General features: G+C 43.5%; 2 pseudogenes; one reads left to right on the forward strand and one right to left on the reverse strand.

The window, feature by feature from the left end:
* The first annotated feature begins 9,674 nt into the window (after window positions 1-9,674).
* LOC144256012 (olfactory receptor 2T33-like) lies at window positions 9,675-10,600 on the forward strand (annotated as a pseudogene).
* Window positions 10,601-29,037: 18,437 nt separating this feature from the next.
* Window positions 29,038-50,695, reverse strand: LOC113177162 (sal-like protein 4; annotated as a pseudogene).
* Window positions 50,696-72,089: the final 21,394 nt, after the last annotated feature.

The raw sequence follows: 72,089 nt of genomic DNA on the forward strand, positions 1-72,089 counted from the left end.
TTTGTTTGCAAATCTTAGTCTAATAACCATTTTGGCCTGAATTTCGGTTATTTTAAACTCTAAAGGCTCCTTTAAATCATGGTCAGACTTAGAAAATCACTACAGGCAAAAAGCAAAGAGCTGCTCTAAGACATTTTGCTTCCGAAGAAATACAAATCTATTTTTTTTCTTCTCCAGAAAAAAAAAAAAGGTAAGAATTTCTGATCAAAAACATGTCCACTAACTAGCTTTATTTTGTATTCATATACATTTCCAGGTGATGTGAGAATTGAAAAAAATGCTAGGCAGAGAGGAGCACACCTGTAACCCCAGCATCTTGGTAGGCTGAGGCAGGAGGATCATGAGTTCCAAGCCAGTTCATCAAAAAGCAATGAACTAAGCAACTCAGTGAGACCCTGTCTCTAAATAAAATAAAAAATAGGGCTGGGGGATGTGGCTCAGTGGTCGAGTTTCCTGAGCTCAATTCCAGGTTACCCCCACCCCAAAAAAATCAGCTCCCCACACACAAAAAAGAAAATCAACATTCCCTGTTATAAAAAAGAAGATAAATGGTGCAAATTAGCTGCTCATTCTAGTCATGCAGGAAGAGAGCCCTCAGTTCCATTCAGTGCTATTAATTTCCTGTTATCCAATTCTAGTTGTCCACCCTGGTGAAAGGGCTGTGAGGTTCATGGACAGGTCAGTAAACCTCCCCGGTGACCTTTCCCTGGCTGCCCTGTTCCCAGGACGGAAAGCCAGCCCCTGCCACCCCTGGCCAGCACCCTCCCCCCAGCCCCCTGCTCCTGCTTCCCCGAAGGCTGGTTGCACCCTACCTGTCTTGGTGGCACTGTAGATGTTCTCGATGGGGAACATGGATCCCAGTCTGTACAGCAGGACTTTGGCCAGGGCAGGCATCAGTTGGGTGGTAGTGACCAGCACATTGACACAGTTGGGCCTGAGGAAGGAAACTGGGGATTAGAACTCAAAGGTACCCAGGCCAGGCCTCCCCACCCTGCAGCAGGAGCCTGGAGTCCGTGATGACTCTGGGGCCATGGTCAGGTGTGGGTGGAGCCCGGGGATCCTCCAGCTCTTCCTGTCTTCAGTCCTCTAGCTTGTTGATGTTAACATGCAACATGGGTGTACTACTTTGCTTATTTTTAAAAACATTTTTAGTTGCAGATAGACACAATACCTTTATGTATTTACTTTTATGTGGTGCTGAGGATGGAACCCAGGGCCTCACACATGCTAGGCAAGCGCTCTACCACTGAACCACAACCTTGCTTATTTAATAGCAAATGTTTATTGCAAGATCCATGTGTTTGTTTAATTAGCTGCAAGTGTCTAGGTGATGTAATTGGGTCACAGGGACTGAATGTAGGACAATAGGTAGGGTGGGGGCAGGGGCAAACTGGAGACCAAGTGCCAGTTCTGAGCTCCATTCTAGCCCTTTTTATTTTATTTTGAGCCAGAGCCTTGCTAGGTGCTGAGGCTGGCCTTGAACTTGCATTATTACTGCCTCAGCCCCCTGAGTCACTGGGACTGCAGGTGTGGGCCACTGTGCCCAGCCCCTTCTGATCTTTGGAGAGAATCCAAAAACCTGAGGCCTGCTGGACCCCAAGAAGTCTCTGCTGCTACTTGCTGGGCTATGCTATTGGGGAAAGGCAGCCACTGTGCCTCCCACAGGAGGCTTAGGAATGGCTGCTGGAGGCATCCAGCTCTCCTAAGTGTGAGAGGTGGAGCCACCACTGTCTCCTGGGAAGCTCAGTGCTGCAGAGTGAAACAGGGCTCCTACTTGCTGGGAGTTGATGAGGTTTAGCCGCCTTCAGGGAGTGCATGAGCCAGAGGTCTGTCAGCACCTCCAGCTCCGCTTGGAGCTGTAGCCAGGTCTCTCTTTTGGGAGCTCCTATCAATCCTGCAGCGAAAGGAAATAGAGGTGCTGTGGTTATATTAAAAATGGTAGAGGGACGGAGTTGGGGAAGGGGAGTGAGCTACTGTACCCGGGGGACTCAATCAGATGGCCCCAGCGCCAACTTCAACCCTGCAGCCCCTCCTAACCTCTCCTGGGGTCACCTGATGGGTTGATAAATCCATCCACTGACTGAGACTTCCACCCTCCATCAGGCCATTCATCCACCAGTTTATCTACTCAGCCATCCATTCACCATACATCCATTCATCTATATATCCACTCATCCATCTACCACTCATCCATCCATCCATCCACTCAGCCATCCATCCATCTACTTATCCATCCACTCATTCATCCATCATCCATTCATCCATCCATCCACCATCCATCATCTGTCCATCATCCATCCATCTATACATCTATCATTCCATCCACTCATCCACTCATCCATCCATCCATCATCTATCCATCCAGCCATCATCTATCCATCCATCCATCCATCCATCATCTATCCATCTGGTTACCCATCCATCCACTTATCCATCCATCCATCCACTCGGCAGGGCTGTGTGTGCAGTGACGATGACCTCACTGTGACACAATCCTGCCCTGAGCCTGTGCTGTCTGCCATCACTTTCTCCACTGGGTGACCCACCACCCCACAAGGCCCTTCAGGATCTAGACACTCTCCTCCTGTCCCCCACCTTGAGCACCTCCAGGTGCCCCTGCCTGTTTATCTTCCTGAAAAGCAGAAGAATCGTTGTTCTCAGGGATTTTTCATTTGCTGTTTGTGGAGGAAACACAGTGATTGGCCTCCCACCATCCATCCTTCTTTTTAGTAAATATTAAAAGTTTTAAAAATCTTCATTTGTAATAAAAACCCCTGGTTTTTAAGGGGCTGGTGCTCTCTGGGCTAAAAGTCTCCAATGCCAGCTTCCACTCAGCTAGGTGTGCTCATGTGACAGAAGTTTTGGCACATGAGTAGTGGAAGTGCTGTGTGGCTTCTTGGAATTGTCCTTAAAGAGAGGACAATGTCAGGCACAGGCTCCAAGTTCGCTCTCGGCCTCTGGGATGTCACTGACTCCCTGAGTGCCTCCTGTCCCGCCTGTGTCCTGCAGTCACCCCCTCGAGCACCCTCCACCCTCGTCACCCTAGGGTCTGTGCTGGCCTCTGGCTGGAGGCTGTGGTCCTGCACCTGGCTCCTTCTCTGGTGCTGAAGTAGCTGGCTCCTGCCAGTGGTGGTGCCCTATTGACACCAGGGTACCTTGCCCCAGCTTGGGGAGAACAGAGCAGACCGACGAAGCCCAGGGCATTTCCTGGGCCTTGATGTGGCAGGGGAGCAGAGGGCCTCCACTGTCTCCCTACCCAAGCACATGGCTCCCTCCTGTCGAAGGCCCTGCAGCTAGGATGTGTCAGCATGGGGCAGAGACGGGTCCTGTCTGGGATTAAAACCTACTTTCCTGGTTCTGGGAATGGAGGGCCCAGGAAATGGAAGGCCCACCCCTGCTGTCTTAGACCCTCATTCACCTCCAGGTGCCAGGGCATCTGGAGACCCCAAGGCCTCCTGAGGTTCTCCCATTGAGAACCACTGGCCTGGAGAATCCTGGAATTACTGACCCAGGACCTGGCCATTGCCCACCAATCCACCTCCAGCCCCCTTCAGACGCCTCCTTGAGGTGGCAAGGAAAGGCTGCATGTGACAACCTGGGGACCCTGAGCCTCAAGCGGCTGCAGCCAGACCCAGAGAATCAGCTGACCCAGAGAACTGGCTACAGACATTCTTGAGGGAGGGGAGACGGGGAAACTTGTTTGGGAACCAGTGGCTCCTGGTGCCCCATTGTTACTGAGGGAATCGTATTAAAGACACAGATTCTGAGTTAGTGGCTTGGGACAGGGCCTGGGGTTGTGCATCTCTGTCCAGCTCTGCGCTGCTCTGAACCTAGCCCTGGCCCTCAGGCTGCAGGGCCCCAGCATTTCCTGGACACCTGCTGGAGCACAGACCCTGGCCCAGCTCTTGAGTTTTGGATCAGCAGGTGTGAGGGGGCACAGACCCTGCATTTCTCATGAGTCCTCAGGTGGAGGCTGCTAGTGAGGTCAGGAGGAGACCAGCTGTGTGGGGGAGTGGGCTCCTGGAGGTCTCCTGAGCAGCAGGGATTTGCTGAGAAACTTGGGGTAAGTTTATTTTAAAATCTGGACAAACGTGACCTGGAGTCCACAGCCTTTCCAAGGAAGGGAAAATGCCTGGCCAGTCCTCTGGGGTCCCTTCCCGCCCCCAGACCAGTTCCTACAGCTGCCTTTCACCTCGGGCTCCACGAGTCTCATTCTTTGACAAAAAACCCAACCGACTCCAGGCTCCGTGACGCTGTCATGGGGAGCACTTTGTCGAGCCTCAGGTCCAGCTAGGGGCACTCGACCATGCCCAGCTTATGCTCTGGGGGCCCAGTGCTCAGGGACAGGAGGTGCACTCTCTCCCAGGCTTCCTCCCCGTCAAAGTCAGGGAATCAAATGCTACCGGCTGGTCCTGGGGACTGTTGCTGCTCTCCCACTGCCCAGTCCCTCCTGTGGAAGTCCCTGCACTCACCGCCCACGTTGTCCCGGTAGGTGTTATACATCTCCTTCACCCGCCGGTAGCGGAAGGCCAGCTTCCTCATCCAGTCCACGCTGCCGTGCACCCCGGTGCTCAGGCACAGGCCAGCCCCCAGGGCTGCACTGTGGAAGCCATCGGTGGAGAAGTTGTAGGTGCTGGGGAGACAGGTGAGGGCACAGTGGGATTAGTGTCCTTGCTCTGGGAGACACAGGGCCTGAGGGCCCACGGGTGGCTCTGGAGTACCTGTGCACCCCTGGATGAGCTCAGGGTATCACGTGCGCACCTGGGAGGAGCAGCACTGGCACCCCAAGAAGGCCGTGTCTCCTGCTCCTCTCTGGGCAGCTCACACCCCTTTCTTCTGTGTCATCAGAGCCTCTAGCTTCTTCAGGACACGATGGCTGCCCCTGCAGGCAGAGGCCACCCCAGGAATGCCTCTGTCCTCTCCCTTTGGAATTCTGAGCTCCAAGGGAATTCCACAATAAACGCTGGGATTGGATCATCCTGATGGAAGAGTCCAGTTAATCCCCACTACAGGGATCCCCAAGTCCCCCTGAGAAGGTCTGGCCCCACCACTCCTCCCTCCCGTGTCTTCCCACAGACATTCTCTCATCTTTTGTCAAAGGAGGCGCACTCCACTGCCAGGTTGGTGCTTTGCAGATATGAACCTCGACCCCCAGAGAAGCATGTTAGTCTAAGGAATTCTCTGGCCAGGAAACTTTAGAAGTGACACAAAAATAGCATTTCCAAAGGTCAAGGAAACACATCCCACTAAAAAAAGGGGGCGGAAACCATCCTCTGGGACCACGCTGGGCACTTTTCCACCTCATTCTCTATCCGCGGAGGAAGCGGCAGGACTTCTAGCCATCACAGCCCCCTGAGCCAAGACACCAACTCCTGACCACCCTGCTACCCTCCCTGTCCAGCCAGGCTCCCATTCTGCCAGGACTTATTCTTAAAGAACTAACACTGACTATCAATTTGGAGGATGCCCTGAGGAGATGCCCAGAGATAGAGGCCCCTTAAGGAGGGTGGGGTGGGATGCCTAGGGGGACCGAGGGGTCAGTAAGAGTGGGGCTCTGGAGCTGGGCTGCTTGGGTTTGGATCCTGCCTTTCACCAGCTATGTGAGCTTGGGCAGGTGTCTTGATCTCTCTGTGCCTCAAGTTCTTCAACTATGACGGGGTGACAGGAGAGTCTCTTAGGGCTGCCTCAAAGATGCCAGGGGTTAACCCACAGGAAGCATTGAAAGCAGGGCAGGTGCTCAACAAGGACCCTGAAGTTGAGTCTCACTGTGAACCGAACCCCTGTACCCACCAAAAAAAGAGACACTTGATGCTTGGTGCTGAGCCTATAGTAGGCTCAATATAGTGAATATTTCCTGAATGACTAAATGGGGAATTTGACTTGGGGAAACACCCTTGGATGGTGGATTCCTGGCAGGAGATACCAGACAGCACAGCCTGAGGCAGGCTCCCAGCAGCTGCAGGGGAAGCACTAACCCTGGACCCTGGTGTCTCGCTGCCTTGAGAGGGAGCCTGGCTCCCAGAGATGACTTCATGGAAACGACCCATTAACTCTGATCTGGCCTTATTTACACTAGGAATCAAGCCATGGGATGGCACTGATCCTCACAAGCCTGGGGACAGAAAGATGTTCTGGACAGCTGATCAGATCACTTCTGATTGTGCTGGGCTTTGGAGAGACTGGCAGAGCACCCGGCAGGGACTCCATTCTGGTTCAGGCGTGGGTGGGGAGACACCCACACCCATAACCAGTATCCAGGATGGATTGGAGGTGCTGAGCTGTGATGATTTGGGGTAGGCACTGAGGAGCTGTGGTTCTGTTTTGGTCATGTTTTGGTCAATGTCCAGGGGCAGGCTTGTGACATTTCTATCTCACTCCTCTGAAAGCTGCCTTGTTTTAATCAGGCAGCCAGTTACCTGATTTCCAGACACCATCTTAAGAGAGTTTTCCCCTGAAAACCAGATTCACCACTTATTTGTTCAGGAAGTGTTTCTTGAGTATTGACTGAATCATTTTTTTTTGTATTAAAAATACATGCCAGCTAACGAATGTCATGAAGTCTCGAAGGGATGTGGATCAAACTCTTGATGGCAATGATTTTGGGGGGGTGAGTTTTTACGATATGCACCCACAACTCCAGTAAACTGGGAAGGAGAGTGAGTGACGCAGCAGAGCCCGAGGTCAGAGGTGACAGAAGAGGTGACAGAAGAGGCTGCAGATGGGAGCGGGTTGTGCTTTGAGTTCAGAGAGGCTCAAGGTCCAGATCTGGCTAGTGACAAGCGCCTCTGGTCCATGTGACTAGCCCTCCCCTCCTGAGAATCAACTGATAGACATTTCTGTCTCCCCAGATTCCCACCTTAAATCTTGCCCATTGTCATCTGATGAGACGTCATCAATGTAGATCTGGTCAAAATCCTATGGGGAATTTGGAGAAGAGAAAGAAGAAACAGGCCTGCTGAATGTGATGTCGGCTTGCAGAACCGGGTCCTCTAGTCACAGGGGCAGGTGAGCTGGGCCGGGAGCCCGTGCTGGGGTCCGAGGCTGGGCTTTGCCACTGGGGGTCAGAGGTGCTCTTGTGAGGTCTCCTCTTCCTCTCTCTCTCACTCTCTCTCTCTCTCTCTGGTTTCCTATTAGGCAGCTGGTTGGCCCTGAGGGAGTTTGAGCAGAAAAATTATCTCCCAAATTGGGACAGTTTTGCAAGGAAGAGGGGACTGCGGGTGAAGTGTGAGACACTGGGGGCTGTAGGTGCAAACCTAGCCTCCCCAGCCTTCCATCCTCCAGGGAAAATGGCAGCCCTGGTCATGATGAGGTGGAGGCATTTCCCTCACTGTCCCCTCTGCTTGGATGCTCTCCTGCCTTTGTCTCCAAGAACCCCATGTTCTCCCAGTGTTAGCTTCTGGGGCCACCCTCTGTTTCCCAAAATCTGTGACCATCACTGACTGGACACCGTGTCCCAGGCATGCTGTTTCCAACCACACGGGCCCGTGGCCTCCTGTCTTTCCTTAGTCCTCTTCAAGTGCTCAGCGGCCACCTGTACCCAGGGAGTTCTGTACTGGATTCTGCACACATTTCCACCATCAAAGAAAAATTTATGGGCAGCACAGCTCTAGAGGGATACAGGCTGACTCTCCCCTGGTTGTAAGTTCAGTCGGGGAGGAGCAGAGACCTCATCATTTAGCCTGCCGTGGGTTGCAAAACATGTTTTTGGAATGAGGGACAACAGATCAGCTCGGGGGAGCTGTACAGGAATAAGCAAAGTGTGTTGCCCACAGCCAGTGGGGCACTAGTGACCCTCGAGAAGGAGGGAACTCTGACACACCAAGCAGCACCCATACACCCGAGTCAAGGTCATGGACAGCAGGTAGAGCAAACAGACAAGGACAGGAGTGACTTCCTACAGGTGCACTTCCTAGAGTCACCGATTTATGGAGGGAGAGAGAATGGAGGCTGCTAGTGGCCTGGGAGAAGAACAGGGAGTTCTCTCTAATGGTGCAGGGTTTCATTTGGGGGAGATGAAAAGAGTTTTCAAGGTAGACACTGGTGAGAGTTGTATCCATATGTGAATATACTTAATGTCACTGTGTCACTGTTCTCTTAAAGATGTTTAATACAGTGCAAAAAATTAAAGGAACTTGCCCAACATCCTGGAGTTACTGAATTACATAATGATTTCTAAACAGGTCTAAAGCTTAGCCCGTCTTTAACACTGAGAAGTTGGACTAGGGGAGAATGGGTTGGGGTTTCCTCCAGGCTTGGGAAGCCAGTGAGAGCCATGGCCTGGGTTTTCATGTGGTCACCAGGCACACAGATCATGCTTCAGAGATTCGGGGGTGTGCAGAGCACAGAGGTTGGTAGGTGAAAACATATTTGACAAAGCAGAATGTCCACAGGGTGGAGCAATCCAAGGCAGGATGCTCTCCAGGCACGACTAGCATTTGGACTTAGGGTGGATCTTGGCACTCCGTAAGAGCTGCACACCTTCTGCCATGTGAGTATGATGAAGCAGACAGATCCCTGAGGACAGACTAGTAGCCATATCTGTCCAGTTCTGGGTTTCTTCATCCAGTTCTAGCAGGGGGAGATCAAAGACAAAAATTGACTTAAAGATTTTGATTCTATGGGGAATGAGGAAGAAATTAATGTTTCTGCACACTTTTGCAATAAAGAACCAGATTTTTCCTTACCCAGTAAATAGTGCATCCTTAAATCAATACAAAGCACTGTTGAAGGATGAATGAGAGAGTGCATTGATCAATAGAGCTCCCCACTAACTAACAAACTCAAATAACACTGATTATCTTAAGTTTGAAACTGTGGAAGTGACTAAGGTACTACCAACTTTACATGAAGTTATGCTTCTGTCTGCAGATGCTGTCTTCTTAACCTTCTAGATCTGAGAAGGTAAGCCCTCCAGTTTTAGAAAGGGCTTTCCAGATTCAGTCAGCGTCAGGGAAAACTCATGATTTGGGTAGTTTAACCAAGTTTCATGTGTTTTAGATTTGGAATCTTCATTATTAAGTACACCATTTTTTGAAAGTAAGATATTGACAAATAATCTCTAAGAGTATTGATCATGAAGGACACCACTAAAAGCATCAATATGAATGACACATGTACACCATTTCCTGCTCACCTATTTATTTGGGCACCAAGTAACTAAAAAGCCTCTCTTGCATGTCAGTTGCAACTTCTCAGGAATTATGATTTGGTATGCCAATTAACACTCAACATATGAGGCATTTATCATGTGAAACTTCAAAATGACAAAAGAAAACCCTTTCAGTTAATTTTATCTTGATTTAAACATGTTTAAAAAGTAGATGAAGCAGGGCGCAGTGGCACATGCTGGTAAACCCAGCAGCTTAGGAGACTGAGAATTGCAGGTGATAAGCCAACCTTAGCAATGGTGAGGCACTAAGGAACTCAGTGAGACCCTGTTTCAAAATAAAATACAAAATAGGGCTGGGGATATGGCTCAGTGGCCAAGCACCCCTGAGTTCAATCCCCAGCACCAAAAATAAAAATAAGAAGAAAAATGAGAGGCGAAAGATTTGAAATAGGTTTAATTATTACACATGTGATTATTTAAAAGGATATAAATAACAAGGGGCATTTAAAAAATTAATCTCTCTCCTATGTTTCCACTGACAGTGTCTCTTCTGTTGTTTGAAATCATGGAAAATGAGAACACCAGTTTTGTCTTCATTCTCCTAGGTCTCTTGGGTCACTCCAGAGCCCAACAGTTTCTCTTTGGGATGGTTCTGACAATAGCTTTCATGGCTCTAGTGGGAAATGCCCTCATCATTCTCCTGATTCAACAGGACCTCTGACTCCACACACCCATGTACTTCCTCCTGAGCCAACTGTCCCTCATGGATGCCATGCTGGTTTCCACCACTGTGCCCAAAATGGCTGCTGACTCCTTGACTTGAATCAAGTCCATCTTCCCTGCTGGCTGTGGCTTGCTGATCTTCTTCCTTCTCACTCTGGGTGGTGGGGAGTGCTTCCTCTTAGCAGCCATGTCCTATGACCACTATGTGGCCATATGCCACCCACTGTGCTATCCCATGCTCATGAGCTGGCCACTGTGTCTGAGGATGAGCATGGGGTCCTGGTTCCTTGGAGCATCTGAGGGGCTGATGCAGGCAGTTGTTGCCCTGAGATTCCCGTTTTGCAGCAGGCGAGAGAGACCATTTCTTCTGTGAGGCCCCTACGCTGGTGCGCTTGGCTTGTGCTGACACATCTGTCTTTGAGGATGTCATGTACTTCTACTGTGTGTTGATGCTCCTGGTGCCCTTCTGCCTCATCCTGACCTCCTACAGTCTCATCCTGGCTGCTGTCCTCCACATGCGCTCCACAGAAGCCCGCAAGAAGGCCTTTGCCACCTGCTCTTCACACGTGGCTGTGGTGTGGGCTCTTTTATGGAGCAGCCATTTTTATCTACATGAGACCCAAATCCTACAGGTCAGCTCACCATGATAAGGTGGTGTCAGCCTTCTATAGCATCCTCACCCCTATGCTGAAACCCCTCATCTACTGCCTGAGGAACAGCGAGGTCAAGGGGGCCCTGAAAAAGTGTGTGGCCAGTGTGTGCCCTTGACATTTTATTAATAATACACTAAGTTGTCCCAGCTTTTTGTGATTGGGCAGAGTGACTGGTGGGATTTTTAGAGTGGTAATTACAGGGACCCCTACTTATGAATGGGAGAGAGGATCCACATTGCCCAGGAGAAACCTGGAATCCACTTATGTTCTCTTTGAAAACATTGTTGACCTTAGCTGAACACTGAGTGCTGTGGCCATAACTTTTGAAACTTGAGGTTCAAGAGTAAAAGAGCACGCTTTTCTTTTTCCTTCTTTGCAGTTTCACATTTATATTTATGCTTAGCAAAGATCTCTGCAACCTCTGCCTATAATTCTTTTCTTTTCTCATTAAGTGGAGAGGTTCATCTTTTCAGGTCAGACTGGAGCATTGCTGTGCCAGATTCTATATTTATGCATTATTCATTTCTGGATTTTTAAATTTTAGGTTTTCAGTTTGTAGTTGATTGCAGGTAAATGAGTCTCTGGTGCACAAAACCAGAAATAAGGGAGAACTACTGGATTCCCTTGGATCTGTATATCTGCCCCCCACATTTTACTTATCAATAAGCCTGCATGTTTTAATGAACTTTTACTCAAAAAGTGAATTCACTATTCCAGCAATTTTGGGATTATTATCTATGTTTCAACTGAGGTATACTTTTTAAGAAGTATGGTGCTCACAACCCAGCCTTTTCTTTCAAGTAATTTCAATAAATACAAGCCTAATAGTCTACACTGTTATAAAGAAAGGCTACATTCACCAGCCGCCCAAGTCCCTCCACCACCAGTGAAGCACCCTCAAGAACGACCATGGATCTTCTGTTTATCCCATCATTTAGTTTGGCCTGTTCTATTTTTGTCCTTGGAACCCCATGATGAATAGTCCTACATCCTGTGTTTTTCTCTCAGTTCAAAGATTCCTCTGCAACTCTGCTCTCACCAGTTCTTCACCCCGTTTAATTCCTACAGGTCTTCTATTGTCTAAAATGCCACAATGTGTTACCCCATGTGTTTTGGAGGATGACTGGACTATGTTCAGTTTGGATCTGTGGAAACTAAAGCTCATTTGTGGGATCAAAAGTTGTTGTTGTTGTTGTTGTTTTTAATTACTATTATTTAGGTAGATGGATGGTGAACTTTTTCTTGACTTGTTTGCTGAAACAGAATGTTAATATGACATTTCCACCACCACAGTGCTCAAGATTCTTTTGCATCCACTGTTATCAGACTTTTTTTAGAACTTCTAGTGAGTGTGTTGGTAACTTATTTTGTTTTTAGCTTGGCTTCCCCTAATGGCTGGGAAAGTTCTATATTTTTGTATTATTTTACTGTCTGATTTTTTTTAAAATTTTGTTAACTGGATGTTTTTATTTTTGGAAAGAAATAATAAAGCATGTAGTCTCCCCAATGAGCCAAACTTGGTAGTTCATTCATAGATCATAAATGACATTTGAAATGCTATATAAAATTTAGTATAAAAGAAAAAAATAAAATTATATATTCAGTTGTTTGTTATGTATTTTCATACACTCACTTTAATTCAATGGCTGAAGATGAACTGTTTTTACTAATTGTGTATTTGTGTAATGTATCTTCATCCTCTTTCAATTTACTTGAAATAATAAAACTTACATGTTTGGTTATACTATGCATTTTGTTTTGTTCAGTATTTTTATGTTGTGCTAGGGATAGAACCCAATGCCTCATGCATCTTAGGCAAGCACTCTACCACTGTACCACAACCCCAGCCCTAGAGTAAACCCTTTAACACAGTCTTCCATTTCCATTGGAAGAATGATGACACTGAGAATCTGAATTTTTATAGAATATTTTATGATAGATTATAAAGTAGTAGATTAAAATGATAAAAGTAGAATTTCAAAAATGATGTTTCAGGTGGTCAGACTATATGTTTTATCTTTAACTGGTGAATTTTTATAAACCTATAATAATTTTCAGGGAAGACATGTGGCAAGCTTGCAAAGCTCTTAATTTTAAAATAAAATAATTAAACATATTTATGTGTTGTAAAAATGTCTAGATATTATTTGTATAAAAGCCAAAGGAAAAAGTAATTAGTACAAATTCAACTCCAAGACAATAAAAATAAAATACTCAGAGATAAACTATTTTGTTTTTTACTTTGACTTATTTTGTTCTCATCTGAATTACTTCTTTCACAACTTTTTGTTTTCTTGAGTAACATTTTTAGACCAAATTTTGTTTTCCATTTTAAAATAACATATTTTAGAGCAAGTTATTTCTAAGACACTCTATCCTCTGTAACTTTCAGATATTTCTTGACACATGGATATTGCTAAAGTACAGGCCAACAGAGTGGATTGCATTCCCAGGAAAGAGAGAATTCATTTGCAAGTGGGGGGTGGAGGGTGAAGGGGTGGGGGGTGGTGGCAGCTGGGGAAGACAAGAACAAGTTGAGCACCTGTACTCTAAACATCCAAACTCCAAACCCTGACGGTCTCTAACTCCAAGCAACAAATGGAAAATCCCAGCCAGGCAGGGTGGTGCACACCTGTAATCCCAGAGGCTTGGGAGGCTGAGTTAGGAGGATTGCAAGTTCAAGGGAGCCTCAGCAACGTATCAAGGGTCTAGCAATTCAGCAGGACTCTGTCTCAAAATAAAAAAAAATAAAACAGGCTGGGGTGTGGCTCAGTGGTAAAGTGCCCTGAGTTCAATACCAGTACAATAATAATAACAATAAAGTTGCAGGATAAAATTCTAAAAATCCAGGCCTGGTGGCATACAGCTGAAGTTCCAACTATGTGGAAGGATGGGGCAGAAGTATTGCTTGAGCCCACAAGTTCAAAACCAGCTTGGGCAAGACAGAGGCCTCATCTCAAAAAAACAAACAAAAAAACAAACAAAAAACAAAATAAGTTACTGTACAAAACAACCTTGAGTAATGCATACAAGGATGTATCAAATGCAAATGAATTTTGTGTTTACCCTTGGGTCTCAGCCCCAGGATATTCAAAATTTTAAAAATACTAAGTCTAAAACACTTCTAGTTTCAAGCATTTCAGATTCTCCACACTCAGGAGAAGGGAAAAACTGGCCCATTAACCTAGGTCTCTCCAACCCTAGAGCCAAATTCTTTACCACAGGCAATGAAGCCATATCCTGTTCTGGGAATTACAGCTTGTTAATATGCCCAACTTTTATGCTTTTAGCTAAAAATACAATGAGTCAGGCACAGTACTACACACCTGAATCTCATGGACTCCAGAGGTTGATATAACAGGATCACAAGTTCAAGGTCACCCTCAGCAACTTGGAAAGATCCTGTCTCAAAATAAAAAATAAAAAGAGACTGGGGCCAGGCACAGTGGCACACACCTGTAATCCCAGCGGCTTGGGAGACTGAGGCAGGAGAATCAAAGCCAGCCTCACCACAAGAAAGGTGCCAACCAACTCAGTGAGACCTTGTCTCTAAATAAAATACAAAACAGGGCTGGGGATGCGGCTCAGTGATAATGCACCCCTGGGTTCAATCCCCAGTACCAAAAAAAGGGTGGTATAGCTCAGTGGTAGAGCACCTCTGGTTCCATCCCTATTATTGCAAACACACGTGCACACACACATGCACATGCACACACACACAAATCAATCTATTTTTAAATCTTTTTTAAAATATTTTGTTTTATACAGCATTTTGATCTTTCTTTTTCGTTTTCTTTTTTTTTTATATAGCAGTTTTCAAGACTGATCTGGGTTCTAATTTGTTTCTGCCTTAAATAACTGCCTAACCTTTCAGAACCACAGTTTCCTCATCAGTGAAACAAGTATTTAAAAAAAGGCCAATATCAAAGGCCACTGTGTTATAAATGAGAAACTGTTGGCTCAGAGCCTGAACCTGCAGGTCCTAAATACACATTTGTTTCTTCCTCCAAGGACAGGTAGTGAGTCACACAAACATGGTGATTTAAATTCGGGCTCTCAAGTACAAGGTATGCATGACCTGGAAATGCCTTGGAGGCACCCACACAGGCAGGCTCCCTGCTGATACCCAGATACCCCAGGGGATGGGAAGCCTAGAGTGAGAGCCTGTGCCCAAGTTCTCTCCATCCCTTCCAGCTTCCTCTGGTTGCTGTAACAAACTACCACAAATTTAGTGGCTAAAAATAATGCATATGTGGGCTGGGCACAGCTCAGTGGTAGAGGGCTCGCCCAGAATGCCTGAAGTCCTGGGTTCCATCCTCAGCACCACTAAAGGAAAAAAATAAATAAAGCAAAGCAAATATATTGTGGCTTCTATTACAGTTCCAGAGAGTAATACTCCAAAATGGGTCTCACTGGGCTAACGCCAGGTGTCAACAGGCTCTGCTCCTTCCAGGGAGAACTGGCTTCATGGCCTCCCCACAGGCATGGCCTCCCCAGAGACCTGGCCTCCCGGCCTCCTGGCTGCTCCTTCCTTTCCAGGAAGCAGCACAGTACCACCTCATCTTCCTGATGCCCTCCTAGTTCTGTCTCTGACTCTTCAAGATCCTGAGATTGCAATGGGCTCACAGGGACAATCCAGGATTGTTCTCCATCTCAAGGTCATGAACTTCCTCTCATCTGAAAGGTCCCTCTGCCCCTACTCTAAATCAGGTGAACCAAAGCTAGGAAATGACTCCAATCCCCACTGCACACAAGCTGTGACCTCCCAAGGTTAACACTAACACTTAACACTCTTAAATCCGTGTGTTAAAAGACTTAGGCCTGCTGGGCATGGTGGTGCACATCTGTAATCCCAGCAGCTCAGGAGGCTGAGGCAGGGGGATCTCAAGGTTGAGGCTAGCCTCAGCAACTTAGCCAGGCTGTAAGCAACTCAGTGAGATATTGTCTCTAAATAAAATATAAAAAGGGCTGGGGATGTGGCTCAGTAGTTATGCACCCCTAAATTCAATCCCTAGTATAAAAAAAATTAAAAAGAGAAAGATGAAGACTTGATTCCACTAACCAGCATATTTCTGGTCTGCTAAAAAGCAGTTGGTGGAGGAGAGAAGGGCCTCCTGAGTGAGGTGGTCATTCAGGCTGTGGGTGCAGATGCCCTCGCCAACAGGGGAGGAGGTCCAGGACCAAATCATGGGCAACTGCTTCGTGTAGGAACCAACCGAGGGTGGTGGGGCAGGAGCACCCACAGTGCTGGTGGGGAAGACACAGAGGACAAGACACAGGATCTCAACGACTCAGGGCAGACCAGGGGAATGAAAGCACATGCCCACCAGCCCACAAGGCTTGGAATGTTCTCTGCAGCGTTATTAACAAAGCCCGGAGCTCAAGACCTTCTCAACATCCATCAAGGCCAGTGGATGAACCAAAGTGGCAAATCCTCACAATGGAACTCTAGTAAGCAGTAAAAAGGGACTTCAGTAACATTCTACTAAGTGAAAGAAGCCAGACGAAGTAAGGTTCCATTTATATCAACTTCCAGAAAGGGCAAACGTGTGGAAAAGAAAGCAGTCAGCTGTTGCCTGGAACTTACAAGAGGAATTAATGGGGACTTAGGGGTCAAGGAAATGTTCACAAAGTGGATTGCATGACTCTGTGGATTAATTTTTAAAAGAAAATCAATGAACCATAGCCTTACAACAGGTATATTTTATGTTATGTTAAAGTACACCTCAATAAAGCTGTTTTTTAAAAAGCCTAGTGAAAGAATATGTATCCAGATGAGCAGCTCTTCCTACTTCATCTGCCAGACTTGCTCATCTCCCAAGTGCAAGTACATTAAACATCAAAGCATCCCTGCCTGACCTGGCCACAAAACCTGGAATTATCATGGCCAGGTGAAGTGGTGGGTTGGCCGGAGCTCACTGCACCTCCCAGGTAGCACAGGGCTTCCACATGCCTGGAGGAAATACTTGATATAGTTATTTATTTTCCTAAATTTGGTAAGAAAAGAACAATGAAGTTGTGACATTTCTGAATTTTCTATCATCAAAGGCAGGCCCTCCTCTTAACAAAGAATCCTGGAGATCCCCAAAGGCAAACCACACACACACACACACACACACACACACACACACACACACATAATTATTACTACCAGCCCCAGTAAATACCTAAGGCAAATTAAACATCACTGTTCCAAACTCTACATGCACCAAGGGTCAAAGTGAGCCTGCCATTGTACAATTTACTCCCACTGAACAGATGAAAGACCCAGACCCAAAGAGATGAAGCAGGCTTCCCAAGATCACCCTGCTAGTAAGGAGCAGAGCCTGGACTGGAACCCAGCTCCTTGAATCCCGAGTCCAGGCACCTGACACCCAGTCCCTGGTGTTCCATCTAGAGGGACTCCACACCATCAGAAGCAAAGGTCGCAGTGTCATAAAATGCTTCCCAGCAGAGTGGCACAAGCGCCTAGTTTCCCAACTCAGCCATTTCGACAGTCCTCGGTCCCCAGATGCAGAACCTTTCTCATGGGAGGAAAGAACCTTGGGGCCAGAGGCCTCAGCAAACAGGCAAATCTTGGGAAGTGTTAGTAACACTGTCCCCTGGGACATAATGGCACCTTTTTTCTGACTTTTCACCTAAATCCCAACCTACAGCATTTTCTATCTTTTGGTTTGGGTACTAGGGATTGAACCCAGGGCACCTTGCCACTGAGCCACATCCCCAGCCCTTTCTTTTTTTTTTCTTTTGTTTTTGAGACAGGCTCTTGCTTAATTGCTAGGGAAGCCTTAGACTTGCGATGCTGTTGCCTCAGCCTTCCAAGCATGGGCCACTGCTGCCAGCCTCCCCATAGCTTTATTATGAGGGACATCAGGCAAAATGAGTAGATTGGATCCACATTTATGCCCCCCTCACTGATTATCTCTGTGATCATTTGAACATTTAATATCATTACATCTTTGTCTACAAAATGAAGAAACTAGAAACTGACCTCAAAAACATGTTATTTTGGTGGGGATGGACACAGGCCGTTCATCTCAACTGCCCAGCAGAGGCTGACTATCTGGCAGGAGTCTCTACTTCATTTAGCACACCCTCCCATCCCCACAGTTGCATTCAGGAAGCCTTTGTTCCCAAGGTATCCCAAACACCAGAATTCCCACATTGACATTGCTACTCTCCAATAAATGCAGATTATAACTGAATTGGGGGTATATATCTGTGTAGTGCAGGCCTAGCATGCTCCAGGCCCTGGCTTTAATCCCCTAGCTCTACCTCCCCAACATAAAAAAAGGCAAATGCATAGCACTCCAGATACATAAGTGGAATCTGAATCTAGATCACTGTTTAGAAAATAAATCAGTTCTTGGGCTGGGGTTGTAGATCAGTGGTAAAGCACTTGCCTAGTATGTGTGAAGCACTGAGTTTGATTCTCAGCACCACATATAAAACAAATAAATCAATAAAGTCCATCAATAACTAATAAAAATATTTTAAGAAAAAAGAAATTAAATCAATTCCCCCCCCCCCCAAAAAAAAATCAGTTCCCAAACTGGTGAACTCTAAAATGGATATTACCCTCCATTCCAATCCCAACTAGAAATCTTACTTTTTAAAATACAAAATTATGTACAGCACAACCTCCAGACCTCCACATGAACAGTGCATATTTCTATTATCAATTAAGAATAATTCCTTGTGGGGCTGAGGTTGTGGCTCAGAGGTACAGTGCTCACCTAATATGCTTGGGGCATTGGGTTCGATCCTCAGCTACCATATAAAAATAAAGATGTTGTGTCCACCTTGGTACAGAGGCAGTTTTTTCCACCCAATTCTTTTCAACCAGTTTATTGAATCCACAGCAACAGAGGGCCAACTGTTAGAAGGGGGTCTGGGATGGGCCTTAAGTTCACCAGGAAATTGCACAGTTACAGCACCCACACCTGTTGGGTAGGTGGAATCACTTGGCACAGATCCTGAACTTGATAGGCGGTTCGTAATTGTTCATGACACAGCTTTAGAGTCTATTTATTATTTTAAGTCATTGAAAGATTTACTGCGGGTGGGCTATGCATGTTCCAGGCCCAGGCTTCAATCCCTACCACTACCAAAAAAAAAGGGGGGGGGGACAATGCATAACACTCCAGATACATGATTTGAATCTGAGTCCACATCACTGTTTAAAAAATATATCAGTTCCAAAAATAAAAAATAAAAAAATCAATTCCAAAACTGGCAATTCCAGGCCTGGAGCGCAAGTGAATGTAAAAATTAAAATATAGAACTGGGGCTAGGGATGGAGTTCAGCAAAAGAAAGTTCGCCTCGCAGGCAGGAGGTCTTCGGTTTGATCCCCAGCACCACAAAAATCCCAAGGGAAAAAAACACAGAACAGCAGCCGCTTCTGTGGCATGCACCTGCACCCCTGGTGCAGCCCTTAACCTCAAGCTTGTTTTTTCAGTATAACTTCAGCCAGGTGTTCTCACCGGAAGACTTAGGAAAGCCAGGGGCGAGGGGTCCCCATCCGGCCACGGGTAACAGAACATACACACGTGTATATGATCATACATGTAATTCATACTCGTGTATATGTATATTATGTATTTCTATATTTTTAAAAATTCCACTGACACGGAGGGAAGTCACCCGTCCCACCGCACTTCTGCATCTGGGTTCCAAGCTACTGACGCTGCAAGAAGCGGCTGCCACAGATAAGTCCCAAAGAGGGCGGGTCCTAAGGCCGCAGGCCCCGCCCCACTGCGTTCTCAGCCGTCAGTGGGCATCTCCAGGTCCCACCCCCCAGGAACTCTGGTGCTTCTGGGCGAAGCCAGGGAATCTGCATTTTCATGAGCTCCCCCAGTCCTCATTCCCAGGTGCGTCTGCTCCAGGCGATGCCACAGCCCCTCAAAACCTCAACAGGTCACCTGCATCCACTGCACGGGAAAGCGGCAAGACACAAGTAGCAACCCGTGCTCTAAGGAAGGGAAAACCCATCATTCAGGGATGGCTTCAGAGAGTCCCTTTCCACCTCTCGGCCCGCCTCTTCCACACCTAAACTGCCCTCAGTCCGCCGCTGCGGGAAGGGTACAGCATTGGCAAATCCTGTCCCTACCAGGGGACTCTTTCCCCCAAACTGGGGAGGGTTGCAGGACAGTGTCCTCAATCCGCCAGCAGGAGCCCCTCCCACCGTGTTGCAGCTGCCAGTTCCAGCCCACCTAAGGTCGGGAGGCAGGTGGTTTCCGCTCAACCTCTACTGACTGCGACCTGGAGGCGCTGATGGGGGACCCCTCGAGAAGGCCGCGCCCTCCCCCCATAAGGCAGCATATCTGCGCTAGAGAGGAATGTTCCGCGAGCACAGCAAGTTTTCCTCCAGACCAAATCGAGATTACAACTGCAGGAGTGATCTCGAAACAATAAAATGAGGAAAAGGCACGGAGGATTCTAATTCCGCATGCCTGTAAACAGCCTTGGGCGGGCGGGTTTCCCAGGGTTTCCAGAGGAAGGTGGGCGAGGGAGCGAGGCAGGCAGGCTCTCTGGCCCAAAGGGACGGACTCAAGCTGGGGTGGCTTCAGAGGGTCCCTTTCCACCGCCTGGGCCGGCCAGGCCGCAGCTCATGGCCCCCGACGCGGCGAGCAGCCAACCTGTCAGGCCCAGCCAGCCGGAGCGCTGGCACCCAGGCTCCCAGGCGCGCACGAACAAAGGAGGGGCTGCCCGCTGGGCCCACTCACCCGGGGCGGGGCCTGCTGTCCATCCGCTTCTTCTGGCGCACCGGCTGCAGCGGGATGGTGTGGGTCAGGATGGTGGCGCCGCCCGCCTAGGCCGCCAGGTCCCCCCGCGCCGCTGGGCCGCCGCCGCCAGCGCCACGCAGCCCCGGGGGAGGAGGCGGCAGCAGCGGGCGGGCTGGGCCCGCAGCGAAGGGGCGAGATCTCGAGAGCCCGGCCATGCGCGGAGCCGCCTGCGCGGCCTGACCGACGGACACGGGCGCATCGTGAGCCCGAGCTCTGCTCTGTGCCCGCCTGCTCCGCGCCGCAACTGCCAAGGGGGCGGCCGGGGTGTGTCCGCGCCGCCTTGGCAGCCGCAGTGTCCCCGCCCCCGGCCGGCGTAGTGCGCCCACCCGGCCACGCGCCCCCCGGCCACGCCCCGCTATACTCGCGTGGGCCTTGCAGTGGCACCCCCAGCACCTACCCACCATCCAGCCCTGCTCAAGGCCTACCCAGCGATCACAGTCATACCCGCACCTTTCCACACTCACCTCATCACAGGCACAGTCATGTTCACACATGCACACATCCTGCCACGGCTCAACCCCCAGCAACACCCCATATCCTCAATTATGCGTATTGCACACGTAGGCACAACCAACCACATATCACCCCCTTTTGGTCACCCTAGTCTGTACACCTTACATCTCACACATGTGTGCCCCCAAGAATCATAATCACATGGGGACATACACCTTGGCACACTTAGCTTTTCAGACTCCCTCACCCTTTATTCACCCTGTCTGGATCCACACCCTCACTCTCCACTTATACTCCTGGAATTCACAACCGCACACACTGCCTCATTCATCGGAGCACCCTCACACTACCTGGCACACTCTATTCCCACATTCACTCCACCAACCATCTCTTTGGACTTACACATGTGCCCCACACTCAGTCCTCAGACATGGAGTCAGGCTCTACCATGTGTCCTGTGATTCACAGTCACACCCAACCCCTTCCACATCCACATTTGCACCCACATAATGTCTACGACCCACAAAATTTCCAAAGGCCTGATAAAGTTTTGTGAACACAAGAAAAAAAAATGTTTGGGAAAGAGGAAGGAGGTTAAAAGTCAATATGTAAAAAGCCTCAAAATGTAATAATAATAAATCAATCTAAAACTAAAGCAAACTTAGTTTTTTAATTTATTTTATTTATTTTTGACTATCAGGCATTGAACTCTGGCATTTAACCACTGAGCCACATCCCCAGCCCTATTTTGTAATTTATTTAGAGACAGGGTCTCACTCAGTTGCTTAGTACCTCCCCATTGCTGAGGCTGGCTTTGAACTTATGATCTTCCTGCTTCAGCTTCCTCAGCCACTGGGATTACAAAGCCTGGGTTAAAGCAAATAGTTACACGTAATTATATTTCATGTTGGATGTGGACAGCTTTTAGTATGTTTGTCTCCGTGTAGGGTGGAACCACCAAATACCCCATTGTCTGGGGCACTGGGTTGAAAAAAAAAATGTGGAGCTATAAGGATCCCAACTGAAATGTGTGACTTATGTCCTAAAGAAGTTGCTTAAGAAAGGAAGCATGTCAGGGCTGGGGATGGTCCTGGGTTCAATCCTCCAAGGCTGCCATTAAAAAAAAAAAAAAAAAAAAAAAGGAAAGGAAGGACACATCCTTAGAAGCTCCTGCATGTAACTTTGAGGAGGAAATAGCATTCTTTGGCTAATAGGCCTTTGCTTCCTGTTCTCTCTCTCCTACATCCAGAAGGATGCTCCACATGTAGGACACATAGCCACCCAATAAATCTCCCTGGGCCAGCCCCTTCAAGCCCCACCCTCAGATCAGCTGCAACCAGTTGATATATTCAATAAACATGAGCTATTGTTTTTATCAAGCACCTAAAACCTGCACAGAATTCCATGTTCCCCCAACTGTAATCCAAGTGTGAATGATCAAACCTACTTCACAAGTGAGGAAACAGAAACTCAAGAGTGGCTGCATAAAGCCATGGGTTAGCCAGCAGCTAGGCTGGGCTAAAAGCCGGGTCTTTATGCTCCAGAAAGCAGGACCCACACTTTTCATGACACTTCCTGGCACTAACTAATCCTGATTCCAAATTCATTCAGTCTCCCTCTGGTCCTTAAGGAGGAACCTATGTCTACATTCCCAATTGCCTTATTTCTAAAATATGCGGTACCAGGCATGGCCCCCTCATCGAGGGTCCTAATGTCACTTCCACCTCCTCCTAGCTTCGGAACTTGAGGCAAGTTAGGAGATCCACAGGACCTAGGCTTCCTGATCTTAAAATGGGGATAGTGATGGTAACAGCCTCCTAGGATCCTTAGAAGGAGTGCATGAGTGGATCATGCATGTTAAGAGGGTGCCTGGCACAAAGGAAGCTCTGTGAGGCTCCTCATGACAGAGTGTCAGAAGGATTCAGTGCTATGAGAGCATGGGAAAAGTCACCTGTTATGATTGCTACTACTACGGGTATGAATATTGTTTATCCCCAATCCAAGAATAAATGCCCAGTATTATCAATGGTTATCTCTAGATAAAATAGTTCAGATGGATTTTCTTGTTTCTTTGTTTCAACCTCACTAAGTTGCCTAGGGGGACTATAAAATACAAAATATATAAAAGGGCTGGGGAAGGGGCTGGGGATAGTTCAATCAGTAGAGTGCTTGCCTCACATGCACAGGCCCTGGGTTTAAATCCCAACACCACAAAAATAAATAAAATAAAATAAAAAATAAAAGGCCTGGAGCTGGGGGTGTGGCTCAAGCGGTAGCGCGCTCGCCTGGCATGTGTGCGGCCCGGGTTCGATCCTCAGCACCACATACCAACAAAGATGTTGTGTCCGCAGAGAACTAAAAAAATAAATAAATATTAAAAAATTCTCTCTCTCTCTCTCTCTCTCTCTCTCTCTCTCTCTCTCTCTCTCCTCTCTCACTCTCTCTTTAAAAAAAAATAATAATAAAAATAAAAGGCCTGAAGAAGATATATCTCAGTAGAGTGTTTGCCTCACATGCACAAGGCCCTGGGTTCATCCCCAGCACCACACACACATACACACACACCCCCAAGAAAAAAAGGGCTGAAGATGTAACTTAGTGTTAAGCATCCATGCATTAATTCCCCAACACCCCCCCCCCAAAAAAAAAAAAGTTCATAGTCACTGGGATTACCAGCATGTGCTATAGGGATGAGCCAGATGGATTTTGAAACATAATTAACAGTCTTTTGTTTTGTTTTGTTTTTTGGTCATAGTAGTCTTCAGTTTACAGAAAACTAGATCAGACAGTAAAGAGACCTCCACATGTTCCATAATCATCCACAGGCTTGAATCACAGCTTCTCTCATTAACATTTTGCATTTGTATGTATGCACATCCAGATGAAACTTTTTTCTTTTCATTTTATCAATACACTTTTTCTCTATTCAACATATATTACTACTTTCACAATAATGTTTTCTTGGAATAATTTTTTTCTTTTTTTTAGTATTTATATTTTAGTTGTAGTTGGACACAAAATCTTTGTTTTATTTACTTATTTTTATGTGGTGCTGAGGATCGAACCCAGGGCCTCTCATGTGCCAGGCAAGTGCTGCGCTGCTGAGCCACAACCCCAGCCTGAAATAACATTTCTACATAGAAACTTTCTTTACTTTTTTTCATTAAACAGAAAAATCTTAAAGACCAAAAAAGTCCCTATGAAGCCCCTCCAAAGGTAGTAACACCTGCATATATAAATAGGGGGAATTATGGGTGGTTTTTATTGCTTTTGCTTCTCCGTATATTCTTTTTAATAGGAGAGGAGGCATTTTTTAAAAACTGCTTTCCAGCAAGGCTGCCTCAGGAAGCAAGACTTTTTTTTGTGTGTGTGTGTGGGGGGGGGTATTGGGCATGGAATTCACGAGCATGCAAGCACTAAGCCACATCCCCAGCCCTATTTTATATTTTATTTAGAGATGGGGTCTGAATCTCTTAGTACCTCAACATTGCTGAAGCTGTCTTTGAACTCACAATCCTCCTGCCTCAGCTTCGAAAGCTGCTGGGATTATAGGCTTATGTCACTGTGAAAGTAAGACTCTTATAGGCTTTTATTTCATTTTATCTCATCATAGGAAAGATCCAGATGCTTCCATGAGGCAGGAAAAAGGCCAGGAGTTCCTCCAGGGCAGTTCCTGGAGGTATTTAATGTGGTACATCATGTGCTCTAATGACACAGTTTAATATAGTTCATGGTAATAACAGTAAGAGCTTAAGAGCAGACCTTGGGGAAGGACTGAGCATGTGGCAGGCCCTGTACTAAGTGCTTCTTAGATGTTTTCATTTTTGTCCTGAATCCCTCCAACCATAGGAGAGGGGCAGGGTCTGTGCAGGGACAGAACAGGCAGCTTAGATAGGGGTGTGCCTCCAGGGACACAGTGTCTCTTCCTGGCCCCATGGTACCACCTCATAGTTCAGCCTTCTTAGGAACAGCTCCCCTTTGGGGGGTGCATAACAGCTTTCTCCTACCAACAGGCCCTGGGTGCAAGAAGTCTAACTCCTAGACTCCTGGAAATGTCTCTGAAAGATAAGCCAGTATAGCCAGGCAGGTGATGCACACTAATCCCAGTTTACTCAGGAGAATGAAGCAGGACATTCACAAGCTTTGAGACCAGACTGGGCAATTTAGCTAGAACTGTTTCAAAATTAAAAAAAAAATGAAAAGGACTGGGAATTTTGCTTTCCAGAAACCAAAGAAACTGTTTGGTCCATAGACTTCACATAGCATACCCCACGATGTCAGGTATGGGCCAGAATATCCCTGAGACTCTCCGTTCTGACCTCATAAAGCCTCAGTTCATAGACCTCCACGCTGGCTGGTGGCTGCTTGGATCTGCCTTAAGGAGGCAGTGCTTGGTGGTGAGCTGGCAAGGAGTCAAGGCTGGGGAGAGAGGACATGAAGTTCTCTTGGAGCCTAGAATCTTCTGCCTGAATGAATTATCTCTGAATGGACACTCTAGGTATTCCCCAGAGTGGCTTCTCTGCCTTGGCAGCATTGACATCGGGCTGAGTGTCTCTGTTAGAGAACCATCCTGCATGGAAAGATGTTACTCTATGAAAGTGGCAGCCCTGTGCCAGTGTGATGACCACAAATGTGTTCAAACATTGTAAAACGTCAGGTAGGGGAAAAATTGTCCCTGGCTTGAGAATCACAGAGCCATAGGTGATGTTAAAGAATTTTTAAACCTTTGTCTCTGAACACTTGGTAATCCTGTCCACCACCTCACTAAGAACACCTTAGGTTAATAGCTTTCTACAATCAACATATAGAGCTAGGAAACTGTGTGTGTGTTTGTTGGGGGTGGGGGGTGCTGGGGATGGAACCCTGGGCCTTTTGCATGCTGAGTCAGCACCAGGAGAAAACCAACAGAAGAGGCTATCACTCAGGTCTTAGAATGTTCCAGGTGCAAGAGACAGTTAATAAGAAACAAACCCTGCTTCTTAGAGGAGCTGTAAATGACCTTGAAAGGTGACAAGGACCTGATGACAAGGACTCCTCATGGTTAGCAGTGCCCTTCACCAACTTTGAGCTATTTTGCAACTGTGTAAGTTGCAGAAAATTGATAGTAATGCAAATGATTGTTTACAGAAATGCAAATGAATTCCCCCCAAATATAACTCATTATCTGCCCTGTGGCTGCTGTCCATATTTTGCCTGTTTTTAAATTCAAATCAATATTCCTAGTTGCCTGAACCTGAATGTTTTACCACTGAGCTACACCCCCATGCTGCTGCTTTTGTTTCTGTAGTGGTTACTGGGGATTGAACCCAGGGTTGTTTAACCACCCAACCACATTCCATCTCTGTCCCTTGTTGTTTAGCAGGTCTTGCTAAATGGATTAGGACCTCCCTATACTTGCAATTCTCTTGCCTCAGCCTGGCCCCTGAGACTTTTTAGATTTATTTATTTATTTATTTATTTATTTAGGTACTGGGGATTGAACTCCGGGTCACTGAACCACTGAGCCACATCACCAGCCCCCGTTTTGCATTTTATTTAGAGACAAGGTCTCACTGAGTTGATTAGTGTCTTATTGTTGCTGAAGCTGGCTCATGATCCTCCCATATCAGCCTCCCATGCACTGGGATTACAGGCATGTGCCACCATGCTTGGCCATTCAATTTTGTATTTTTAAAGCCAACCATCAGGAGACAATTAGATATGCCAGGAAATGGATGTTCATAACCTTGGACCACATTTAAGGTAAAGGTGGTGTCCATTGCCAGCAGCCTTCTAACCTGTGACCTCCCCCATCAGTACCAGAGATATCTATTTGATCCAGAGCTGGATCACATTCTAAACAGTTCTTACACAGTCTCACTCTTAACTCCATGCACTCAGTGTTAGATGTGCTTTGCATGCAAGGTAACCTGAGATCCCACGAAGCAAGCTATTCTGCCCAGAGCATCCAGCCACGGAGTCACATAGGGATTTCAGATATTTTAAAAGAATTAGCCAGAAATGGGTCGCATTTTGGGAAGATATCTAAAAACATTAGTGGGAAAATAGGTTCTCCCCCACCCTGAGAACCTTCCCTTGCACTAAATACTCCCTCCTGTGTGACTCTCAGCACAATCTATCTTTTTTTTTTTTGGTACTGGGAGTGAACCTAGGGGTGCTTTACCACTGAGCCACATCATCTGCCCTTTTAATTTATTGAGATAAGAGTCTCACTAAGTTGCTGAGCTAAACTGATGGAACTGGGGTTGTGGATCAGTGTTAGAGAACTCGCCTAGCATGTGCAAAGCCCTGGGTTCAATCCTCAGCACCACATAAAAATAAATAAATAAAATAAATGTATTGTGTCCAACTATAACTAAAAACTAAATAAATAATTTGCTGAGGCTGGCCTTGAATTCCCATGCCATCCTCCAGAAGTGCTGGCATTATAGGTGTGCACCACCACACCCGGTTCCATTCCCTTTTAATATAGTTTAACTATGGCAAGAACACTTAAAGGAAGACCTAAATTAAGTGCACAGTATACCCCCAGTACCAAAAAAAAAGAAAAAGAAGAAGATGAAGAAGAAGTGGTGGTGAGGTTAAAAGCCGCAGGTAGAAAGGTCTCATGTATGCCCTGGAAGCAGGTCCAGTGTGGATGTAACCAGATGTGTATCTTTAGGAAACAGAAGGTCACAAGACAACTGAAAATTATGGTCAAATTCTCAGGTTTGGAACTGAAACTATCAGAAAACATACACACCTGGTAAGTAGAAAATGAAACATTCAAAGTTTATTTTGCAACAGACAAACAGCATCAGCAGGTCCTACAGGGGTTTCCCCATTGGTCACACATTCACTAGGCACTGTGAGCTCAGCAGTGAGAGCCACTGGGGTGGTCTCCGTAACAATATCCGAGTCACAGTGTAAACAAGCACTATGAATGTGTTCACTTACAATTCCAGAAGGAAAGGCACAACTTGGCAAAAACATATATTATTTTTCCTTTGCTTTTCTTTTCTTTTTTTTTTTGGATCCTAAAGCCAGGTGCAATAACTAAGACAAAACTTTGGGTAACATTCTTGATCCACGTCTCAACAAGGGCCATCTGAACAGAGGGAAAGAATTCTTGGCCCCAATGTTGGGTCCTTCTTTCTCCTTCCTCATTCAACCACTAGAGCAGTGTTTCGGCATCTGCTCTACTTTATCACATCGGCATCTGCTCTACTTTATCACATGCACAAAAGGAGATTTAAAAAAGGAATCACAAAGACATCCAGAATGTCTGCACCAATAAGTCAACTCTTAGGTTAAGACAGGGCCTGGGAATACTTCAGCTGTTATAAAATAGGAAAATAAAGACTATGGCTACTAACATAAAAAAATAAATGAGGTAGATAAATTAAAGCTTTCACACCCAGGACTTGCCTGTTTCAACTTCGTAGCCTTCATGCAACTCAAGGAAAAATAAAAATCTCCATTATTACTGGACATAATTTGCACTGGGGAAATTGAAAAAAAAAAAAAAGAAGAAGAAGAAGAAGAAAATGTGAACCTGTGATAGAAGTACGCCCTTCCATGAGCTTCTTCTTTGAACAGTCTTTAAATAAGCAGCAACACACACATTGGCTCCCTAAGGACTAAAATAAGTCCATGAAAGGGAATCCTACTTAAGATTCTAAGGTTGAAGGAATTTTGTTTATTCTACAACCTTAGGGTTTTTTTGTTTTGTTTTGTTTTTTGTTTTTGTTTTTTAAGTACATTCAAAAATTAAAAATAAAAAAGATGGACACAGGATTGAAGGTCAGGTAAAACAGGCCCCTAAGCAGAAGGTGTCCATCCACTTACTTATGCACATTTGGTTGCCCTGGAGGTAGAGTGTACCCCCCACCCACCCAATTAGGCTAAGTAGTTGTCTTTTCCATCAGGGTGCAGTAAATTCCAACTGTTTCACCCTGAAAGAGGCAACAGTCTTCGGAAAGTCATTCTAAGTTGTACAAAGCTTCTATGTATACATACAGTTTGTCACAAGTAACAAAGCTACTTTGCAAGACCCGCTTCTTTCCAAAAGAAAAATAAACAAATAAAAAGATTTCAGTCTGTTTTGGTATGCCTATTTTTCTTTTTCAATTTTTCCTTTTTTTGCAAAGCAGCATAGCAACAATCATGATTGTAGGACTGCTCAAGGTTGAGGTCACAACCGTAAACATCATTTGCATATCAGTAAGAATAAAGAAAAGGGGAGATGGGTTCTTGAAGAAAATAAAAAACCAGTCCAGCTCCCATCCATTCCACAGGATCTGCATTTCTCATAGCAGTCAGGTTCACCTGGGCTTAGCTGACTGCGATCTTGTTTTCCTCCAGGAAGTGAGGGAACTGATGTTTGGCAACGCTGTCGGCAACACCTGGCTTCTCCACCTCGGCACTGCCCCCAGACTGGGAGTCCATCTTGGAGATCATGGAGCTGCTGGCCACAGAGCTGGCCCCCAGGGAAATGGGCAGGGTGGGAATACCACCACTCTGGATCATAGAGATCTTGCTGTTCTTCACGGCCAGGCCACCATTGAGCACACTGGTGTACTGGTTCCACAGACAGGAACAGGGTTTCCATCCATATTCAACAGGACCATAGTGTTCTTGATGGCCAGCTTCCTCCTGCAGTGAGCTGAGTTATTGTTTGCCCTATGTGTCATGTAGTTGACCTGTGGACAGGACAGAGTTTTTTTAGCAAATATTGTACTTCTCCCCAGCAAGTGTGGCTTTGGCTCTACCCAAAGAGTGTCTCTCAATATGCTTTTTTTATTTAGGAAGTAAATTATGTAAAAAAAAAATAAAAATTCAAATACTGGGTAAAGGGGAAGCAAAGATCTGGCAGTATCTGGCCAGCACTCTTGCCTAGAGAGACCAAGGCAGTACCTAGACTCTTGTCTGTGTGTGTGTACTTATGCAAACACCTGCTACATGCCATGCCAAATTTCAAGGTCAATATTTGTCCTATTCAGCTTGTAATCCCAGTGGCTTGGGAATTGGGAGGCCGAGGCAAAAGGATCACAAGTTCAAGGCCAGCCTCAGCAATTTAGCAAGGCCCTCAGCAACATATCAAGACCATGTCTCAAAATAAATAATAAATAAAAAGTGCTAAAGATGTGGCTCATCAGTTAAGTTGCCCTGGATTCAATTCCTGGTACCATTAAAAAACAACAACAAAAACCAAGGCCTTGGGTTCTATCCCCAGCACTGGGAAAAAAACCAGAAATCTGGTTGAGAAAGCTACAGAAAGCCATGGTGAGAAGGAGATGCTATTCAGTGAAGGTCTTCCTAAGGAAAGACCCTACTACCTGTCCCCTGGCTTTTCTTCAACATGGATGCTTTCCATAATTGTTCCTCCTGCCTGCCCATCAATTTTTTGAATGATTTTTAGCTTCTTTAAAAGTTTAAAAACCCTTGCATGAGGTATCAGGTTTCTCAGGCACTCAATGCATCTTTACTGACACCCTGGAGACCAATGGCCACCCCATGGGCAGGAACAGAAGAGGCTGCTTGTGCATCACTAGCGCTGCTGTTGCTAGCAGTGACTGGGAAGGCTCTACTTAAGAGCACTTGGTCTTGCTCCAGGACAACCCTGGAGTTCATCATTACCACCATCCAGGGCAGCCAGGGAGACCAAGTCACAGCAAGCCACCTCCCAAACAAGCCAGGGGCTTACACACTGATGAATTCTTATAGTTCTATGTGTCACAAGAGGCTGCCAGTACTTATTCCTACCACAAAGCTTTTACCAACTGGATTTACATAATTAAAATAGAGAATGCCATTTAGGTCAACTTTAAGATGAAGTTTTGACCTTTATTTTAACCATAAGGAAATGAACCCATCTACTTGTGAGGTGGGAAAGAAAGATCCAGAGGGATCTTGCTCAGGGCTATATAGCAAACCAGAGGTGGGCCAGGTGGAAAACCCCAGAGCCCCCTTCCCATCTGCAGGACACTTTCACCCTTCACAGGGGCAGCTCCTCCTAACAGCAGTAATAGCACAGACCACTCTCTGGAAGGATCCAGCTGCATGGCTATTAACCTGGAGGCTACTGTTTGTTTTAAACTCCAGTGCTTCCGGACATGCATCTATACAATACTCATATTTAATCATGGTATTTATCTCAACTTAGCAGGCCAGAAAACAGAAATTCAGTGGTTGTCAAGCCTGGAAGGTTATACCAATGCATAAATGATCAATATTAGCTCACAACTAATAACAAAGATTTTCTGTTTCCAGACTTATTCTATAGATCTACTTAGCTTTTTCTTTTTTGGCTTCACTGGGGATCAAACCCAGAGCCTCATGTATGCTCGATGCCCCATCAAGTGCTGTACCATTGAGCTACAGCCCAGCCATTAATGATTAAAAGAAAATTAGAGCCAGGGTAGTGGCACATACCTATAATCCCAGAGGCTCAGGAGACTAAGACAGGAGAATCACGAGTTCAAAGCCAGCCTTAGCAAAAGTAAGGGGCTAAGCAACTCAGTGAGACCTGTCTCTAATAATAAAATACAAAATAGGGATGGGTATGTGGCGCTGGCGCAGGGGTCAAGTACTCCTGAGTTCAATCCCTGGTACCAAAAAAAAAAAGATATTTCAAGAGCCATCACTTATGAGGTATGATTATATATCCCCTTGCCTTTTTTTTTTTTTTTTGCAGTACTGGAGATGGAACCCAGGGCCTTACACATGCTAAGCCAGTGTGCGTGTGTTCGTGAATCTGAAGGGCACTGGCGGATGAGAAGTTCTTCGCACACCGCGTGCAGCCATGTTGCTTGGCCTGTCGGTGTGGCTGGGCCACTAACAAAAGTGTCATGCCTGGGGACATGGTGGAGGGTCCTACAAATGTGCTGAGAACTTCAACTTTGACATAGGTGGGCTGTGCTTGAATAAACGTTGATGGGAGACTGCTACGAGCTAGTATGTGAGGGGAAGAAAATCCAAACCTTTATCATTCAACACCCACTCATCCTTAGAAACAAGACAGCTTTGAAAACAACTACCCACTAAACCAGAGGAGATGGCTTACAGGAAATGACACCTTACCAGCAGCGGACCTTTGGATTGTTCATCTGCACAAAGAATAGAGACTGGAAAATGGACCATTTCAGTTTTGCATCAGAGAATGGGCAACATGGGAATACATGTAACTCAAGTTCAAGTTTCTGTATCAAGAGTTACCTTTAAAACCTGCCCAGAACATATCTGTCTGATTCTATGATGTCCCTGTTACCCTATCTTACCATTAATGACATCAATATGTGTTCCAAAATATGTGCCCCAAATTGATTTGTACACTTAAGATATTACCTACCCCCCCCTTCATAAATGACTTGTGAACATTCCATTAGGGAGCAAGACCTCAGAATCAAGGAACTATAGTTAATTTCAGTAGCCAAAAAGCAGTTTTGCCCCCTGCTACTGGGATTTGGTTAAGATTACCCCTAGATCCCCATGTGGTCAAAAACAAAAACAAAAACCAACAATAATGATGCTTGTCCATACCCAATTTGCATTATAAGTAAAAAAAAAAAAAAACTGTTCACGGCTAGGACAGAGGTGGTTATTATGTCCCTGTACCCAGAAGTACAGGAAAGCTAATTGCCCTACAGAGGAGCTGCTTCAGGTCACACTCCGTTTGCAAAGTTCAACCCAGGTTCCCTTTTGATGACCTTGAGCCCACAAGGGACATAAGTGAAATCCCAAGCTCTATCACCTTCCATCTCAGGGTGGCTGTTCTCAGAGCTCTCAGCTTTGGCCCCAGCATCAGGAGACTTGATGCTTTCTGCTTGGCTATTGGCAGGGGACACGGCCTGGAAGGACATGGTTTCCATGGCATCTGGGCTTCAGGTCTGATACTCCTGGTAACCCATGAGCGAGGATGAGTCATTGGTCAGGCCGTCGCTCTCCACTGAGCCATTTTCTTGGCTGCTCTGGCACTGCAGGCCCCCAGAGGCAGGACCCACCTTCACTGGGACTTCTAGGGAAGCCATCAGAGGGAACCCCAGGGTGGGTGATGCCAAGTGGGTGCTAGAAAGAGGTGCAGGGACCTTTGAGGAGCCAGCGGGGGCATCCTGGGATGTTACTTCATCTACATCAATGCTCCTGAACTCCTCGGGGCAGGAGGCACCTGTGCTGCCACTTTCCCCGACTATCATGGGCTCGGAACTCGTAAAGTCACAGGGGCTGTCTGGCAGAGGCATGTTGGGAATCTGGCCACCCATGTGCATCCGGATGTGCTGCTGCAACATGACCATGTTGGTAAACTTCTTCTGGCAGATGGGGTATGAAAGCTGGGTCTTTACAGATGTGTTGGCTCGGTGAACCCCAAGATGCATCTTCAAATTGCCTTTGGTAGAAAAAGCTCGGCCACAGACCTGGCACTGGAAAGACCTCTCCCAGGTGTGGGTGTGGTAATGCATCCTGAGAGAGCTCTGGCAGCTTAAGACTCGGTGGCAAATGAGACATTCGTTGGGTTTGGTGGTGGCCTTGTCCATGTTTTCCACCAGCTGCTGTAATTTCAGGGTCTCTGACCCTGGTTCAGGGGTCCCACTCCCCTGGAAGCTACCAACCTTTAGGGAATTATGGTTGGGTCCCACCCCAGATAGTGTGGGTCCACCCTCACTTTCTGGAGAAGGCCCAGGCTGCAGGTTGCTGGGCAGCGGGCCACCCAGGAGGTCCTTAGGGTTAGTCCCCAGAGAGATTTTGAGGTAGCCCCACACAAGGGGTCCCTGTTACAAGGACAGGTTTGCTGTCTAAAGAGAGACTCGATTCATCTACAAGGATGGGGATAGATAGTGCATAGGGGATGCCATTGCCTGCTGCCATTTTGCCCTGGAACTCAGTAAACAGCTGGGGGTTCGCCTGGGAGTGTCGGTTAAAGTGTACCTTGAGGTTGCCCTTGGTGGTGAATCGGTGACCACAGACAGAGCACATGAAGGGTCTCTCTCCAGTATGGGAGAGGAGGTGGATCTGCAAGGAGCTATTATTCCCAAAAACCTTGCTTCAGTACTTACAAATGTGCTTGAAGAAGGCCGCCTCCTCTTTGGGTTTGACATCCACAGCGGAGATGTTTGGTGGCTTCCCTTTCCCTTTCTTGGATGGGTCTAGTGCCATGGCGGAGAGAGGGCTCTGGAAGAGCACAGAACTGGGGCCTGAGGTAGCAAAGCGATTGGGAGCCGAGACACGACATTCGGGAGCACCCGCAACCCGTCTGGCTTCAGGAAAAAGGGGGTCAGCCCTGGGGACAGAGAGCCAGCCATGGAAGGGATGTTGGCATGAGGTAGCTTGGCTTGTTTCAAGGCATCCAGAGACAGGCCTTGGCTTCCAGCCTTCTGGCTGAGCAGAGCCACAGTGGCAGACACCTGCTGGGACACATGGCTGCCCAGGGTCTTCAGGGCATTGGTCCCACTGGAGTGCAGGGCGTGCGACGCCTACATGTTCACCTGCACGCGGATCTGCTCGGTGAGTTGCAGCTGCTGGAGCTGCTGCTGCTGCAGGCACAGAATCTGCTCCAGGACCCATGGGATGCCATGGGCGCTGGGCAACGGGGTGGGCTGGGCATCGGCGCTGCGCTGGTTCACGGCCACCTTGGTGCCCTGGAGTGCCTGCAGAGTCACGTTAGTGTTGGCCACTTTGCCTTTGGGTAAATAGCTTCTGTCCTGGGGCGAGGGTGGCAGGGCGGCCTCTGCCTTCAAGTACATGACAGGCTTGGTGCCCGGCTTCTCCTTGGCACTGCCACTGCTCCCCTGGTGACCATCCTTACTGCTTGGGCTGACTGGTGGGTGGTTCAGCACCACTCTGGAGAAGTCCTCTGAAGGCACTGGTCCCTCGCTGTCGTTCATGATGAGGACAGGTGAAATCTTAGTGCAATCTTTCTTATGCTCCAAGAACTCTGAGAGGCTTAAGAACTCAGCACAGCATTTCTCACAGATATGAGTGTCCTCTTGGTGGAGCTGCTTCGCAGTGGCTTTGTCCCCACCTGCTTTATCGCCAGTGCCTGTGTGGTTCATTGAAGCACCTGTAACAAGAGAGAAAAAGCTAAGAACTCAACCCAAGGAAAGGACATGGTGACACCTCGGAAAGAACCATGACTTCAATGACAAGCATTCCTCAGGTGTTCCCACAGGAGAAGGCTGGACTCAGAAACAGATGCACCCAAAAGGTGGGAATGAACAAAGCTGTGAGCTGAATTATGCTCCCCCAAAAGACATGGCCAGTGCCAGCTCAGTGGTAGAGCATGTTCCTCATCCATGTGAGGCCTTGGGTTCCAAACTCAGCACGGGGGTGGGGGGCAAATTAAAAAAAAAAAAAGGTCGTACTTCCCCATGTGGCACCCCCCACCAAGAACCTGTGCATGTGACCTGATCAGATAAGGTCTTTGCAAATGTAACTAGATTGGGCCTAGGCTTTATCCAAGGCTGGTACTGTTATTTAAGAAAGGGAGATTTGAGATGTACCAGATATGTCTCCCTCAGATCCTCTAGAAGGAATCAAACCTGCTGTCACCTACATTTGCACCCTCCTGGCCTCCATACTTATGAGACAATATATTTTAGTTAATTTAAGTAATCCAGTCTAAGGCAGTTGGTTAATGGCAACCCTAGAGAGCGAATATAACTTATCCAAACAATCCACATCCCAATCCCTGCACCTCTCTCAAGAGTCAGCTTGCAGAGGCAAACAGATGGGTTATGCTGTCTAAGAAAAGGACATTGAACCTGCTCAGATCATGGCTGCTGACCTCCTTCTTCAGCTCATAGTAATGAAAGGCAGTCAATGACTCATTCAACCAATGCACCCAGCACCTGCTTTCCAGGGGCAACAAAAACTTAAAGGTGCCAACAATTCAGATGGTAACACTAAATTCATTTGAAATACAAAGCACAGCAACTTGGGTGAATTGAGATAGGAAGGACAAGGAGAATGTTCCCAGAACAGCTTCACATGTGGAAAACACACGGAAAAAGACTGCAATGGCCAAGCAAGACACGAACATAGAAAGACTTCATTGACTTTTTCAGATTATGACAAACCCATTGCAGTGTCTTAATATTTAGGACTTTAAAAGGAAAACGAAGGCATTATAGAAAGTGAGAAGTATGAAAGTAGGGGAAAGGAATGGGGCACCCCCCACCACATACACAGACTAACAACTTCTGCTATAATTCTATTTTTCTGAAATGAAATACACGATCCCTGATCCAGGATCCTTTAGCTGTATTTTTTTCAACTTATGACAGTGTGACAGCAACACAGGATTAGTACTTGGAATTCTACATTTTGACCTTTGCTTGGGAATCCTCTCTTGCAATGCTGGAAATCCACAGAATCACCAGCAGCAAGTGAGATCTTCAGCACCACAGCGTGGTTAGGCAGGGGTGCTCAGTCAGTTAGGCATATTAACTGCATTCTCTGCTCATGATAACTTCAACTTACTCTGGGTTTATTGGGATGTAATACCACTCTAAGTCTAGGAATATCTGTGTACAAAAGCTAAGTCCTATTTTGAGTCTTATCTTCTTAAAAATGACTGACCCATGGATTTTTGGGGCAAGTGGATCCTATCCAGATTAGGGTTAGGATAACGTACACATTCTGATTCCCTTTTGATGACTGTGATGTACCCAGAGGCTTGGGTCCTAGGAATCTAAAGCCTAGTGGGCAGTCTCTGTCCAGCCCCCTGCCACCCTATCAGGTAGGCTAGGCCCTTCCCTAAGAAGGCACTGGAGCTTGGAGTCTCAGACCTAGCACCTCTGGGCTTGTGAACCTGAGCCATGCACACATTTGCACAAGCACAAAGATCCATATGTTATCAAGTGTGCACGTTTGTTTGTTTGTTTTTAAAGGCAAAACTGTTTACAGCGGTGACAAAGGTAATCCTGGTTCACCCACAGTGCAAAGAGAGTATAAGTTCTGCATGCTGCACAAGTCAGGTGATATAAGTCCCAGAAGCAGGAAGTAGCAGGACTTCTTTTGTTTAAAATGAAGCCTATGTGTGACTTCTCCATGTAGACAGAGCCAAGGCAAGGATGCACACCACTTTCAAATAAATAAACGATTGCTTTTTATGTTAGTAAACCATGGGTTTTGACTGAAAAGCTTCCAATAGTTTGGAGGAAGGATGGATCTTGAAGAACAACCTTAATAAGCTGACTTCATTTTTACCAATTTCAGACTGAGTAAAAAGACTTCCAAAGTCACCCAGTGCCTACCTCACCAACCACACTCACCACCTACTGTGTGCAGAGGAAGCAGGGCTGTGGGGGCAACGATGGACCCACCATTTGTATGTTTCCTTTCATGTATTTACATTGCAGCTATTTTTTCTCAGGGATATTTTTGAGATTCCAAAGTGTCCCTTCTTCTAACACACAAACACATGTAAAACACACACAAGAAAAAACACACATATTCCTTCTTTATGGCACTGGAATGAACCAGGGATGTTTATTTTTTATATGAAGATAGAGCCTTGCTAGTTCTCCCAGGCTTACCTCAAATTTGCAATCCTCCAGCCTCAGCCTCCTGAGTCACTGGGATTAGACATGTGCCACCACTATTCCTCCCTCCATTTCCTTTTTTTTTTGCAGTACTGGGTATTAAAGGCAGGCCTCATGCATGCTAGGAAAGTGCCCTACCAGTAAGTTATATCCTCAGCCCCAGAAGGGATATGATGCCACAAGGCTATTTCCAGAGACAGTTGCACAGGGGAGGCAGAGCACAAAGACCTAAGGCCTCCATAGCACTCTGACTCAGTCCTAAATTAAGAGTCAAGTTAAAAAACAAAGATGAAAGAAAAAAAATCTCATCAATTCCCAGATCAATGGTATCTGTATATGCAATTCATGTGCTCAAACGCAGTGCTTATGGGTAGGTTATGGGGGTGGTGTTAACTGGCACAATCTTTCTGGAAAAGCAATTTTGTAATTATGTGTCAAAAACTTTCTCTGAAGGAAATACACCCATAGGTGGGGAACATAAATGGATATTACTTCTTCAGGGAGTCATCTGGCAACATCTTAATTTTAGTTTAATTCTCCTCGACTCAGCAATTCCTTTGTTAGTAATTTACTTCCTGTATTGCAAGGTATTTCTTGCAGCATTTCTCATATTAACAAACAAGTACACCAATGGACACACACTGTCTGTCATGAAGTTTCTGGTTAAATAAATTAGAGTGCACAAAAGATGAACATTGTATCCTACCAAGACAAGTAGACTGGGTTAGTGTGCTCCTCCACAGAACAACCGCTCAGGAGTTATTTCATTAGAGGGAAAAAGGGAAAGAGAACAGTATGTGTATATAATGTGCTCCCATTTGGGCTCACAGATAAAGACATAATGTGTACATGGAAATGAAAAATGATACAACAGAAACTGTTGCTGGTATCCACCTCCTGGAGAATGCACCTGGGAACTCAGGTGGAAGAGAAAACTGTAAACTGTACCCACCTTTGTCCTACAGCTTCTTTTAGATTGACATTAAACGTTTAAAACACATCTAAAACTCCTGGGTCAGATTGGGGATGTGGCTCAAGCGGTAGTGCGCTTGCCTGGCATGAGTTCAGCCCGGGTTCGATCCTCAGCAACACATACAAAGATTTTGTGTCCGCCAAAAACTATAAAAATAAATATTAAAAAAAACTCTCTCTCTCTCTCTCTCTCTTAAAAATATAAAATAAAATAAAATAAATTAAAAAATAAACTCCTGGGTCAAGCTAACTCCTCATGTCACCCTTGTGTCTCTCTCCTGCTTCTGAAGACCCAAAGTTCCCGCAAAAATGTCAAGCTCTCCATGCTGCTCCTTAGGACCCAGGCAAACCTCTACCCACCACCCATACTCGTCAAAGGCCTGCACCTGAACTCATTTATCTTCAAATCCACTTAACCAAACAAGCATCTTTCTGCCATTTTTTAGATGTGAAAACTGAGGCTTAGAAATAATTAAGTGGCTCAAGGTGACATATAGCTAAACTATAAATAAATAAATAAATAAATAAGTACTGAGTTCTTAGATACTAGTTAAGGAGGATAATAAGACAAGGGACCTAGTCCACCCCCCCACCCAGCATGGTACTGGGATTGAACCCAGGGGTTCTCCACCACAGAGCCACATCCCCAGCCCCTTATTTTTAGACAGGTCTCTGTAAATTGATGATCCACCATGTCCTGCTATAATTTATCATAATTATATCATACTGTGGTTTCTTTGGAGCATCACAAACCAGTATCATATCAATAAATGTTTCTGTCCCTCTCTCCGGTAGATTTTAATCATTTTAGGGGCAATATTCTCTCACTGAAGGTACATTCTAAAGCAGGAACTTTTGTTGTTGGGCAGAGTGCTGGGGATTGAACCCAGAGCCCTGTATATGCTAAAGATGTGATCTATCAATGAACTACACAAACCGCAGCTCCTAAAAGCAGTCTTTTATTTTATTTTATTTTTTTTGTTTTATATGGACACCATACCTTTATTTTATTTATTAATTTTTACTTGCTGCTGAGAACTGAACCCAGTGCCTCATACATGCCAGGTGAGCTCTCTACCACTGAGCCACAATCCTAGCTTCTAAAGCAGACATTCTTAAACAGGGGTTCATGAAATTAGGAAAAAAAATACTTTCGTAAGAGCTGAAAATGGGCATTTCTTTTAATTTGGCATGTGAGGAATAATTTACAGTGGTATCAGCAGAGCCTGTGACACTGTCACAAACAAACACACACATTTTCAAATGGCGTACAGTTGGTCAAATGACTTCACAATTTGGTGGTTAGTTGATAGGATGCTGATCTTGTTACTTATTGTATTATATTAATTAATATAGGCCCCTGGGTACAAGCAGGAGGACCAGGACCCAATTCCAGAAACCTGGAGGATACCCAAATCCATGCCTGCTAAAGTCCCTGATACAAAATGGTGCAGCATTTGCATATAACATGGACATCCCCCTGTATACTTTGAATCCTCCCCAGGTGACTCATAATACCCCTAATACAATGTAAATGTAGGGGAAATCATTATTGTAAAGTGTGTGGCTTAGGGAGCCAGGACAAGAGACAAAAGCCTGTGCATGGCAGGTATAGATGCAAGGTTTAACCCAAACATTTCCCCCAATAGTTGTTGATATGAAAGACCCTAGCCCAGTTACCTAAGGCCAAGATATGAAATCAAGATACCGGGCATGTCATAAATAGGCTCAGGCACCAGACGTGCTTTCCACATAGCCGGTTAAGAAAGAACAGAGCACCCATATCCTGGGGCATACATGAACAAACCAGAACAGATAAGCAGGAACAGAACCCTGGAATGTAAACCTGTGGGTTTTCTGGGAACATAAAGTGAACCAATAAGAAACCTGTTGCTTCCCGCGCGTGCACGAAACCTGTCCTAAACCCTATAAAAATCTCTGTATCCCCAAGCCTGGTGTGCCAGTTCACCAAAGCTCCGGCTGAGGTTCTGCTGGGCACCCGCTGGCGCCTGTGTCTCAATAAACCACCTCTTGCTTTTGCAGCCAGTGTTTTGTGTGATTCTCCTTGGACAAGGAAACGGGAGTCTTTCATTGGAGGTCCCACCGAGATACCCCCCCCCGTTCGGATCCCTGCCCGAGGAACACTCGGCATCACTGGGAGGTAAGCTGGCCAGCTCATGTCGTGTTTGTCGTGTCGTCTGGTGTCACTCCTATGTTTGTAACCCTTGACTGATATTCTGTTTCCATTGTTCTGTTTGTGCGCTGCATCCGTACGATTACGCGTAGTCGCTCTGTATTCTGGGCAGCTTGAGAAGGAGTTGACAAACTCAGACTTCTCCCCTGCAACCCTGGGAGACATCCCAGGGATCAGAGGGGTCCATTTTTTCACGGGGCCCCCAGTGTATCTGAGGGATACACTGTTTCTGTGGGCAACAGTGGGGCTTCTGCTCCGCCTAAGCCATCTGATACTTTCAGTTTGCGCAGTGTTCTTTCTATTCGGTCTGATTGTTGTGTTATTGTATCTGTCTCTGTATTTTGTCTCCTCGTCTAAAAAACTAACATGGGGCAATCAATCACAACCCCTTTGAGATCCACCCTCGACCATTGGCAAGACGTCCAAAATCAGGCAGATAACCTCTCTGTAGAGGTCAAAAAGAAGAAATGGATAATACTCTGCACTGCGGAATGGCCAACACTCAATGCGGGCTGGCCTAAGGAAGGAACATTTAACCCTGATCTTATATTACAGGTGAAGTCCCAGGTTTTCATCCAATGTCCTCAGGGACACTCTGACCCTACATCGTTACCTAGGAGAATTTGGCCTCTCACCCACCCCTTTGGGTTGCCCCTTTCTCTCCGCCTAAGCCTGCTCTATGATCTCCTTCCGAAGCCCTACCTCCACCTTCCGCTCCACTTACCCCAATACCCGCACCCCCTCCTCAAACCTCTAGACTCTACCCCATTCTAGATAAATCTAGAAAGGTGACTCCAACAGGGACAAAACCCAAGAAGGTTTTACCTCCAGAAGACTCAACTCTCATAGATCTGATGACAGAAGAACGCCCACCCTATCAGCCCCAACCCGTACCGGCTCCTGACTCCATCCAGGTTTCCTGGGAGGAAGAGGAAGAACAAGTAGATCCAGTCACCAATAAAAATTGGCATTAATTGGCTTTGGGGATGGGAGCCGAACTTTCAGTCATAAATTCTGTCCCAGACCGAGATTCTACACCGAGGTAAGTGCACGCACCCCATGTCTGTTTGAGGTGCATCTTTCTCTCTTTCTTTCTGGAGGTAAGGTGGGCACCTGATGGCTACTTAAACGCAATTAGTGCAGCCGCCACTCTTCAAGACTCGGGTGAGAGGTTTCTCGGCCTAAGCAGCTCTCAATCACCTGTTCGGTACAGAGCAGGCATGTTGGGTTCTGCCAAAGCCGCTTCCAACTTTTCTGTCTGGGCCTGGAGAGCAATTGGCGTGAGTACACAGTGTCTGGAATCCCGGTCTGCCTCAGATGCGTGGAGGTGGAGGAAAGAGTTTGGAACAACTGAGGAATTCCGGTCTGGGCTACTCTCAGACGAATTCTTAAGGTTCCTTTCTCTTGAGTCCCCTTCCGACAGCCCTAATGGGTATCTAGGGTGATCGGTAGATGAATGGCACTGAGGGAAAGCCCCAATCACATTTGCCTCCATATGGGCCATGCAACACTCCCAACCTCGCATCCATTCCTCCTGGATGCTCCTCTTCCTTCGAAGGTCAGAAATGTTAGCAATTCAGGTTGCAGGACTGAGAAAGGCATGAGATAATTGGTAAAATCTGCCCAGGTTCCCTAAGGTGCATAGGTAACTTTCAATAGTCTGTTTTACCGCCTAATGTTTAAAATGAGCTGTGTTCTTTAAGCTACCAAGAGAGGCATTTTTAGAGAAAAATCTTGGACTCACTGAGGAAAAAGAATCAAGAGAAAAATTTGGGCCGATCAAAGTACATAACCCTTCCCCCTTTAAGACCTAAGGCAGATTAAAAACTGACTCTACTGGAAGTTTAGGAGATAAGCCAGATTGCCTGGGATTGGATCTATCCAAAGGAGCTAATCTTGCAAGTGAAAGAGAAACTGAGGAATTCCCAGCAGTTGCCAGAGCCATTTTCGCTTTGGGGAAATTTCCTCATTCTTTCCTTGCACTGTAAGGATTACTCCACCTGAATGCAGTAAAATCAGTCACACTGAGACCCTTGAGTTTACACCTATATTTGCCCCTATGTGAGAACATCTGGTCCACTCATGGGAAAATCTAAGGTGCCACTGATAAGAGTCATAATTAAATGGAAGTTCAAAACCTGGAGAGATATTTTCTTATCTGGTCTGTTTTAAAGGTTATTATAGATTGTTTCATTGGGATAATCTAGGCTAAATGTGTGTCTAAAAGATGTTTCATTGTAACATCTGGTATCTAAATGAGTTTGAAGCATTGCATAATCTTGCAGTTAAAAGTTAGGGTTAAGTAATTGTTTAGTTTGTGATTTCAGATACTTCATGCCAGAGAACTTAAATACTTAGGATAGAAAATTAAAAGAACTCTAATTCCAAGTTGGCAAGTAACTCCCAATCATTCAGTTTTATTTTTTTCATCAATTTTTAAACTGGGTAGCCTAAGGAGATTTCACTAGGTATACAGTGCATTGATTTGGGCAAGGATAGTGAATTATGATTTGGTATCTGTTTCTCTCAGTGTGTAAGATTTAGGAAAAAAGTGTTGAATTAAAACATTGGTCTGGCTTATTGAAATGACATTAATTAGCAACAGTCTTGGGAATTTTCAAAGCTTACTTTTAGATATGCATGGTAGTGTGTGGATTTTTTCCAGGTGATTTAATGTAACTTAATACTACTTTAGGAACTTCAGAACAAAGAAAGTAGCTTAATGATCCTGAAGGAACTTCTTCTGATGGTGGCTTTTATATTATCAAGAAAGATCCTATTTTCAGTTTTGTGTGAGCAAATTTTTCTAGTGTAGGAAGATAAATTGTGACTTATGGATAAAATGCCTTAGGCATGAAGTTTCTGCTCAGAATTCCGGTTTTCCCAGTTCCTTCCAGACCTCAGCCAGGGCTTAAGCTGATATGCAAACAGAAGCAGCTTGGAGCTCAGGCCCAAGGAAAAAAAATGAGGGTAAAAGTGTCTTTTTATGGTAACTCAAACTAGATTAAACCAAAGAGTAAATTGTATGGCATTTACTAATTACTGGCCGGTCAATTTTTTTTCTAGGACTTTTGCCTTTTCTTAGATTCTATATTTTTTTGAGCTCATGATTTTGTTCCTACAGACAAGTTAATGTTTTTCTGATAAGTTCTATTTTTGACCAACTGGAGTTTTTTTTTAAACATTGCAATGAGATTTCACCTGAGAAATCTGTAAGGCCTTTTGTGTTATGTGCTACACTTGTGTTACGTGTTGTATGTCGGTATGTCTGTATATCATGCAGTGATATGACTATTGCCAGATGAGGAGCGCTCATGAAAAATTAAAAATGAATCCAAATATCTTTGATTCACGTGATTCAAATGGCTCAATTTAAATTGGGTAAACAGATGAAAGTAAAGATGTCTTTAAAATTAAGCTTATAAGTTTTTCTAGGTGTTCAAAAAAGGCCCTAATAAAATGTTAAATCTGCTTAAATTAAAAAATTTACAAGTATTGTTTCAAAATGTGAACAGAAGGAGGTTAACAGATAAAAAAGAAAAACTAGAAGGTTCTAGATATGGATTTAATAGAGGGAAAATGTGTTTCTGGATAAGAGTCTATGTGACTAAGTACTCAAGAGGGTTTAAGTAAGTGATAAAGAAGGTTTCTGTAAGTTAGGTATGTGTGTAAGTTTTTGAGCAAGTAATCTTAAAAAAACATCAAACAGCTGGTTTAACAAGTGCTGTTGTTTTAGAAAAATGTGCTATGTTATTTCTTTAAAAGCTAAACTAGGTTGGCATAAAATCATCAATGTAATTATGGTGTTATTAATGTGTTCATATCTTCCAGGTACACAAATCTGTAAGGTAGAAGCTTTAAAAAGAGCATTATATCAACCTGGTGTTCTAAAACTGTATGGTAATTTTAGGCTTAAAAGAAAAACATACTGGAAGTTTATTTGTATCATTTGTGTTCTACAACTGTACTTATTATCAATAAATTATGTAAAGTTCCATGTTCATTTTTACACTGAGATACAATTTAAATGTATTTTTAAGTTAGTGAGAGCCTAATCTATGTAAAGGTTTTATTGCAAAACAAAAGTACTTTGCTACTTCTCTACAAAAAGTTAAAAGCTTTCAGTCTTTCTTTAATTCATGTTTTAGATGTGATATTATGTTGTGTTAGCTAATATTCATGTAAATTTGAGCAACAATTTATGTCGGCTTTGTAAAATGATGTCTAAAAAGCAAAGATCAGCTTCAGAACTATAGTATTTAAGACTTATGATGAGCCCTGCCTTACTTGAGATAAGGCTCTATGTCCCATCTCATGTGAAAGTGACTATGAAAGAAGTAGGCCAGATTTCAGTGCATTTAAGGTTGTGTCCAAAGGTTGGTTTTTGTCACAATTGCCAGGACCTCAAACAGGGGATTATAATGTATAACTCTGCCAGAATTCAAGGTAGCTATTATATAAACTAAATATGTTTTTATACTAGGTAGTTTTGTTTTGTAGTTTGCTTTTAGATGTTCTAAGGATTGCCTGTTAAAGTTTTAAAGAGGTACTGCTTTAAGAACTCACAACCCGGGTTAACTTAAGATAAGGAGTTATCACCTACAGGATAGAGAGATAGGTACTAAAGCCCAGTACTTAGTATAAGGCTGTTGAAATTTATTTGCTAGATGTTTAAGATTAAGTTCTAAAATTAAAGTTAAATTAAAGGGCCAAGAAAACCAATATTCGGCTCTTGCCCTCTGAGTCAGTCTGAATCACGGAATAGGGTACTTCTACAAAGGGCTTTGCAACTCTAGGCCACATAACCTCCTGATCAGGGAGATTAATGAGACCAGTGGAGGACAGAAAGTCAATTAGTGCATTTGCTGTGAAGAGGAGGGTCGTCAGAAAAGGGAGACATCCCTGATGCTTCCAAGGGAAGCCAAGTGGTCAAGCAAGGCCTGGGCCCATCCTATCGCAAATGGCACTAGCAGAACTGAGAAGCTGCTGTGAAGTTCCCGAGGACTCCCAGAGGAACTCAGTTGACTATTAACAATAGATGGAAACAAAGTCAGTTTGACTTGCTTCATCTTAAACACTTAGCAAAGACAGTCAAAGCCAAAACACAGCTGTTCCTGGGCATTTTAAATGATAATAATAGTTAAATGTAACCTCCAACAATAAGTAAACTGGAGGCTACAAAAGAGATTCTTAGGCAGGAATGCCTGATAACTATCAAAAGGAACTGCCAGAGTAGTTTTTAGTTTAAGGCCCACAGATATTCCTAACCTACACTGCTAGGCTTGGTGTTTGCTAGTATGGTTATCCAGCCCTAAGTAACAGAATTAGATTTCTCTGTTAGACACAGGTCATACTAGTAAAAGGATTTTGCAAGATCAGATGATATTAAATTATTAAACTGTGTCTTAAGGGGAAGGACATCTGTAACCCTAAAAGTTAAATGTTATGTTTACAATCCTGGTAACTGGGGATGTTAAAGCCTGGTGAGGGAACTTATGTACAGTGACATGTTCCAGCTGCTGCAACACTTATTCAGTACTCATGGTTTTTGTTTCTCTCATAGAAGTACCCATCCCCAGATGACAACCTGTTTTTCCCCAACCAGACCTCAAATGGAACTGATTTCTAAAAGGGAACTCACGTCCCCCATGTCGTCCCCCATGTCGTCGTCCCCCGTCATCGAGCCCCCTCATGTTCGACACCACTTTTCAGCCTGAAGCAGCCAGAACGAGCCATCGCCCCTTCTCACACCTTCTCCTTACAGCAATAAAGTTTCTAAAATTAGGGGAAATAAAGCCAGAAATGGTTAGGCAGTGTAGATAGGTAAATCAAGTTAGGTTGGATCTAGGAGGCCAATTTTGAGTGAGTCTGGGAAGTTGAAGACTGTCCCCTGAGGACTACTGTTTACCAAGATGTAGAGCCTGCCCAAATAGGCCCACAACTGAGGGAACCATGATTGGTTCCCAAGTTTCCAAAGGGGGGAATGAAAGACCCTAGCCCAGTTACCTAAGGCCAAGATATGAAATCAAGATACCGGGCATGTCATAAACAGGCTCAGGCGCCAGACGTGCTTTCCACATAGCCGGTTAAGAAAGAACAGAGCACCCACATCCTGGGGCATACATGAACAAACTGGAACAGATAAGCAGGAACAGAACCCCGGAATGTAAACCTGTGGGTTTTCCGGGAACATAAAGTGAACCAATAAGAAACCTGTTGCTTCCCGCGCGTGCACGAAACCTGTCCTAAACCCTATAAAAATCTCTGTATCCCCAAGCCTGGTGTGCCAGTTCACCAAAGCTCCGGCTGAGGTTCTGCTGGGCACCCTCTGGCGCCTGTGTCTCAATAAACCACCTTTTGCTTTTGTAGCCAGTGTTTCATGTGATTCTCCTTGGACAGGGAAACAGGGGTCTTTCAGATAGACCTTTATTTTATTTATTTATATATGGTGTTGAGAATCGAACCCAGTGCCTCACACATGCAAGGCAAGTGCACTACTGCTGAGCCACAGTCCCAGCCCTTCCCCAAACATTTTTGACATGTGCTTGGTTGAATCTGTAGATGCAGAGCCCCAGACATGGAGGACCAGGCATACATCACAAAGGTCTAGTTTTGGGGAACAGCACTTCCCTATCATCTGTTCTCTTGGCATCCCGTGGATCTTCACCATAAAAAAGCATAAAAAAGGTTAAGCTCCTCTACTGGAAGGATCTACTGTTTCCCAAAGTGATTTACAGCCCCCAAATCAGCTGCCTTCACTGTATACATAACCCTCGAAGCCACACCAGCAACATCCCACTTGAGTCTTAAAACAGCAGCAGCTCTGTTTGCCTGTGCAGTAAAAAGTACTCCTGCATCCCCACCACCACTGGCACATCTTGAAGGCGTATTTGCCAAGGAGTAAGAGGACTCCATTAGGAACAATGGCAGGGTATGCTTAAATTAACCTGGAAAGAAAAAAGCAAAGTTCAGAGGAATTACACAGCAACTCCTTCTTCCATCCCTCTGCCCCACCCCTACCCCAAATTGTAAGAATGTTATCTCTTGGCATCTAGTTATCAAATAAGTTGGAAGAATGCAGTAAACCCAGCAGGGGTCTTAGATTCAATCACAGTCAAATGGATAGAGAATGCTCCAGGTATTGTGCAGGAAGAAAGTTAATCTGCTAGAGGCCAATCAAATTCTGGAGATGCCAAAACACTTAAAAATTAAAACCTGTGTATCTTGTGGGAAGCATTATGATTCAGGCTTATCTGCTTTCTCATTCCTATATTAGAAGAATGACTATGTGCAGATTATCTAAGGCACACAACATCTCCTACCCACCCCCACCACCCAGATAAGGCCTTACCAAAAAATTTAAAAAAAAATGGAAATTAGATCCCCAAGTGTTGAGCCAATGGCAAGGGCCCTGTTAACCAGTTTAATTTTAAAACATGTAGATGGCAAATTAGACCCCACATTAAATTTCTACTAAATTAAAAATTTTAAAAAGGTTTCAAGGAGCCTTGGATCAATGTCCAGGGAGGCTCTATAAAAAAGGAAGAGTAAGAAGATCAAAAAAGACTGCTAAGATGTGTGATCTATCTGGCCATGGGGTTAGAGATGTGCCCCATTTTGAAATTTGAAAACTCCAGAGGGCAAGGGGCTTTGTTCGCTCCTGAGGATCCCTCCCTGAACAAAACCTGACAAGAGTGTGAAAAAAAAAATTAATGGCATGATTAGTGATGCAGTACTTGTCTGGATTTAGAGGCCTTTAAACATATCTAGAATTTCTATTTATAAATAATCCAACATACAATAGGTTAAAAGAGCTAAGAAAAGGAATTAATTTCTTGAATTCTTCCCCCTATCACTTTTTCCAGGGCAGTAAGGCTCAAAGAAACCAAGTGCCAACATCATTTCCAAATTGCTTCCCTAGAACCTCTTCATCTAAAGCCTGGAAGGGCATATTCAAAAAATTGAAAGGGTGATTACCAAACCCAACCAGCTTCAAACACTAGACATATCTTTTTCATCTGGGAAACAAGGAAGATAACCCCATCCAACTACCAACTGCTCAAAGACCACCACAAACACAATCCCTTGGTTTTAGGGCAAGGCTGAAAAAAACCAACCAGGCCAGGCACTGTGGTGATCCGTTTCTGTGAACTGTGGCTGCCATTACAAGATGGCGCTGGTTTCCCCTGTAGTCTGTGACAAACAACTCCTTATCAGAATGAGTTGGCATGCTGTGACTTGGCACCCTGTGAGAAAAGTCCACGTGGCAGCTTCGAATTGGGGCTTGAGGTGCTTTATTAAGGCTGGGAGGGGCATCCAAGAGATAGAAGAAAAAGTATCAAGGACCTGAATAAACTGCTGAGAGAAGATTCCCGAGTTGCGTCTTCCTTGCGGGCAAGGGGTCGCGACAAGGCACCATGGGCAAAGTCATCCCAAACTGAAGCCACAATTGGTTGTGAGAACTAAATATCATGTACCTGAGGTCCAGACTGGGTCAACCACAGAGCAGGCTATTTTCTCTGCAGAATTATTTCAGTGAGCAACACAACACCATTGTGACACAATAGTCAAACTAAAAACATTTTCTTTTTAACAAAATGATTGTTCAAATTCCTAACACACTTCTACAATGCAAATAATCTAACTATCATCTTATCACTGTTGTAATAAGGAATCCAAAACTCAGGGGAATAAAATTGAAGTTAGCCTCCTGTTCACACTGCTGAAGTTCATGCAACCAGACAGGAACACATCCCCTGGTCTAATGCCTTAAAAAAACACTATCAACGAGTTCCCTAGCACCCACCAACACTTCACATTTCAAAAGAGGAAAAGCTAACCATCTCCAGCCTCCCAAACTGGTTCCCAGCCCCTACCTACAGGGAAATTCACTAACTGCAGGAGCCACACAAGTGTAACTGACTTGAACCCAGGAGTGTAGGGTGTGGTTCTTACAGTTGAGTTAACAATGCAATTTATTTTTAATAAATAAAAAGGGGTTGTGGGCAAATTGCAGTCCCCTCTTCTTTGGGGGGGGGGATCTCAGATGAATTGGCCTGAAACCTCACTAAAGCCAGTGTAGGTCACTTTAGGAAGTTACTTGAAACTTGAGAATCTTAATTGTTGATGGTTGTAATCCAGTTTAGCAGGAAGGGCATTTGAAACCCTTTTGAGAAAATGCTAATTTTCCCTAAGTAGTGTTAGCTCCCTCTCAGACCACCAGCAGATTTTTTGACCTGCTAATTATTACCTGGAATTCATTTTCCTCCCCACCCCAACTGCATTCTCAAAGAGTGTGCAAAATAAAGCCAGCGGGGTTGCTGTGCACAGGCTGCCCTGGTCCCCTGGGGCCAGAACCCCTCTGGAAGTCGGAAATCAAAGATGGCTGGAGGTCAGGCCCTGAAAGGTTAGGGGGAAGATGGGCAGGCAGTGTAGCCTCAGGGAAAAGGCGAAAACCAACAGAAAAAAAAAGAAGAAAAAAACGTGAAAGGAGAAATAGTTTTCTTCTCCACCAACTCAGGGCGCTCCAGCCCCCTCCACAGTGCGGTTGGCCAGCACCCGAACCCCTGGGGGTGGGCAGAGGTCGCGCTCCGTCCCCCACTTGGCCTGGGAGGGGCACGCGTGCAACAGATCGCCCTCCTCTGGGGGTCTTCCAGGGGTGCGCCACTCCTCCACCCTCCTACAAAAGCCCCCAAGGGGTGATGGACAGGGAGGAGAGCCTTGGGGTCTCTTTCTTTTAAAACCGGCGCCAGAGAGGGAGGGGGAACTGAAGTTACTGCGGGGTGTGTGTGGGGGGTGTTACTAGTTAAAGGAGTGGAACCAATTAAGAAAGAAGCTGAGGACTAGGAGAGGAAATCCTTTTAAGAGTGAGGGAGACAGCAGAGAGTAGGGGTGAACTTTACAATAAGAGGGGAAAGAGCTGGGGGTGAAACTTACACAAGAAAGAAGAGAAAAAAAGTGTAAAATCTGCAAAGACGGAGGTGGGGGGGATGTGGCTGCCTTCCTTCCCTTAGAGGGAGTCCCCAGAACCCGGTTCCAGAATCCACACTAGAAGCCGAAGCGCCCCGCACGCAGCCCACGCCTTCAAGGGTCCCACGAACGTCCGGGAACATCCAGCGCCCCGGTGGGCGCTCCAGCCCCACTCACCCCGCTCCCCCGCCGCCGCCGCCGCCGCCGGCGCCACTGGGGCCTCATCTGCGAACTCTGGAGTTGGCTGCTGCCGTGGCTGCTTGCCCTGGTCCTCCTCGGAGTTGATGTGCTGGGGTCTTGCCTGCTTGCGTCTGGACATAGTGCGAGCATCGTGGCGCTGGGAGAGCAGTGGTTATTGGCCCTCTATGCCACAAATTCCTGGAGTTGAGAAATTTACGCCCTTCTGGCCAGAACTGGGGGCAGGACACGGTGGAGTGCTAAGCAACTCAGTGAAACCCTGTTTCTAAATAAAATACAAAATAGGTTTGGGAATGTGATTCAGTGGTTGAGTGCCCCTGAGTTCAATCCCTGGTACCAACAACAATAACAAAGTATATAATTTTCTACCCTACATGTAGGTTAGTTATCTGGGGAGTTTTAATAAATCATATATCTAGGCCTCATTCAGATCAAGTGAAACAGAATCTCTGAAGCTAAAGTTCAGGTACCAATATTATTTTCAAAACTTCAGGTGATTTTACCAAACAGGCAAAGTTGAAAACTTCAAATCTGGAGATTTGGACCCATATTTTTTCTCTGGGTCTAATCCATGATAGAGGAGAAAGAACAGAATACTACAGGAAAGAGCCATGGATTTTTGTTTTATTTTTCCTTTTGTACATGTTTTAGTGTTTGCACAGTGCTCTTACACACATGTGCATACTTGTGCACATCCCTTACTTGTTACATAGTGGGACCATTGAGCTTCAGTAATGTGTTCAATTTATGACCAAGAAGAACAAGATGCCTCCAGAAACTCTGTACAAATAAACTTGCAATTGCTGGATCAAGTTATTTCCTCTCCAGAATCACAGCTCCACTTTAATGGCTTTGGATTCTGGTTTCACCAAAAAAGTCAGTAACTGTGGTACTTTCTTGGTATAGAAAGATAAAGAACTTGTTGATACCAAATTATCCAGCCTTCCATACCTCCTCCCCTGCCACACACCAGTCTGAACTGATCATGCAGAGGAAAATGAAGGGAATGGTTTCTCCCTGGTTTGGATACTTTCCATTGATGTCAAGTAGTTCAGTCACAATAATATAAAAATGGGCGGGGGATGTGGCTCAAGTGGTAGCACACTCTACTCTCCTGGCATGCATGCGGCCTGGATAAAATATTTAAAAACATTCTCTTTCTCTTTCTCTCTCTCTCTCTCTCTCTCTCTCTCTCTCTCTCTCTCTCTAAAAAAATAACATAAAAGCTGACTAAAACAGAGGTGCATACCTGTAATCTCAATGTCTTAGGAGCTTGAGGCAGGAAGATTGCAAATTCCAAGCCAGCCTCAGCAACTTGGCAAGATCCTCAGTAACTTAGTGAGACCCTATCTTATAATACAATTTAAAAAGGAGTAGGGATGTAGCTCAGTGATTGAGTGTCCTTGGATTCAATCACTAATACCAATTATGAAATTAACTAATTAATCAATTGGGGGATACACTGAAGCCATAGCAAAGTGGTTGACAAACTTGATGATCTTCAGCTTCCCCTCAGTTCTAAATACTCAATAAAGTCTTGAAATAGTACACGAGGAATCTTCTGAGTCTCTGAACTATTTCTAAGATGCTAATTCTTCCCCAAAGCCCCTGAATACACATGTGCTCAGATAGTGCATGAAATGAGCACAAGGTAAGAGAGAATAAGCTCAGACTTCATCCTGCTTTGAATTGGCTCTATATTCTTAAAAAAGTCACATTCCCTCTCTAAGCCTTAGTCTTCTCAGCTGGGAGTCATCTCTATTGCTCCTTTCAACTCTGCTTAGGGATATTAAACTCCCAAGTGGCTGAGGACTCATGTCACAATGAATATGAAATCTCAACTTATGACAACATTCAAAACAGGAAGAAGAGATCAGAATTAAAGAACAAGAAAACATCTGTTGTCTAGGACAGAGGAGTGAACCCAGCTCAAATACAAGAAGGATCAAGGAAGAAGGGAAGAGAAAGAAAAAAGAGGAAATTAATCCACAAATAAGGTTTAAATTTTGAATCTCTTTTATCCAATTAAGAGAAAATGTCTATAAGTGACTTTGAATTTAAATATGGAAATTATATCACATTTTAGAAAGTGTGCTTGAATTTTCCAAATGAACGGGCAGTTGTTTGCAAAATCCATTTCCTTTTGTGGTTTTAGTAAAGACAACCTTTTCAGTAAATTGATGTTTTTTTTTTTTTTTTTTTTTTTGAGACAAGAGCTAACTAGACAAATAAGGCCATATTTGCCAATTCTTCCTATTAGTCACCATGTCTGAAAGTCTCAGGTCTTATTTTTTATTTCAGTTCTTTTCCACTTGGTATTTTAAATAACTGTTTGAAGGATTTTCTCTTTGAGATGCATGCTCTTCAGTGTTAATACTCAAAGTTCCTTCTAATCTGGCTTCAGCTAAGATTTCAGACTTCTCCTCCCTGCTCTGCTGCACATACCCCAGAGCCCTGGAGTACTGAACTAACCACTCTGTTTCCCACTGTCACCGTCACCTTGTCTTTCCTATCTTTCACCTGGCCCTGGGTTTGTCCTCTCTTGAACTTGCTTTTACATAAGACTCAACTCCACTTCCATCTCCTTGAATTTTTTTTTCTAATTTCCTAAGTTAGAAACATTTCCAAGACCCTGTCTTAAAATGCATGTCCTACATTATTTCACTGCCTTGGTCCCTTTCTAAGACCCAGATATAACCTTGTCCTTGGATTCTACTTCTCATTCCTCTTTGTTGCTTAAACTGGCTCCAGAAATCCCAACCTCATTACCGCTAAGTGCGGTAGGTTGGCCCCGCACTTAGTTCTCACACAAAGACGAGGGTCTCCTGGAGGCTGGCTGCCCGAAGGAACGCGGCGTGCGGGCCTGCCCAGACCCCTGGCCTGAGGGACCCTCCTGGCAGGAGGCCGGTGGAACAGTGAGCGGCATGGGGCAGGGGTCTCTGGTGTGCAGGAGGTTAGTGGGCATGCGGGAGCCCGAGTCACCAGGTGCAGTACCGCTCCCGGGGAGGTGCAGGGTGTCAGGGCTGGCACGCTGTGGGTGCGGGCTGCGGCCCTGGCCCAGGGGCGCTAGGGAGGCGGGGGCGACTCAAGAAAGGGGAGCCCAGTTGGCTGCTGGGTTCATTGTTACCTCCTTGGCCCTTCAGACTAGACTGTCTGAAGCGGGCTGCAATGCTCCAGGCGCGCTGCTCGCAGGCAGATGCCCGGTGCTTGGCTCCTGCTTGCCCTGGCTGCCCCGGCGGCCTTATCGGGATCAGTGGCCTGATGCCAGTCCCAGCCCGGCAGACAAAGGCGGAGTTGCCAGGGTTTGTCCCCAATTGAAAGGTGGCGGTGACAGTTTTTAGTCTGCAAGTAACTTTTCTGATTTGACTCATCTGTCTCTGCTACTCCAGTGAAACCAGTGTGTTCGATGATGTTTGCACATTCAAAAAGTACTCCAGTTTTGAGTTCTGTGATTTTCCCCCAGGCATGTTTAGGTCACTAGGAAAAGGTCTGTTGCCAATGTTTAAGTTTTAATATACGTAAGGGATGGTATCAACCTTTGTGAAATTTGAGGAGAAATTATTTTCAGAGGTTAAAGTGCAGATATAGCCATGTCCATCCTTTCATGCGAAAATATTTTAGTCAATGACAGCAGAGAGAAGTTTCTTGATTAGAAGGGGCCAACTTGAGATTCCCTGCTAACAGATACATCAGTTTTTTCACCCCTTGGCACACTACCCCTCCATGACTTTGGACATATTAGCTGTCCAAGTTGCTTTAAGTTGAAATAGTGTCTGGGGTGTTTGTCTAGTGATTTCAAAGTGCTAGTGGTTTCAAGTTTATAACTTTAAACTATGAAATTGTGTATATTTATTGAAAAAAAGGAAAAAATGTGGGAAAAGATTACTCATGTGAATACCACCCAAACACACCCTGTGGCTGAAGGCCTCTTTGCTTGATTTATGGTTGGGTTGTCCTGGTGTTTGTGCAAGCGAGTGAATGAGAGTACGAGAGAGAGAGAGAGAGAGAGAGAGAGAGAGAGAGAGAGGCACACAGTAAGCTACTGATTCTTAAATTTTACCAGTTACATCACTCTAAAATATGATACTTAATGATAATTCTGAAATATTGCACACATGATTAAATAAAAAATTGTTTTGGAATGTATACTTTTATAGCCTTGTAAATAACCACCTTTGCAGAAAGTAGAAGGAAAACAAAGGAAAAACAGTGTAATTTCCACTTCACTTGGAAGAATATGCTGACAAGAAAGTTTTATGGATTATATATTCTTTAAACTTCAGGCATAGTTTGGAATTAGCTATTTTTAAATAAATACAAATCATCTTTAAAAGTATTTACAGAGTAAAATCATGTTCTGGGATTTGGGAGAAATATGTGATGGAAAAGAACTTTTTTTTTTGGTAGAACAGGAATAGCAGTGATTTTACAGCTGGAAACATGCTTGCTTCTAAAATATTTTGCATTGAAAAGTGAAATAAGGGTTTCCCATTGAGTATTGAGTAGTTTTGAGTATGGGTACTCTGGACAACAAAAAAGTAATTCAACCATGTATTTATCTGCTCAATGCTTTTATCATTACCTACTTTTATATTCCTCTTGTAAAATTTTTGGACCTTTGAATTATTTAATATGCAAAGTGAAAAGAGGCCTTTGAGACAACCATTTAGATGTAGGTTGATAATGAAGCTGATGCAATACTTTTTGAAGTGAGAAGAATTTACAAGATGGAAGTTGTGGATTTGAATTAGGAGGTGCATTTTTTGTTGCTGTTAGTACTGTTTGGGCTCCTTCATGTGCAGTTTGGATATTCTCAGTCTGTATGCATGCTTAGAGTATTTGCAGTGTCCTGTGAAGGAAGCGGGAAGTATGCAGTCTAACAGAATACCTTTAAGAGTTTGAATAATAACATCAGAAGAGATTTCAGTAGGAAACACCAGCATCAGAATCTTATTTTTTTTAATTTATTTATTTTTGGTACCTGGGATTGAACCACTAAGCCACATCCCCAGCCCTCCCCCTTTTTAAATTTTGCAACTGGATCTCAGTTGCTTAAAGCTTCCCTATGTTGCTGAGGGTGGCCTCAAGCCTGTGATTGTCCTGCCTTAGCCTCTTGAGCCACTGGGATTACAGGTGTGCACCACTATGCCTGGCTCAGAATCTTATTTTTCAACCCTCCTGTGGTACCTTGGGTGATAAAAGTAGCATAGCCAAGCTGACCTTGAGGTCAGAAAGAGTTTGCTCTTCAATTCTTTTGCCTTGAAGGAGAGAAAAGTATGGGAGTAGCCCTGTGTTAGGGACTTTCTGTGGCTATTTCTGATGGCCAGCCTCCTACCAAGGATACAAATTCCATTCCTGGGATGGTTAAAAGTAGACTTGGTTTGTGGTTGAGAGAAGTGCTCCAAGAAATCTTGTTCCTGAACTGTGGGATGCTAGGATGCTGTCATTCATCCATTCATCTTTTTGATGCTTAATTGTTTAAAATGTCACAAAGGTGGAAAAGATTATTATTTTTTTTTTTTTACTAATTCTTCAGGATGATTGAGGAGTAGATTATTTCTGTCCAAACTGAAAGATGGCACATGGAAGACTAGTTAATAAGGCTTAGTATTTTTTTGTTAGTGTCCCATCTGCCCTTTCCTTCCAGAATCCTTTGTGCAAGTGTTTTGAAAAAATGGGTTAGGGAGTTTGCTGAAGTGATGTAGAAGTCCCCACCTATCTTGGGGAGTCATCACCCTTCTTTTAGTTTAGAAAAAGTAGAGATTGAACAATTTTGGGGCTGGCTCTGTACCAGAAGAGCTGCTGTGGAATGAGAATCTGTGCACCCCAGAGCCACTTGTGGTCTTGGTATGACTGGTGAGAACACCCTGCAGTTCCTTGTGTAGTTCCTTGTCTCATCTTGGCTTGATTTTGCTGTTTCTTCTCAAAGTAAACCATTGTCACCCTTTGCCCTTCTAGTTCAACAAGTGCTGGGTCTCATCCATTTGAGATGAGTACTTTATCTTATGTACTTAAGGAATGCACAGAAGAGGAATCCATGCTTTTACCCACCTAGTATTATTGATTTCAGAACTCTGTCAGTAAAAGAAATAAAATTATTTGGCAACCTGGCTTAGGTTACCATTGAACTATGATAAGCCCATCAAGGCTGTTTCTAAGGCTGATAGGTGAGAGGTTTGCTTTCCATTCCTCTACACTTAACAGATGTTTATTTAGTGCCTCTTATATGCTAGACACTGGGTTTACTGTTAACTTGTCACTGTTTACTGTTTACTTGTTACTGTTTAACAGAACCAATAGGGTCCTTGTTCTGTGGCAGGGCAGGTGAGGATGGCATTTTAAGAATCGTACACAATGACACAAAAAATATTAAATTACAGTTCTAAGAGCTATGGATATAAAATAGTACTTTATGAATTAATCAATGTCAGAAAGAATGATGTAAACCACAGCTGAGGATGGGAAATTGGGCTCTGACCATGTAAGGTAAAAGGAGGGTTTGGGGCATAGATGGGGGTAAATAAGATGATTTGTCTAGGACTGATCAGCTGAGAGTATAGCAGTAGGGGCAAGGCTGAACAGATTAAGTGCACTGCTTGGATTTTGTGTAGAATTTGGCTACAGATCTGGGACATTTTGTAGTGTAGAATTGAGCAGGGGTGGGAAACTCTACAGTGTTGTTCTCTTGTGCTCTTTCAAGGTAATCTCAGGGTCAATAGGGATGGGAAGCCAATTGTGGTGGGGACATGGTGACCTGAGCTGGTTGGTATGGCTAGAAGTGAGGATTGCTTTTGGAGCATCTCTGCTACAAATGGAAAAATGAGCCAGGGGCTTGTGAGGAGAGGGTGAGAAGACTTGCTGAAAATTATTTTCAAGCTCTGGTGAATTGTAGGAAGGAAAATGGGGAGAGCTACTGGGACAGGAAGGGATGTTGATTTCACAGTAAGGAAAGTGCGATAGGTGCAGGAGTTGGTGAAGCAGGGGCTGGGTTATGTGTGTGTGTGTGTGTGTGTGTGTGTGTGTGTGTGTGCGCACTTGTGTGGGGAGGTTATGAGAGACATATGGATTGGTAACAGTAATGTTCCCTCCAAACAGCAAAGGCTTGGGTTGTAGGGCATGACAGATATGGACTTTCTGGGTGCTGTTCCTGGTCTACTGCTAAATAAGTCTTTAGCAGTCATGAGACCAGGGGGCTTTTGATGGAGACTGCTGAGCCTCTGCAACCTTGTTTAGTAAGTGTTGTCAGGTCTTGTCCAGAATCAAGGTAGGAAAAATGCAGTTTCAGACCAGCTGTCCCTGTTATAGTGGTATCAGGCACAGGGGCAGTGGAGGATTTTTTTCCTCCTCATTTTCTCCTTATTGTTGTCAGCACTAATGTAAGTTATACAGGATCATCTATAGGGAACAGCCCTGCTCTACAGTAGCCCTGGGCTGTTGGAGTGGAATTTTAGAAAGGGACAAGGATCTGAATGTGGTGTTGGAGAAGGGTTTGGAGCTTGGAGCCACACACATCAGAATTACAATATATTCCCCAATTTTCTGATCTCGAGCAAGCAATAAAACCCCTGTGAACCTTGATTTTTCTCATCTGTAAGATGAATTTGGTGTACCTGCTTCCTATGGCGAATGAGAATAGTGTAAAGTCATGAAGTACATAACTTGTGGTCCCTGTGACTTGGTAAGTGATGGTGTATATACTGTTGTATCAGTAACCCCGTTTTAGAAGCTTACTTTTTAAAGTTTTATTATGGTAAGAACATGTGACATAAGACCTACCCTCTTAGCAAACTTATAATATTTTTAAAAGTGTGCATTTTTGATTGCAGGTTCAGTGTTGAACAGTAGATGTCCAGAGCTTATTCATCCTGCTTGACTGAAACTTTATGCCCATTGTTGGCAACTCCACATCTCTCTTATCACCCCATTCAATCCCTTGCCCCACGCAACCACCAGTGTATTCCTTAATTTTATGAATTTAACTGTTTAGATACTTCTTATAAATGGAATGATGCAGCATTTACCTTACATGCTTGGCTTATTTCATTTGGCATAGTGCCTTCAATGTTCATCTGTGTGGCTGCATGCAGAAGCACTTCCTGCTATTTTAAGGCTGACTAGTATTGCACTGAACTTTGTGCCACATTCTCCTTATCTATTCATTTTTTGGTGGATCTTTGGGTGTTCCCACAAAACTCCTAGAAAGAAACATAGGGGGAACCTTTATGATATTGGTGAACCTTCATGACCTTGGTTTTATCACTGCTTTCATGGATATAATACATTGGCAGCAAACAAAAATGAACAAGTGGACTGCCTCAAATTCCAAACCCTCTGCACAGCAAAGGAGATAGTCAGCAACGGAAAACGTGGCCTACAGATGAGAAAGTATTTCTAAGCCAAATACATGTGCCATGATGCCTGGATCAAATACTTCTTCATGAGCTTGTTGACCATACTGTTTTTGTATGTCAACTCTCTCTGGCTAGCTGAAATCCAGACTTCTCTCAGCTCAGTGCCAACTGTGGGATTGGTTAGCTTTTAGTTGTTCTTGGCCATTGCACATACTGCTTAGAAAGTAGCCCCAAACTGAAGACCACCTCCATGCAGATTTCTGGAACTCTTTTTCTTGTGGTTCCCATCTTTCTGGTAGTTTTCTCTACATATTTTTGGCTGCTTAATATCCTGAAACTATGGTCTCTCTCTCTCCTCAGTGAGACTGTTATGCCCCATTTGGGTTCCCCTTCCCAAACTGAGGTCTAGAGGGTGCCTCCAGGTAGAATGCTCACCTATTTGTTCTCCTGCTCTTAGGGGTGAAGGTTGCATGTCCCTTGTGGCTTTCTATCTGAAAAATAGCTCTTTAAAAATATATTTTGACTGGGCATGGTGGCACATGCCTTAATCCTAGCAGCTCGGGAGGCTGAGACAGGAGGATCACGAGTTCAATGCCAAAAGTGAGGTGCTAAGTAACTCAGTGAGACCCTGTCTCTAAATAAAATACAAAATGGGGCTGAGACTGGGGATGTGGCTCAGTGATCAAGTGCTCTTGAGTTCAATCCCTGGTACCAATATATATATATATATATATATATATATATATATATATATATATATATATATATGTAACTTTTTGCAATAATTGAAAAAAATATGTCTGTGGGACTTCTAGGATATATTGTAGTTTTGGTGACTAAATGACATCCCCCTGGTACAACAATTTAACCTGTTTTCTCTATTGCCTTTTTTTTTTTTTTTTTTTTTTTGGTGGTGCTGGGGATTGAACCTCGGGTTCCATGCATTCTAGGCAAGTGCTGAGCTAACAACCTCAGCCTCTCTCTGTTGCTTTATATTTCTTGGAAATTGGTAGTCAGGTTTAGGTTCAATTCTGTTTCTTATGAAAACTTAATAGGAAATGTTGCATTGACATCTGCATGTCCTCTCCTTTGATGTTGACAACTAGTCAATAGTGACGTTGGTGAGATTTGCTAATATATTACAGGTTGCAAAATAGCATTGGTCTGAGTTGCTGGGATTTTTCTTTCTTCATTTAAAGGCTGAGATGCCTATACAAATAAAAATTTATGATTGATAATTCATTCTTTGTCTTTCTTTCTTTTTTTTTTTTTTTTGGTACTGGGGATTAAACTCAGGGGCACTTGGCTAGTAAGCCATATCCCCAGCCCTATTTTGTATTTTATTTATATACAGGGTCTCACTGAGTTGCTTAGCAATTCGCTTTTGCTGAGGCTGACTTTGAACTTGCTATCCTCCCTCCTCAGCCTCCTGAGCTACTGGGATTACAAGTGTGTGCCACGGCGCCTGGCTATGATTGATTATTCTTTACACAGATATTTGGTTTGTATAGTTAAGGCAGGAGATAAACATTTTATTCCTTTTCTTCATTTAAACACTTTTCAGAATAGTAAGGTATTCTAGCATTATCAAATAATACACAAAGGGGCTTGAAATCTTTTTAACTTTTATTTAAGAGTCAATATGATGTCATGCATTTAAAAATATTTGGTGTGTTTAATCCAATTAGGAATAGTAATTGTTCTTACCTGATCCTCAATTTCTCCCCCTTTTGCCTTGTAGAAGTCTCTTTATCTTGGCTCCTGGGACCCTTTGCCACCACCTAGTGGTCATTGTTACCTATTTCCCTTGCTTTTGAAGTATGAGATGTTCCAAGTTCATCTTAAACATTTCCTGTCCAGACCTTGAAGGAACTATTTCTCTAAAAGAACTTTGGTTCCTTTCAATAGGAAATGATATTTAGAGGCTACATTCCAAGTACTAGGATTGCTTATTGCTCAAATTGACTGTCATTTGAAGGCCTTTTTAGTGAACAAAGCTCAGAAATATGTGGGGATTTTTCATCATGACATTTAGATAATTCCCATGAAAATTCAGGATGCTAGAGATTTTACTTCACTTCATCTATCTTAGATTTGTGTTTTCTTTCTCTGATGTTGGAGTTCCAGTTTTCAATGACATCAATATAATTGTTTACAGTCTTGTGCCACTTAATGACATTTTGGTCATTAGTGCATAAAAATGGAGCTAAAAAATTTTTGTCACCTAGTATTTTTAATATCTTTTCTGTGTTTTGATATGTTTAGATATATAAACATTTACAATGTTACAATTGTATACAGTATTCAGTATAATAATATCTTATAGGTTTTTATCCCCAAAGCGATGATATACCATATATGAATACCTATGTGTGGAAATGGCTATATTTTCTAGGTTTGTATAAGTATACTCAATGATGTTTGCACACTGAAATTGCCTAAGATGTGTTTCTCAGAATTTATTCCCATCATTAAGCAACATACGACTATATTTATGTTATTTAAAATACTTTCAGGAATGTATTCCTGAAATGAAATGAAATTCTCTTGTCTTTAAGCTATATCCCACTAAGGTGTGTTTGAAATAACTCATTTCTGTGGTTTGTCACCAACTTGATATCACAGGTTGTTTCATTTTTGCTTTCAATATTTAGGTGTAATTTTGAAGATTTTTAAATTTATTTTACAATTATTTAAATATTTAGAAGAGCCAAAGTTAATTTGTAAAAATAATTTGTTTCTGTTTTTTGGTACTGGTGATTGAACCCAGGGCTCCTATCTACTGAGCCACATACCTTGCCTCTTTATTTTTTATTTAGAGATAGTTCTCACTAAGTTGCATAGGGACTTGCTAAGTTGTTGAGGCTAGCTTTGAACTTGTGATTCTCCTGCCTGATTTTGAAAGAACTCTAGCTTTTGTCCCAGTTCTGTCTATCCTGATGTTACTCTCTTTTATAGTTTACTTTAAAAATTTATTTCATTATGTATTCTGCTAGTAAAAAAATAAGTAAATGAGAAAAGGGATATGTAGCTCAGTGGTAGAGCACTTGCCTACCCTATAAGAGGCCATGTGTTCAATCCCCAGCACCATAAAAAGAAAAAGAAAAGCAAATGATTTTTACATCTTGCTATGATAGCTTTATATAGGTACTGGCTTCACCTTCCCAACTGAAACAACCAAAATAAATATGAAAAAACCCACAAACATATAAAATTTGAAGATCAAGCAACATTGAAGATCAAGCAACAAAGAATGATTCTGGAAACATAAGGAACAAATGCTATGAGTTCTATAGTTGTCCCAGGGTCTGGCAGTTTAGAGGTTGAGGAAGTTTTGAATCTGACAGCAAAAGCAATGTGGCTTCCAACAGGACCTCAGTGAAAACCGGAGTCCTGCTGGCACTACGGCAGCAGCCAGTGTCTGGAGCACAATGTCCATCTGTTCAGTTGCTTTCTTTTTTCAGAAGCTGTTGGCTCACCCCCCTGGAATGGGGTGGCACTTCAGGACACGAAGCTGAAGCTGGTGGCAGATTTCTTGGAAGTGGTGGCAGGGAGATCTAAATTAAGACCTTTCTATCACACCAAAGAAATAGAAGCTGAAATTCAGGACTGAAGAAATTAAGCAAAATGCCTTCATACATAACTTCTGAAAAACAGAGGGGGAAATGTTAGAAAACAGAATGGTATTTATTTATTGAGTTGCAAGGTATTTGCTGAAAACAATGACACCTCTGTTTGACACAAAAAAGCATGTTGAAAGGAGCAAGTTTCTCTTTGAAGTGCCCTACCACAGAAGCCTGGTCATTCACACCAACTGCACTGTTTGGAGGCTCTCTTGGTTAGGTCCAGGGACTGATGGATTTCAAGCCCACCCTTCCTGCCTCTCTCCCAGGGAGGTTAGATGAGTCACCTCCAGCTTGGAGTCTTCTTATTCACACTCCTGAAACATACTCTGAGTTGCCTAGGGGAGTTGCACCACTCCTGAGGCAGTGGTGCCAGAGGCAGGTAGGGTATCTACCTTGGTTGGGTGTGCAGAGGGCCAGGAATGGTGGCTCCCAGGCAACTGTGAAGGGCTGTCTCACAACAGATTTCAGGTCTTGGTCCCTGAGCCAGACAGGCCTGGTTAGCAGTGTACTTCCAGAAGAGCAGGGGCGAGGCCCTGGCCAGAGCCATGAGGAGCTCATCCTGCATAAATCATTTCAGAATGGTCTGTGCGTCTCCTAATCATCAATTCAAATGTGAAGGGAAAGGCCAAAGGACACACACAGCATTATAGAGGAGCTGTTTCTCCAAGAGACAAAATTCCAGGCTTCATCAGATTCCCCAGGCAGGCCAGGCTCTGATGTTTAGCATATGCCAATTTCTGGGGTTTAAGGACTCTCACTATGGTTGATTAAAAGCTTTCTACAGATGAGGTAACAATAGCACCAAAACATAACAAACTATAGTAATCACGAAGTAATTGCTTGCTTGTATTGTTCATGGTTTAATAGTAGCTGTGTTTGACCACTGGTTCACAAAATTCCTAAAAATTTAACAACTGGCCCTTGTTCTGGAGCCTGGTCTTAGCTGACTCCAGCACCCCAGACCTTCACACACATCTTAGAGATGAACAACTCCATGAGAAGCAGATAAACCACCTTACCAGTACCAGGTAACTTCAAGACAACTTACTGTATCTTTCTAGGTGTTAAATTTTAGGATTTTAACTTACATTTCCTTGATGATGGATAGTGAACAAATTTGGCTATCAAAATACGTATAAGCCAACTGGATATCTGTGAAACACCAGTTCAAAATCTGTGCCTGTTCATGACATTGGCCTTCTTTTCTTTGGAAGCATGTATTGACATTTCCTCCACACGATGGCTTGCTTTTTCTCAATCAGTGGCAACTTGGTAAGTTCTTTTCTTTTTAACTGTAGATAGACACAATATCTTTATTTCTATGTGGTACTAAGGATCAATCTCAGCGCCTCACACATGCTAATCAAGTGCTCTGCCACTGAGCCCCAGCCCCAGCCCTTGGTAACTTCTTAACTGCAGCAAAATTCACCTTATCAGCTTTTTATTCTTACAGCTAGCTAGTGCTTTTTGTATTCTAAGAAATCTTTGTCTATTCCAAGGGAAGGAAAACTGTATTCTTATAGAGCAGCATTATTTTATTTTTCATATTTAGGACTATGATCCATTTGGAATTGATGTTCTATATACTATGAGATCAAAGTATGTTTTTTCCCCCACAAGGGATATCTAAAATCATTCTTAATGTACCTAAAAAAAACTTTTTTTCCTGACTTGATGGTTTGACCACTTTGATTTGATGATTGATTCATTAGGAGTTTGTAGTTGACTATTGGTGTTCAACTTCTGCATCTTTGCTAAATATTTTTTAAAAAATTTTTTGTAATTGTAGATGGACACAATGCTTTTATTTTATGTGTTTATTTTTATGTGATGCTGAGGATTGAACCCAGTGCCTTGCACATGCTATGCAAGCACTCTGTGCACTGAGCTACAGCCCCAGCCCTAAATATTTTCTTTTTAGTGAGGAGTTAAAGGGGGATTAGGAAGAGACAACACACAGCTAAGGCAATGTTAGAATGAATGAGAACACCCCAAGCTCACCCTAAGCTGAGGAGTCTGGAGTACACAGCTTCTTCACTAGGGATCACCTTGTCTGAACGTGTCAGTTCAAATACCCCAAGTTGTGGAGGGTGGGCTCTGACTGTAAACTCAAACTGAATAGGAAAGGCCAATTCAAGAGTGCTCGTACAGATAATCTGGGAAAGCCAAATGTGAAACTGTCCTTTCCTCTACAATCACATTACCCTTAATGTCAAGATTTCAGGAACACGGCTATGTTTCAAAATGATTTTGAGATGATCTGATTTCCTCTTGGTCTTTTCACTACTTAATTGCATTCCAGTCTGGGCTTTGTTGAGAAAATGCTATGACCTAACCTAACAAAACTTTTTCTTATAGGATCAAACTCTCCCTTTGCACTTTCCAGACCCTCATCTTACCAATTACTAGTTCCCCTTTTTCAAGGGTTTTTGTGCTATGCACTGTGCTAAGCCCTTGAAAATTTTATTAATCTAAGTGCTTTCTTTGCTTCTCCTTCAAAACTCTTCTTACTACCTGAGATGACTTTGTGTATTTGTTATCTATTTAACTCCACAACAGGATTCATGGGGCCCCTAACTTTTGTTTACCAGTGTAATCAAAATATCTGGCCTGTTGCCTTGTAAACTACCTGTCAAATAAATAGTTTCCAGTATTTGTTTCCATGGCAGGTCTTGCCTGGGAGGCTCTGAAGTGTATATGGCCATAGGAATATGGACGTCTTCACTGTGTCAAGAATAAAGAAGAAAAATAAAAAGGAACTAGACATGACTGGACCAACTCTGTTAAAGATAAGCCTTTTAATCAAGCCTATTGAATGTGTTTAAAAGACCTAAATATCTTTTGTGCTTCTTTCCTGCTGGGTCCTGACATGTTTGGGGTCCTCATTCTAACAAACGGCTCATCACTTGACTACCTTTGCCTTTCAGTCTCCTGGGTGACAGCCTCATGTGGATGAAAGAAATTCCCATCTCTGCACTGTCTCTTCCACCTGTTCCCTTCACAGAGGGTTGTCTGATAGAAAATTATTCTATTCCAGTTCTATTGCTACAAGTTGTCATGTATTGATCATTCTCACCACCTGCCTCCACTGTATATAATATCTTTAAAATTAACTTAAAAATGTAGTAATATTGTGCTGGGTACCACTTCAATTTTATTTATTATTCATTATTCTTAACAGATTAAGAAGTTAAGTAGAGAAAAATAACTTTATTTTTAAAAGAATACCCATTGCTTTAAGTTATACATTATTCTGAATTGAATGTTAACAGATTAAAAATATGTACTGATAATTCTTTGAATATGCTTGAATAAACACTAGATTTTTAAAATTTGCATTATTTAATCTTTTACAGTGAGTATACTCAAAAATAAATTAAATCAAGCAGCCTCATTAGTTCCAGAGGCAAAAAAAAAAAAAATCCTGAGAAATGTAATTGTCTGCAGGGTCCTTATATGTGTGTATTTGTATTCACATGAAAAATCTGTTAATTAAGCCTAAAATAGTGAACTCTTTATCATCTCTGCATAAAAATTCAATTCACAAATTTAAATAGTTAATCGTGTAAACGTGAGTTTGTCAAGTTTTATTTAGGCACAAAGGAGTTTTGAACCAGGTTCTAGCAGATGTAGCATGGCTGTTCTTTCCAAATGAAGTAAGTCACTTTTAAAATGTTAGCATAGAATGGAGGCCTTGAATTTTCATGTAGAATGTATTTTAACGTTATCTGTGTGGCCTTGTCCACCACTACATCTGGCTCCAGTCTCAATTCTTCAGCACCAGTCGCCATGTTTTGTAGGAGGTCAGCATTTTGATGACTCTTGGGACCCTATCACCCAAATGTTAGCCCATTCCTCTTCATGGACTTGGCTTGGTTCTTAAACATCCCACCAGCCTGTGTGCCATGTTCCCTGTTGCTCTTAGCCAGCCTGCTGTTGCAACATGGCTGAGTATGCATGGAAACCTAGAAAGTCCAAGCCAGGATGCCCTATCTGGAGGAGAAAGCTTTCTCATTTCCTATTAGTGAGTATTCTGTATGCATCCCTTTCTCAAGGATGAATAAATCAGCACAACCGGGACCTGATCTGTCCTCACTCAGCAGAAAGAGTACAGTACAAGTGCCCCGAGTCAAGCACAAGGGACCCAACAAATTAGACAGGGGCAGACCAGAGAGAACAAAGGTGTTCTTGTTGCTCTACTGCTGTCTGTGACCCAAGGATCAGGGAAGAAAGGGAGGTGTGAGCCCTGGGGAAGGGCAGAAGACCTCTCCAACTCACTTTGCAAAATTCAAAGCCAGGTTAGCTGGGAAAATATATAGTTAACTTGACTGTTTTCTAGTATGGGAAGATGAACACAGTATATTTCTAAGTAAAAAGCAAACCACAGTAAAAAAATTGAAATATCCCCCCAAAGAACATAAAAAGTATGACTCTGGTATTTGTTTTGATTAAATTAATACATACATACATATATGTGTGTGTGTGTGTTTAGAAAAATATATACTAATGTAATAATGCTAACTAGAGGGTAAATTTTAAGAGTTCTTATTTTTTTTTTCAAACAGAGTATTGTGGTAGAGAACTTGAACATGTGATTTTCCTATCTTAGCTTCCCAAGTGACTGGGATTACAGGCGTGTCCCACCATGCTCAGCTTTAGGGTTTTTAATATGCCCCCTTTATTTCTATTTTCTATTTATCTATACTTCTGTAATCTAAAAATATAAAACAACTTTTTTTTTCATTTTTCAAACACTACCAATAATTATCTAGTTAAGTACCAGTTTGAATATAAATTTTTATTTCTCATGTAATTTGGTAAAGTTTAAATAAAGTGGCTTTTACAACTTTATTATTATCAACATTGACTATGAACTAGGAGATCTCTTTCAGGTGATTACTTCAAGTCTACCTTGAGGTGGGGATGGTCATAACACACATGCACATGAATGGGAATGCCCTAGGAATCCTGCCTGGTTAAAGGGTCACAGAACATGTGACACATAAGAAACCCCTGGGAGAAGCAGGGACTGACTTGAGGTGGGTACTCCACGTGACTATAAGCACTCTCTCTAGGATATGGTTGGGGATGAGACCTTCTGGGAGTTGAGTGTATGTGGTGTGGTAAGTCTTCAAAGGTATAGTGTAAAGCACAAAATGTGTAAAAGGAATAAAAGTAAGTTCATGAAAAGACTCACTGCAAGCTCAAGTTAACATACTAGCCTTACTCTACATTTTGTATTGTGAACTCACTGCTGAGAACATTATAGGGCTGTGACCTTTCATTGTCCTCTACACTCTGCTACCACAGTTGGAGCCACAGGGAAATGTGCTTCACACCAGAATTCAATCTACAGCCCCCTACCTGAGCCATGAGTTGATGGCCCCTCTTTCAACCACATGCAGTCCCTACAGGGTCTCTGGCATCAGCTGGTCAGTTTGGAAAGAACTGGGAATGACATGCTGCTCACTTAAGTCAAAAAGCCCAGTCTGAGCTACAACTATGCCGTCAGTCCAGTGAATGCTAGAAAGTTGCATCTGGGCCTTGATTTCCTTATTATAAAATATAAACAATTACAAGGCCTTATCAACTCAGACATAGTTATAACAGCATTTTATAAAATGTTCCATGTAAATGTAAATGATTCTTACTGTTTAAAAGGAGAAGAAACAACTTAAATTGACATGTTAGATTTCAGGCACATTTAGCCCATTCCAGTGTGCCCTTCCCAGGTGTGTGTGGGAAGAGGTGAAGGGCAAAAACCAGATTTTCAGTACAGGGCTGACCTGGTCCTTTCATGGCAGCATTTCATCCAGAAATAGCCTGTTCAGGGCAGATATTACCCCAGTAAACAGTGATGTGAAGTGATGCAACCCAGTCTGATTTCATAGTCCATGATTATGAAGAATAAAATTAGTTAAAGATTATTTTTTTCAACTAATCCAAATATTGCAATTAATACTAAAATACATAAATAAGTAAATATATCAACATATCTGCCCATCTGCAGCAACACAGCAAGAAGACAGAAAACTCAGTTCTCTCGATGCAGTCAGAGCTTGAGTGTAAGGCTTTTCCCTGTTCTAGGTCCTGGGCATTCCTCAGAACTACTCACTGCTGTTCAAATTGGACAACTTCAAATACAGCAAATTTTCTCTATATTTTCTATAAATTTTCTCTATATTTTGGTTTGAAGCTTTAAAAAAAGAATTCTCATATCAATAAATAAAGATTAAGGGGAACATTTTACTGCATCTGGATGAAATACCTTTTTTCTTTTTCTCTTCATCTACAATGTGTTCTGTCACTCTTTGGATAATTTCATCAATACCCAATCCTGAGAGTAAGTTCTTGTTTTTGTTTCAAACCTTTTTAATAAAACCAGCAAGCTCGGTGCTGAAAGGGAAAGTAAACAATAAATGACAACAGAAAGTCAATGTGCCAATATCAACCCAGAAGTCCAACTTGAAAAAGTAAATATACAGAAATTAATCTGTAGAGCATAGGGCAATAATAACTACACATGAAAAGCATGATTATTTTAAGGCAGAATCAATCTTTCAAAGAAGTTGTGAAAATTTCCACAATATTATTTAAAAAGAATTTTAGTTGTTAATGGACTATTTGTTTTATTTATTTAAAAATAACTTAAAATCAATAAGATCTCTTTCTATCCAAGAAAAAACTAGCTTTGTAGATTTCCTTCTTTGAAAACATCCCCAACAAACCAGCTTTCAAAGTCTGAATGTTTCTCAAATGCCATCAAATGGGAAGAGTACACCATCAGTCAATGGGAACTTGATATTTGCACCACTAGTGTCCCGAATATTTTAGCTTTCAGAAAATCAGAACACATTTCTGCCAAATTTAATTAAGACTGTACGAAATTTTATTTGTAGGGTACTTCTGATAATTACAACTTGAATATTTTTACAACTGACATGAGAATTGCTATTGAGAGAACTTATAATATTTGTCAAACTTAGGGCAAAATATGCCCAAATGCAGACAAAATATACTTATTTTCAAGTGGCAGGGTTCCACTGAGACTGTAAAATATTAATTCTGACCAATCATTAATGATGACTTTGTTTCCAAATTTCAATTGCAAAGCCTGTAACTAACATTGACAGAGAATGAGAATTAACAAGGCAGGTACAGAGGCCATTCTCTGTGTGGAGTACTCTCTTCTGAGCTACTCATCAATCCTAACCTTGCTCTTTCTTGTCCCAACCTGAAGCTATGGGGAGGCAGAAACACTGCTGAAGTACTAGCAACCATCCCCAGCCCCACTTATAGCTCTTCTTGACCCAGATACAAGGAGTTCTTCCCCAGTCTCCCAAGGATCCTCTGTGACATTTATACATTCCTCATGTACTGTCAAATTCATCTAGTCTTTTCAACCTTGCACCTCCAACAAATCAGAGGTACTATCTACAAGGTGTAAATTGCTGCTGTTTTCTTTTATATGTGATTTATCTTCTCTCAAAAGACAGAAAACTATTATTTTACAATTAATTTACTAATTTCATAACAACTAGTGTTAAGAGAGTGCTATGAATCTCATAAAAATCTTAGCAAACTGACAGATTTTGTTCAGTGTTGATTACCCAGTGCTCAATATTTTCAATCTAGATGTGCATATTTAAAAATTTATTTGAGGACTAGGGGTGTAGCTCAGTGGTAGAGCTTGGGTCTAGCATGTATGAGGTGTGTGTTTGTCCCCAGCACTACAAAAAAAGAAAAGAAAATGCTCACCTCTATGTTTACAAAAAGAAAGAAAAGTAGCACCTAATGAGCAAAACATCATGCAGTTTTTTCCATGTTAGTCCCTAGCCAGCCTTGATTTTATTTGATCAAGAAACATCAGTTCAATGAAGTATTTAACAGTCATAAATGTTTTATATTCATACCTGCTGTACCATGGGAACACCACTGACAGGTGCTCAATAATACTGTTGAACGGCTTTTTTGGAGATTGGCTTGAAGCACATTCTGGACGAACAGGTACTTTCTGAGAAGAGCATGAGTAATGGGGACCCCTAGAGCTCACACCTACATGCAGACCATATGCCATTACCTGAATCCTCCACTTAAGAATTAACCAAACACCAAACTACTCATCACCCAGAACTAAGAGCTATTAAGCAGGGTCATGTTTACTTCAGTTTTCTAATAAAACAGCATAACACAAAGCTGAGATCTCCTTCCTAACTTCCTCAGGCCCATTCCCTCTTTTATCAATAAATGTTGTCATTATCTTAAATATGGTAAATGGGTAGTCCATGATTTTTTTTTCAGTTTTACAAAATACAGAGATATCCGTAAACAATATTTAGTATTGTTCTATACAAAATTATACACTAGTGTTATCACAATGTTTGTGTTCTCCAACCTGCTCTTTTCCTTCAACTTTATGTTTTTGCGATTTGCCTACCATGATATATTAGAGTCTTTATTTTTTATGTAAGTAAGATGTATAATCCCAGTACTGCAAGCATTACTTTTTTTCTAATAGGAATACAAAATTTTCTTTAAAAAAAGCACAAACTATTTAAATTTAGCTATTTCAGCCTTTCAAGAAAGTACACAGAAGGAAATGAGCCAAAATGGAAAAAATAGTTTTTATATATCTTACAAAACCAATATCCTATTTTAATTGTTTGTTCTCTGTGTTACAATCTTACCTCATGCTGTCCTATTCCAAGCAGAGAAATGGCAAGTCCATATACTACTAATACATAGTTAATCATGGCCAGGTTCAATTGCTGTCAATAAAAAGGCTTTAGTTAAAAATCTAAACATAAATCTGTCAGTTTACATCACAATAACCTTCTAGCCACAACAGTGTAATAACATCACTAAACAAGTGTAATGACATCATTCATCAGTATGATTGAATTAAAAATCAAATAGAATTAGAAAATATATTTTGCAAATACAAAACTGTTATATTCATATCAAGTATTTAAAACACAAAATCAGTGCTGGGGTTGTGGCTCAGCGGTAGAGTGCTTGCCTACCATGAGCGAAGCCCTGGGTTCCATCCTCAGCACAGCATAAAATAAATAAATAAAATAAAGGTATTGTGTCTAACTACAACTAAATATATATATATATATAACACAGAATCAATGTGTCAGTTGTTTAAGGCATAGTTCATAATAAATTAGAATAATTTTTAATTAAAATCATGTGCTTTTGCATGTGAGTGTTAGTAACAGATTAAGTAAGATATCTGCTCTTTCGCAATCTTGCTTAAGCTACTCATTTATCTAGTTAATTCCTTCTTGCTGGATAAAAAAATGCAACCTAAAAGTGAGTCCAAATTCTTGATTTATTAAAAGTCTCCTTTTCATAAAAGGAAAGGCCAGAAGGTTCTGATAACCCAAACAATGGTCAAAAAGAGAACATAAGCATGGATCATACATTGAATGTAATCACAAACTCTGAATTGGGATCATCACCTGTGCCCCACAACCTGGAGGAGATTCACCTGCTCCCAGCCCAGGTATAAGGTATATAAATTCGAGTTAAA

The sequence above is a fragment of the Urocitellus parryii genome, chromosome 7 (assembly GCF_045843805.1).
Source record: "Urocitellus parryii isolate mUroPar1 chromosome 7, mUroPar1.hap1, whole genome shotgun sequence".
NCBI classification, from domain to species: domain Eukaryota; kingdom Metazoa; phylum Chordata; class Mammalia; order Rodentia; family Sciuridae; genus Urocitellus; species Urocitellus parryii.